The 71,710-nt window shown below is 43.5% G+C and overlaps 2 protein-coding genes across 2 annotated transcripts; both read right to left on the bottom strand.

Annotated features, from left to right (window-relative positions):
- Nucleotides 1–15,245: 15,245 nt before the first annotated feature.
- LOC105358445 (serine-rich adhesin for platelets-like) lies at nt 15,246–21,762 on the bottom strand. The gene is made up of 5 exons (XM_023956169.1): nt 20,483–21,762; nt 19,981–20,082; nt 19,710–19,877; nt 19,481–19,597; nt 15,246–19,284 (listed from the first exon to the last, which is right to left on the bottom strand). Exons 1-5 carry the CDS (start codon nt 20,529–20,531, stop codon nt 15,569–15,571), a joined length of 4,152 nt encoding a protein of 1,383 aa, XP_023811937.1. The 5' UTR covers nt 20,532–21,762; the 3' UTR covers nt 15,246–15,568.
- Nucleotides 21,763–33,497: 11,735 nt separating this feature from the next.
- LOC101175537 (receptor-type tyrosine-protein phosphatase eta-like) lies at nt 33,498–61,306 on the bottom strand. The gene is made up of 35 exons (XM_023956168.1): nt 61,037–61,306; nt 60,496–60,756; nt 59,513–59,773; nt 58,533–58,793; nt 57,552–57,812; nt 56,572–56,832; nt 56,030–56,290; nt 55,073–55,336; nt 54,694–54,945; nt 54,226–54,486; nt 51,352–51,612; nt 50,987–51,256; nt 50,641–50,901; nt 50,190–50,450; nt 49,852–50,112; nt 48,340–48,606; nt 48,006–48,269; nt 47,657–47,926; nt 46,303–46,569; nt 45,958–46,218; nt 45,585–45,866; nt 44,315–44,464; nt 44,037–44,235; nt 43,678–43,793; nt 43,509–43,602; nt 43,389–43,436; nt 43,300–43,308; nt 43,134–43,221; nt 42,869–42,959; nt 42,724–42,800; nt 42,502–42,636; nt 42,168–42,284; nt 35,238–35,398; nt 35,015–35,150; nt 33,498–34,912 (listed from the first exon to the last, which is right to left on the bottom strand). The coding sequence occupies exons 3-35, from the start codon at nt 59,619–59,621 to the stop codon at nt 34,775–34,777; spliced, it is 6,414 nt and encodes a 2,137-aa protein (XP_023811936.1). The 5' UTR covers nt 59,622–59,773; nt 60,496–60,756; nt 61,037–61,306; the 3' UTR covers nt 33,498–34,774.
- Nucleotides 61,307–71,710: the final 10,404 nt, after the last annotated feature.

Genomic DNA, 71,710 nt, shown 5'->3' with positions numbered 1-71,710 from the left:
CTGTCAGCAAACTCCGCCAGTCTGCTCATCTGCCTTCCTGTTCTCCTCCCCTCCATTCATCCCCTCTGCCACATAACATTAAAACCCAGTTCGCCACTCCATTTTGTGTCCGCGCTTGGATTCTGCAAACCTCCTCCGGTTTCACAACAGAATAATCTGGCCATTAATGGATCCAGCGGACACCGACCCGATTTCCTCCTTGGCTCCCTGTCATCCACCTGCTATTCCTCCCTCTCATACGGACTTATTACGCCACGCGCAAATGATCCAAAATCTGGATTCAACGCCATCCTCGCTCAACTGTCTCAGCTCACCCAGCAATTCTCCCTCCAAGCTGTCGGCGCAGCGCAACCCGCGACGCAAGTCGCGGCAGCCCCGCCCTCCTCTGCTTCTCCAGCGAACCCCATGGAGGCGGTTCGGAAAAAACATTTCCCAGATCCCAAACCATACGCCGGGGACCTGGGTAAGTGCAGGGGTTTCTTTCTTCAATGTGTGTTGATTTTTGAACAAAAAACCCTCACTTATGCCAGTGACAGAGCCAAAGTGTCATACATCATCGGTCTCCTCGACGGGAAGACGTTGCAGTAGGCGGAGTCCTCATTTGATCGACACGGCTTTAGTCAACTCTCCTATGCTGCTTTTGTGGAAGAACTGAGACGTGTATTTGACCACCCAGTGAGAGGAAGTGACCCCATCAGGCAAATTATGACCATCAGACAAGAAGCCAGGAGCGTAGCTGAGTACTCTGTGGACTTCCAGACTGTGGCTGCAGAACTAGGCTGAAATGGATAGGCCCTACAGGCGATGTTCCTCAACGGCCTTAATGGGCAGTTAAAAGATGAGCTGGCAACTAGAGATCCTCTCACAACTCTGAACGAGTTAATCTCCCTAGCCATTAGGTTGGACAGCCGGCTGAGAGATCGAGCAAGAGAACGAGGACCCAGTCTCCGGTCCATGCCCTCTCCAAATCCTCCATCTCCACTCCCATTTATTCAAAGTGCTAGCCCTCCGCCTGAGGAGCCCATGCAACTGGGTCGAGCTCGCCTCTCTGCAGAGGAACGTCAGCGACGGATCTCCACCGGTGCATGCCTCTACTGTGGGACCTCTGGACATGTCATTGCCACCTGTCCTATCCGGCCAAAAGACGGAGGCCGTCAGTAGCAGTGGGAGTATTGACGGCCACAACACCTTCTGCTAACATTCCCCACTCTAGAACCATTCTCACAGCTACGTTGTGTGTTGGTCGGTGCTCTTTTCCAGTCCAGGCGTTAGTGGACTCAGGAGCAGAGGCAAATTTCCTCAACCACACAATGGCATCCCAGGTTGGTCTTTCACTAGAGACTCTCCCTTCTCCCATTGTTACCTGGGCTTTGGATGGACGGGTCCTGTACCGGATTACTGAACGCTCTGCCCCAGTCAAGCTCTCCATCTCCGGTAACCACCATGAACAGCTCCAGTTTCTGATTGTCACCTCCCCCGATTCTCCAGTTATCCTTGGGCATCCGTGGTTGTCTCTGCATAACCCCCACATTGACTGGACGTCTGGAAGCATTCTGAATTGGGGCCGTTCCTGCCATTCCTCTTGCCTCCGCTCTGCTGTTCCCCCAGGACCTCCAACTTCTCCCCCTCCTGCTCCACCTGATCTGTCAGCAATTCCAGAGGTGTACCATGACCTCAGTGAGGTTTTCAGAAAGGACTTGGCTCTCTCACTTCCGCCGCATCGCCCATATGATTGTGCAATCAATCTTCTGCCTGGTGCTCTCTTGCCTACCAGCCGTCTTTATAATCTGCAGAGACCCGAGACTGAAGCCATGGAGGGCTACCTAACCGATTCTTTAGCTGCTGGGATTATTAGACCTTCTTCCTCACCCGTGGGGGCTGGTTTCTTCCTCGTTTTCAAGAAGGATGGCTCTCTTCGCCCCTGTGTGGACTACCGAGGGTTGAATAATATCACAGTCAAAAATAAATATCCTCTACCCCTAATGGAGTCTGCTTTTAACACCCTTCAGGAGGCTACAGTGTTTTCCAAACTAGATCTGGGAAACGCCTACCATCTTGTAAGAATGAGGGAGGGGGATGAGTGGAAGACGGCCTTCAACACCCCATTGTTGCATTTTGAATATTTGGTTATGCCATTTGGCCTTTGCAATGCCCCTGCAGTCTTCCAAGCCCTTGTCAACGAGGTTGTACGGGATTTTCTTAACCGGTTTGTGTTGGTTTATTTGGATGACATCCTCATTATCTCCCCCACTGTTACAGAGCATATACAACACGTCCGGCAGGTGCTACAACGACTTCTGGAGAACAGATTATTTGTCAAAGCAGAGAAATGTGAGTTCCACAATGGTTCCATTTCCTTCCTTGGTTATATTATTGAGCGTGTTAGAGCCATTTTAAACATTCGAAGGCGTTGGTACTGATATGTAGGTCAACTTTGGAGCCCAGCTGTTCTATTGGCTGAAGAGGTATAACGTAGGTGAGTAGGTTGGTTTTGGGCATTAGCAAAGCTGGAGAGCTAGAGAGCGCACTAGTTTTTGACCGTACTAAAAGTTCCCCTGTTTATATGTTTTTGTAGTTACATTTTTGTAACAAGCTTTTTTGGGAATTAAACATTCAAAACGAAAATATTGGACTGTGGAAGTTCATTAACGAAAGACGCATCAACTATAAGTTCTGACTCTACAGCTTAAGTGTGTATTTCAGAAATTAGACGGATCCACACTTACAGAGCACAAACAGATCAAAGCAGACCCAGAGAAAGTTAGAGCGGTAATGGAATGGCCAACACCTACCTCTGTGAAGCAGCTCCAGCGTTTCCTGGGGTTGCAAACTTTTACCGCCGTTTCATCCGCAATTACAGTCGCACCCGACTAACCTCTCCTTCTGTTCCGTTCCAGTGGTCGGAGGAAGTGGCCACGACCTTCAACACCCTAAAGGAACGCTTCACCTCAGCCCCAGTACTCAGGCACCCTGACCCCAATCTCCAATTCATCGTGGAGGTGGACGCCTCAGACACAGGGATTGGTGCTGTGCTGTCACAGCGATCTCCGTAAACTCAGAAGTTACACCCTTGTGCTTTCTTTTCTCGGAGATTAAGCTCAGCTGAGCGTAACTACCATTTGGGAGACAGGGAGCTGTTGGCAGTGAAGCAGGCACTAGAACACTTGAGACATTGGCTGGAGGGAACCAAGTTGCCTTTTGTCATCTGGACCGACCATAAAAACCTGGTGTATTTGCACTCAGCCAAACAACTAAATCCCTGTCAGAGGCGCTGGTCTCTGTTCTTCACCCGTTTCAATTTCATCCTGTCCTATAGACCTGGCTCTAAGAATCGGAAACCTGACTCTCTTTCCCGGCAGTTCGCTCCTGATGAGATGCCCTCTCCTGAGCCCATCCTCCCTTCTTCCTGTGTTCTGGCTGCAGTCTCATGGGAGGTGGAATCCAAAGTGCGGGAGGCCCAACAACATCACCCGGACCCAGGTACAGGTCCTCCTAATCGCCTTTTTGTAGCTGATGCTGTCCGATCACAGGTCATCCAGTGGGGGCATTGCTCACGCCGGACCTGCCATCCTGGTGGAGCTCGTACTGTTTCCCTGTTAAAACTTCCATTCTGGTGGCCAACCATGACTTAGGACGTGCAGGAGTACGTTGCTGCATGTCCAACCTGTGCACGCAACAAAGCTTCACACCAACCCCCTGCTGGTCTGCTTTGTCCCCTGCCTGTGCCTTCCCGGCCCTGGTCCCATGTGGCTCTGGATATTGTTACTGGTCTACCCTCTTTTCGAGGTAACATCACTATCCTCACGGTAGTAGACCGTTTTTCCAAAGCAGTCCACTACATTGCTCTTCCTCAGCTCCCTTCTGCCACTGAGACTGCCAAGCTCCTCGTCCAACATGTTTTTCGCCTCCATGGGCTTCCCACAGACATAGTGTCTGACAGAGGGCCACAGTTTACCTCTCAAGTCTGGAAGGCTTTCTGCCGCTCCATTGGTGCCACTGTAAGTTTGTCTTCAGGTTTTCATCCCCAAACCAATGGCCAGGCTGAGAGGGCAAACCAAGATCTCGAGACGGCTTTGCGGTGTGTGGCAGAAGCAAACCCCTCGTCATGGAGTGACCATCTAGACTGGGTGGAGTATTCCCACAATTCACCAGTCAGTTCTGCAACCAGTCTGTCCCCTTTTGAATGCTCCCTAGGGTTCCAGCCACCACTGTTTCCTGCCCAAGAGGAGGAAGTTGCAGTTCCGTCTGTTCAGGCTAACATCCGGAGGTGTCGTCGGGTTTGGAGCATGGCCCGTCGTGCCCTGCTTCGTGCTAAGGATCGCAGCTGTCGCATAGCTGATGCTAAGAGGTCCTCTGCTCCAACCTACCATCCTGGCCAGAAGGTTTGGCTCTCTTCAATCAACATCCCTCTGCGTACGGAGTCCAGGAAGTTATCTCCTCGCTATCTTGGCCCGTTTGAGGTCCTGGCGGTGATTAATCTTTCTGCAGTTAAGTTGAAGCTGCCTCCGTTTTAGAAGGTCCATCCAGTTTTCCATGTGTCCCATTATCAAACCGGTCTGTTCGAGTGAGCTGGTCCCTCCGGCCGTCCCCCCTCCTCCCGCCCGGTTGGTGGCGGGTCGCCCTGCCTACTCTGTCCGGCACCTGCTGGATGTGCGTCGGCGTGGTCGGGGGCTCCAGTTTCTAGTCACTGGGAGGGTTACGGCCCTGAGGAACATGCCTGGGTGCCCCGCTCCTTTATTCTGGACGCCTCTGTCATCCGGGATCTGCGCCGTCGTCGTCCTGAGCGGTTTCAGTCGTCCGGTGGCTCCCGTTGAGGGGGGGGGGGTACTGTTGTGGTTCCGTGGGCGTCCCTCCGCAGTAACTACTCCTCACCTGCTCCTTATCATCTCGTCACCTGCAGCTCATATCAGAGATTATTTATTCAGAGAAGGAGCCGTCGGCAAACGCCAGATTATTGTGCCTCATGAGTGAAAATCTGCCAGCCCGTGTATTTGCCTCCCTGTCTGTCAGCAAACTCCGCCAGTCTGCTCATCTGCCTTCCTGCCTGTCTGCTCACCTGCCTGCCTGTTCTCCTCCCCTCCATTCATCCCCTCTACCACATAATATTAAAACCCAGTTCGCCACTCCATTTTTGTGTCTGCGCTTGGATTCTGCAAAGCTCCTCCGGTTTCACAACAACAGTAGCTTTGTTTTTAGTCTGGCTTTTTTGTAATTCCAAATGAATTGATTAAACAAATTATTAATGCATTGAAAAAAGGTGTCTGGTATAGGAAGTGGTAAAGCCTGAAAAAGATATAAAAACTTAGGTAAAACAAGCATTTTGATTATATTTATAATCCACGGGCAATCAGTGATATGGGCATTTGAGTCCATCTGTTCAACATCTCACGCACTTTGTCCACCAAGGGATCATAGTTTAAAGAAATCAAATGTGTCAAATCAGGGCAAATTTTAATCCCTAAATATGTAAATCCTTCATTTGCCATTGCAAATGGTGAATCCAGAGTTGGGTTCGTTCTTTCATTTTTATCTAGAAGCATTAATGCGGATTTAGCATTGTTTATTTTATACCCTGATATAATTCCGAATGATTCAATTAGATTAATTAATTGGGGAATGGAATCTTTCAGGTTTGTCAAAAATAGAATTATGTCATCGGCATATAAGGCTATACGATGTTCGGTTTCACAGATTTTTACACCTGTAATTTTGTTATGAGACCTTATGGCCATAGCCAGAGGCTCAATAGCCAAAACAAACAGTAGAGGTGACAGTGGACATCCTTGTCTAGTTGAGGAGTAAATGGTTTGGAGATATTATTATTTGTCAATATCTCAGCAGTTGGATCAGAGCCTATCAAGCTTATAGGTCGAAAAGATGACCATTCATTTGGTGGTTTATTAGGTTTTAAAAAATTAACGTTATTGATGCAAGTCTCAGGGATGGAGGCAAAATATCTTTAGTGTATGATTCGTCTTACATTGCCAATAGAGGGGCCAAAAGTTTGTCTCCAAATTTTTTGTAAAATTCAATGGGGAAGCCATCTGGTCCTGGAGCCTTACCACTGCATGTTTTGGATCGCCTCAAAGATTTCTTTTGTAGTTAAATCACATTCCAGTTCCTGTTGTTGATTTTTTGATAATGTTTGGAATTTCAACTTATTTAAAAATGAGTTTTGATTTTGCCAATTATTTAAACATTCAGAAGTATATAGTAGCTCATAAAAGCTCCTAAATGTGTTATTAATCTCTGCTGGATTTGTACTGATGTCACCTCCAGATGTTTTGATGCTGTTGGTGGCTCTGTCCGATTGTAGTTTCCTAATTCGCCACGCCAATAGTTTTCCACATTTTTCCCCTTGATCATAATAAGATTGTTTTAGCCACATTAAATGTTTCGCAACTTTGTCCGTGGACAATTTATTGTATTTTACTCTTAGAATTTGTATTTCTTTGGCCTTATCTTGACTATAATTACAGTATAATTCTTGTTCCAGCAATCTAATTTGTCGCTCAACTGTTTCCATTTCTATTTGTTGTCTTTTTTTTTTGGATTTTGTGAAGCTGATAATTTCTCCTCGAATGTATGCTTTAAACGCCTCCCATCGAGTACATGCGTCAGTTTGGTCACGGTTAAATTCAAAGTAAGTATTTATGCATTTTTCCATGAATAGGGTAAATTGTGTGTCCTGTAACAGCTCAACAGGAAATTTCCATCGATTACAGTTATAAATTAAAGAATCTACATGGAGTTCCATTGATACAGCAGCATGATCACTTATGACAATGCTATCATACCAGGACTTATTAATCGCTGTCATAAGTCCACAAGATATCAGAAAATAGTCGATTCGAGAGTGTGTGCCATGGGTACTAGAAAAACAGGAGAATTCAGTTGTATCTGGATGTTGTTTTCTCCATATCTCAACCAAATCCAAGTCCCTACATGTTTGCAAAAGTATTTTTCTGGTCTGTACATGGGTTGAATCAAGTTTAGTGGAGCGATCCTTTGCTGGTTCTAACATACAGTTAAAATCCCCACCAATAATATACATACCTTCCAAAGCAGATAGAGTAAGGAAAAAATGTTGAAAAATGCTGGATTGTCAATATTTGGGCCATAGATGCTAACTAGATTTAATCTATGTGTTGTTATGCTACCTTGGACAATAGCATATCGTCCATATTTGTCATAAATTACATTCATAATTTGAAAGGGCAGTGACTTATGGATAAGAATAGCCACTCCTCTAGCATAATTAGTATATGGTGCACAAAAAATCTTTCCAGGCCAATATTTTTTTAATCTGTCAACTTCTGCTGCTCTCAAGTGTATCTCCTGTAAGGATTGATTCTATTGAAAACTTGTTTAGTTTTGGTCATTTCTCTTAACCCCCTAACATTCCAGATGGTGATTTTTATTTTAGACATAGTTAAGTTTAAGTTTTACGGACAGGAAAAGAAAAAACATTTTCCGAATCTCTGCTAATATACAAACTTTAAGGAACACTGCTGATGTAATACAAAAAAAAAAATGAACGGAAAAAAATGAGAGGAAAACAGAAAACAAAACACACACACATTGCCAGGCGTAGAACGCCGCCCCCTCCCCACTCTCCCCGCACTTCCCAGCATGAAGCGCTTTGAACTTGAATATTGTCCCCGTGTGACCCCAGTTTCCTCGGAGAACTTGTGTATCACTGATCCACATTAACATGAGGAGCAGTTAATCCACCCGAGTCTAAACGTCCGTCTCCCTCCATCATCAGCCATGCACGTTACGTTACAGTTAGTTAACTCTCCCGAACATGTATATTTTAAATGAGTCTTTGGCAGCACCTCGTTTCTGGCTCCGTTAACAATTCATTTCAATTCAATTCAATTTTATTTGTATAGTCCAAAATCACAACAACAGTCGTCTCGATGGACTTCGAAGTAAAACATGAACTCAAAAGGATCACGAATACAAAGAGTTCAATAGGAAAATACTAAAATGAACTAACAAACTGTCTAAGCTATACAGGCATCCCTGCCCTTAGACCCCCCTTCGCGGTAAGGAAAAACTCCTAAAAAAAACTGATTCCGGAAAAAACGAAGAAACCTCAGGGGTGCCCACATGAAGGAGGGATCCTCCCCCAGGATGGACAAGCGATTTACCAGAACTCTTAGAGAAAATTATCATTAGTTCATAACAATTATCATCAGTTACCTGCGACCGCCGTGTAGAGCGCTTTTTATTTCTTTTGCTGGAGTTCACCGTGAAACTCTTCGGCCTCTCACGGAGATGAAAAGAGGTGGATCTTCCCGTGATGGACCACTCTCTTGCAGGGGTTCACGTGAAATCCACGGAATATTCCCATGTCAGTGAAAAGCTTTCTGGCCGTGTTGAACTCCCGCCGTTTGCGCATCGTTTCCGCGGAGAAATCCTGCACAAAGGCGAGGTTATTTCCATCATGCTGGATCTTCTTTTGTGATGAGAGACGGTAAACCATCTCCCAATCTTGAAACTTCCGAAATCGGATAAGGACAGCTCGGTGTCGGTTCGGTCCACCCGCCGCCAAGGTGCGGTGCGCCCTCTCCAGAACCAGCAACCTGTCCGGACCGAGTCCCAGCCATTTCGGTAGCATTTCCTGGATAAAATCGATTAGCGGCTGCGTTCCCTCGGAACCTTCTTTGAGACTAAACAAACGTAGATTCTTTCGCCTGCTACGGTTTTCTAGGTCGTCCGTCTTCATCTGCATGTCTGTCAGCTGTTTCGTGGCGGAGGCCAATCCCGCTGGCACCTTCTCGAGTTCCTCCTCCACCGCCGCCACTCTGTCTTCTGCTTCTTTTATGCGTTTAGTGTGCACCGAAACATCTCGCTTCACCTCAGCCACTTTCCCTTCCAAGGCCATTATAGCATTGGTAACTTCTCCAAGGATGCTGTTGATACCGTCCAGCTTGAGTCCAAACTCCGAGCGGAGTGACTTGAGCTCCGTTAACACATCTGCTCTGTTAGCCATTTTGCTGCTTTCGGCGTTCTTTGGCAATGCAGGTTTTTTTGCGGTCACGTGATCCTCGCGAGGAAACAGCTTTTTAACATAGTCCCTGATCTGGAAGAAACGGAAGAGATGTTGATTCGGGAGGTCATATTTCTTTGACAATTGTTCAAATGAGGAATAGACATTGTTTGTGTATAAGTCAGAGATTGATTTAATCCCATTCCTGTGCCATAGTTTAAATGACAGATCTGTTTGTTGGACGGATCGAATCTGCAGTTTTTGTAGACTGATGTGAGGACAGTAGAATTTATAAGGCTGAACTGTTTCCTGAATTGACTCCAGATTTTCAAAGAAGTGGACACCACTGGGCAGGTAACGCCGGGCCCAAAAGCCCGCAGAGGTCCAAGAGGACGGTTTGAGGAAGTGGGAACCGGCTCATAAGCCACTCGTCCTCGTTTGCCAGCAAGTCTCCTTGCTGTCTAAAGATGCGTTCACTCCGTATTCTTCCATTTGCCACATCTTCTAAGAGCGCCAGATCAGCCATTGTGCGTCATTCCGCATTGTGATGGGGCATTTTATTTCCCTCCATTTAATTACATCTGACAAGCTACAGATGTCGGTAATAATCGACGTGGAAATGGGAAATTGTTCTGCGTAAATGTAATTTCTTGTTGCTTTCTGAATGGTTGAGACATATGCCATACATTGTTTTATCAAAAATAAAACAAACTAAAGGCATATGCATGAATACCATAATTCTGTAGCTTATGAAGAAATGTTTTAATATGAAAATAACTTTCCCCAGTGGACAATTAATGCATCTGTCCGTCCGTCCGCACGCCCGCACCTATATCTGCTCCTCCAGACGGACACACTGACGAGAATATCAGTTTTGTACATTATTTCGTTCTGTTAACTATATTATTTATGAGGATGAATTGCACAACATGCCAATATTGCAGAACATATTTCATTTTTCTTTCTGCAAATAAGTGTTCATTTGAATTTCTGTTGTAATTTTCGTTTGATTTTTTTTTGTTTGTTTCACTGCTGATCGATCAAACGGGTGTTGGTGTAGCTGTTAATTGTCAGACTTGCTTTGTGAAGTCTTCATGTTATTTCTGAGAGGCAGTATTGTCATTTTCACTTTCACGTGTTTCTTCCATCTGCCGATGGTGTCGCCGTTTCTCATTTCACCCGTTTTTGTGCGTACGCCTGGGTCAGAGCGTGAAGGACCGCACATTTTCCCGTCAAGTTTGCTTTTTATAAATCTCAATTATTGCGTAGAGAGTGGCGTACGCCTTCTTTTGTGCGTACGCAACGTTTATAAATGAGGCCCCAGCTGCCTTACCACTTTGGAGTGAATTGATGGCCTCAGAGACTTCTGCCGTAGTGATGGGTTTACCTAAAATTTCAGCATCCTCATCAGTGACACGTGGAAAAGTAATTCTATAAAGCACAAGATCTGGAGAGTGTGGACACTCAGATGTATAAAGAGTAGAGTATAACTTCCCAAATGTCTCGTTTACACTAACTGGGTCTGTGATCGTCACACCCGCTGGAGATAATATTGCTGGAATAAGCCTAGAAGATGCCTCAGCCCTTGCCTGGTATGGAAGAAGCTTTCCCGCCTTGTCACCTGATTCGTAGAAACGTTGTCTGGATTTAAGTAGCAGCATTCTGACCTCCTTGGTAGAGATAAGATCAAGCTCTGTCTGTAGTGCGAGTCGTTTCTTATACAAGTCTGGATCAAAACTAGCAGCTAATAATTGGTCTGTGTCCTTGATGTCGTTCAAAAGTAAATTTGTACGTCATTAAGTTCAAAAAATAGAGTGAGTTGTGATTGTATAAACTCTTTATAGGATTCCTCTGCTAGGAGGACAGCATTGAACCTCCACTGGTTAAACAGGCGAGGCCAAGAGAGTATGGCCAGGTCAAGAGAAACCGGAGAATGGTCTGATATGGCAATACCGTGATAGTCGACAGAAACCAGATTAGACAGAAGTCGTACATCTAAAAGAAAAAAGTCAATACGAGAAAAGGTGCGATGAACATGAGAGAAGAATGAGAACGATTTTCCCCCTGGGAATTTATGCCTCCATGGGTCAGTAATACCGAACTGTTGAGAGAGAGTCGATAGCATTTTGGCTGCTCTAGTAGGAGGGGCAGAAGTGTTAGAAGATCGATCAAGCTGCGGATCCTGCACAAAATTAAAGTCACCACCCATGATTATATAGTGATTTTGGAGATCTGAAAAGGATGAAAAAATTTCGTCGTCCCAGTTAGGGCCGTAAACACAGATGAATAGAAAGGATGTTAGTTGAATCTTCCCAGAAACGATTACATATCTGCCATTCGGGTAAATAAATAATAAAAGGAAAATCCTTACGACAAATAATGGCTGCACCACGGGCCCTGGAATTAAATGTGGAGTGAAAGACTTCCCCCACCCAATGTTTTTTAAGTCGCACAACTTCCTTATTGAGCATGTGAGTTTCCTGGAGAAACTACATATCTCCCCTAAGGCGATTTAAATGGGTCATTACTCGCCCCAGTTTTGTAGCATTCCCCAGCGCCTTCACATTCCACGAAATAAGTCTGAATCTGTTATTCATGTTTAAAGAAGACATACCTCAAACATGATCTTTAAGTGCTGGGCGTGGACGTGGTAGGTCAGAAGAGCACGGCTGGTCTCTGTAAGGAAATTGAAGCTGCATTTTTTGACTCAAAATGAAAATGAAAAAGCAATCCACCAAAATTATTTTTCATTTTTGCATTTAATTTTTCGCATTAAGATCCAGGAATCCAGGTTTGAGCAGTCCAGGTCCAGCGGTTTGTGAACAGGACCCGGTTTTAGGTGATCTTAATGCGAAACATGCAGTGGAATGTTTCTTTAGTGCCCTCGCGAATCAGAAGCTGTGAATCGCAACCAAACTTCAGCGGCCGGACACACAGATCAATCAATCAATCAATCAATCAATCAATTTATTATTTGTATAGCACCTTTTAAGCAGAAGCAACCAAAGTGCTTAACATAAAATCACATAAAATCAGGGACAATATGATACAATAAAGAATCAATAAAAGCAATAAAACAATAAAACAGTAAAAAAATAAAAGAATAAAATTAACAAGCTGACCCACTAAATCCGCTCACCGGAGTTAAAAGCCTGGCTAAAAAGATGAGTTTTTAAAAGTGACTTAAAATCACTGACGGTGCTGGCTGACCTCACAGAGAAGGGGAGAGCATTCCAGAGTTTAGGACCTGCAACTGAAAAGGCTCTGTCTCCCCGAGTCACAAGCCGAGTCCTAGGAACCATTAAAAGCATTTGATCTTCAGATCTTAGGACTCGATATGGACGATACACATGTAACAGCTCAGAAAGATACAGAGGTGACAGACCATTCAAACATTTAAAAACCAAAAGTAAAATCTTAAAAGTGATCCTAAAGACACAGGCAGCCAGTGAAGAGAGCGTAAAAGTGGAGTAATATGCTCACAATGTCTGGTCCCTGTTAACAGGCAGGCCGCCGAATTCTGAACCAGCTGGAGACGGCGAGCAGAGACGGTCAATACCACTGTAGAGAGTTACAGTAGTCCAGTCTGGAGAAGATCAAGGCATGAATCACTTGCTCCACAGCATGCGGAGGTAGATATGGCTCAAATTTAAAATGTCTGTCAAGGTTTACCCCAAGATTCCTAATAAAAGGAGCATCTGAGGGGTCCAGGGGGCCAACAGCCCTACAGCAGCCTGTCAGCAGGTCAGTTTTTCCAAAAACGAACACCTCTGTCTTGTTTTTGTTCAGACAGATGAAGTTCAGCTCCATCCAGGATTTGATTTCCGCCAAGCACTTCTGTAAATTGCCAAGACCCTCCGCTCCTCCAGACTTTAAGGGAACATAGATCTGGATGTCATCGGCGTAGCAGTGGAAGGAAACATTATGTTTCCTAAAAATGGACCCCAGTGGCAGCAGATAGAGCGAGAATAAAAGAGGGCCTAAAACTGAGCCCTGGGGTACACCATGCTTGAGTGGAGCTTCTGGAGAAGAGTACTGTCCAACTTGGACAGAGAAACTCCTGCCACATAAATACGACTTGAACCAACAGAGTGCTCCAGTCTGGATAATAAAACACTGTGATCCACTGTGTCCAAAGCAGCAGAGAGATCTAAAAGTATTAAAACAGTGGAGGCCCCAGAATCCACAGCTAAAAGGTCATTACACACCCTGAGGAGAGCGGTTTCAGTGCTGTGACAGGATTTAAAACCAGACTGAAACTTCTCAGAGATATCATGTTTTGTTAGATGGTCCTGTAATTGAAAATAAACCACCTTCTCTAGAATTTTTGAAAGAAAAGACAACTTCAGGAGTCTGGGGGGAACACAGTCACCTGGGCAGGAGGAAGGCCTCAGGTGCTGAACTATCTCAGAAATCTCAGAGGAAGTGACAGACTCAAAGTGAAAGCAGTGACTTCATCGCCCCGCCCCCCCTCTGGAAAGGCTTTTCCTAAATGAATATTGAGACAAGATTCGCAGGGTGGATGTGAAAATGCAAATGCAATCCCCTCTTTGCATTTTAAGTATAAAATAAAAAAGCATTTCAAATATTGCATTTTCATTTTAATTTTGAGTGATTTGATGCAGCCACATTTTGAAAATGAAAAAGTATTTCTGTTAATCCATTTTAATTGTCAAATGAATTTTGCTACACATTTACCAGAAAACTTTTTGAAAATGAAATGTCAAATACCATTTTCATTATCATTTTAATCAAGTGACAGAATAAGCTGTGTTGAGGAAGGAAATGAAAAAGCATTTTGAAATATTACTCTTTCATTTTCATTTTGAGTCAAAAAATTCAGCTTCATTTTGAAAATGTGAAAACATTTCTGGATTTGACTTTTATTTTTAATTACGCTACAGAGTCGCTTCCATATTAAATATAGTAACCTGCTCTCTCCAGACGGACGTCTTCCCCTCTGCCTGTAGGATGGCGGTGGTGACGCCCCTTCTGAAGAAGGGTCATTTAGACCCAAAACTCTGGATAACTGGATAAAAATGTTAGGAAAACATCAGTCTGGTTTTAGGACAGAACAGAGACGGCTTTTTAAAGATCGTTAACGATCTTAGATTAAACTATGACTCTTAGAAACTTTCTGTTCTGGTGCTGCTGGATCTTAGTGTTGCTTTTGATCCAGTAGATCAACAGATTTTCTTAGACAGACTGAGGAGTCTAGTGGATCTCTCTGGAAATGTTCTGAAGTGCTTTTATTCTTACTTTACTGACCGACACTTTTATGTTAGTATGGATAAATGCTCTTTAGTTGTTGTGGGGTTCCCCAAGGCTCTATTTTAGGTCCAACACTTTTTAACTTCTATACGTTTCCTCTTGGGGAGGTCATCAGGAGACACGGCGTTGACTTTCACAGCTATGCTGATGATACACAGCTTTACATGGCTGTGTCTCCTGATGACCTTTAACCTGTTAACATTGTTTCAAAGAGTATTTTTGACGTAAAGTCGTGGATGGCAGAAAACCTCCTACAGCTCAACCAGGAATAAACTGAAGTTTTAATCATCGGTCCTGAAGACAAGAGAGAGATGATTTGAACACATCTTCAGAACTTGAAACCTTCTCAGTGTGTGAGAAACCTGGACGTTCTTTTTGACTCTGAGCTGAGATTCATGCCTCACATCAGGAACGTTGTGAAAACAGGATTTTATCATCTTATAAACATTGCCATAGTCCGCCCGTTCCTCTCTCTGGCAGAGGTGCTGATGTTTTCAAGGGCGACTGTGGGGCAGCGGTAGGGCAGTCGACCCATGATCGTAAGATTGCAGGTTCGATTCCCCCTCCTTGCACGTCCATGTCTTGAAGTGTCCTTGGGCAAGACACTGAACCCCACCTTGCCTCTGGTGGGAGGTTGGTGTCAGTGTTCAGCAGCGGAGCCGCCACCAGTGTGTGACTGTAAAGCGCTTTGGGCCTTGAAGGTAGAAAAGCGCTTTATAAGTATTTATAAGTATATATAAATATACGCCATTTACCATTTATTTTAGTCCTTTAGATATTTTAAATCCCTGCTCTCTGGTTTATCTTTGTCATGGTAGGGAGAACACGTCAATGTAAGGGGGGGGGGGGGGGGGGGTCATCTAAGATAGCACAAGGGTTAAACCTACAACTATTACAGAATTATTACTGTTCTTTAGAGTCCCAGGAGCCTCAGTTCAGGCCTCACAAGAAGAGCAAACCCATTTTAGTTTGAGGCATAAAACTTTATTTACAACTGGTTAAAAGACAATAAATAATGTGGAGAAATACAAAGAAATAAATATTTGATGAAAGGATTTAAAAAGCTTCTCTGACTTTAACCAATTAATATTAAATAACAGTTTGTTCCAACAACAAACAATAAATAGGAATGTTAAATAATAATGCAGGAACATCAAAAATATCTTCAAGTTTAGGTTCATACTGTGACCTTTTTCACATTTCTAGATTCCCATTGGTAACCAGATGTTCACGTTTGGTTTAGCATGAGAGAGAAATGCAACTTTCCCAACAAAACGGAGCTGAAACCTCCACGGTCAATTACAACATGAAGACCAGAAGACCAAGCAGGAGGTTGAAAACACACATTTGGACAGAAAGTCCAGAACTGCTGGTTGTTGACACCGTGGTTGATTGGGTTGTTCCAGCTCCAGTGGCACCGCTAGTTGCTGGGGCAACTGGTGCAGGGACGGCGGAGGTTGCTGAGGCTACTGGTGAAGGTTTGGTAGAAGCAGCTGTTGTTATTTCAACGGTAGTGAATGTTGATGTAGCAACTGTTGTGGCTTGAGGGAGAGTCGGGCTCGGTAATGCAACTGTTGTGGTTTCAGAGTTAGTGGAAGTTGATGTTGCAGAGATGTTGGAGGTCATTGTGGCAGCAGTTGATGGTGTGGCGGTTGATGTGGCAACTGTTGTTGCTTCAGAGATAGCGGAAGTTGATGCAGCAACTGTTGTTACTTCAGAGACCGCAGAAGTTGATGCAGCAATTTTTGTTGCTTCAGAGACCGCGGAAGTTGATGCAGCAATTTTTGTTGCTTCAGAGACCACGGAAGTTGATGCAGCAATTGTTGTTGCTTCGGACATAGCGGAAGTTGATTCAGCAACTGTTGTGGCTTTAGAGATAGCGGAAGTTGATGCAGCAACTGTTGTTACTTCAGAGACCGCAGAAGTTGATGCAGCAATTTTTGTTGCTTCAGAGACCGCTGAAGTTGATGCAGCAATTTTTGTTGCTTCAGAGACTGCGGAAGTTGATGCAGCAATTGTTGTTGCTTCAGAGATCGCGGAAGTTGATGCTGCAGCGGTTGATGTTGCCGAGATGGTGGAGGTCATTGCGGCAGCAGTTGATGGTGCGGGGGTTGATGTGGCAACTGTTGTGGCTTCAGAGTAAGTGGAAGTTGATGTAGCAACGGTTGTTGCTTCAGAAACAGTGGAGGTTGATGCAGCAACGGTTGTGGCTTCAGAGATAGGAGAAGTTGATGCAGCAACCGTTGTTGCTTCGGAGACAGCGAAACTTGATGCTGGAACTGTTGTGGCTTCAGAGACAGCGGAAGTTGATGCAGCAACTGTTGTTGCTTCGGAGACGGCGACAGTTGATGCAGCAATGGTTGTAGCTTCAGAGACAGTGGAAGTTGATCCAGCAACTGTTGTTGCTTCGGAGACAGCAAAAGTTGAGGCAGCAACTGTTGTGGCTTCAGAGACTGCGGAAGTTGATGCAGCAATGGTTGTGGCTTCAGCGGTAGCGGAAGTTGATGCAGCAACTGTTGTGGCTTCAGAGGTAGCGGAAGTTGATGCTGCAATGGTTGTGGCTTCAGAGGTAGCTGAAGTTGATGCAGCAACTGTTGTGGCTTCAGAGACAGCAGAAGTTGATGCAGAAACTGTTGTGGCTTCAGAGACAGCAGAAGTTGATGCTGCAATGGTTGTGGCTTCGGAGATAGCGGAAGTTGATGCAGCAACTGTTGTTGCTTCAGAGACAGCGGAAGTTGATGCAGCAACTGTTGTGGCTTCAGAGGTAGCGGAAGTTGATGCTGCAATGGTTGTGGCTTCAGAGGTAGCTGAAGTTGATGCAGCAACTGTTGTGGCTTCAGAGACAGCAGAAGTTGATGCAGCAACTGTTGTTGCTTCAGAGACAGCGGAAGTTGATGCAGAAACTGTTGTGGCTTCAGAGACAGCGGACGTTGATGCAGCAACTGTTGTTGGGTCAGAGCTTGTCAAGGTGGATGTAGCAACTGTTGTAACTTCATAGTTAGTGGAAGTTGATTTGCCACCTTTTGTTGCTTCAGAGATAGCGGAAGTTGACACAGCAACTGTTGTGGGGTCAGAGATGGTGGGCGGTGATACTGCCAGTGTTGTGGCTTCAGCGGTAGCGGAAGTTGATGCAGCAACTGTTGTGGCTTCAGAGGTAGCGGAAGTTGATGCTGCAATGGTTGTGGCTTCAGAGGTAGCTGAAGTTGATGCAGCAACTGTTGTGGCTTCAGAGAGAGCAGAAGTTGATGCAGAAACTGTTGTGGCTTCAGAGACAGCAGAAGTTGATGCTGCAATTGTTGTGGCATCAGAGACAGCGGAAGTTGATGCAGCAATGGTTGTGGCTTCGGAGATAGCGGAAGTTGATGCAGCAACTGTTGTTGCTTCAGAGACAGCGGAAGTTGATGCTGCATTGGTTGTGGCTTCAGAGGTAGCGGAAGTTGATGCAGCAACTGTTGTGCCATCAGAGAAAGCGGAAGTTGATGCAGCAACTATTGTTGCTTCAGAGACAGCAGAAGTTGATGCAGCAACTGTTGTTGCTTCAGAGACAGCGGAAGTTGATGCAGAAACTGTTGTGGCTTCAGAGACAGCGGACGTTGATGCAGCAACTGTTGTTGGGTCAGAGCTTGTCAAGGTGGATGTAGCAACTGTTGTAACTTCATAGTTAGTAGAAGTTGATTTGCCACCTTTTGTTGCTTCAGAGATAGCGGAAGTTGACACAGCAACTGTTGTGGGGTCAGAGATGGTGGGCGGTGATACTGCCAGTGTTGTGGCTTCAGAGATAGCGGAAGTTGATGCTGCAACTGTTGTGGCTCCAGAGATTGCGGAAGTTGATAATGCAGCAGTTGATGTTGCAGAGATGATGGAGGTTATTGCGGCAGCAGTCGATGGTGCGGCGGTTGATGCGGCAACTGTTGAGTTTTCTTTAGTTGTGGAGGTTGAGGCAGCAACTGTTGAGATTTCAGGTGTTGTGGAGGTGGATGCTGCAACTGTTGTAGTTTCTAATGTTGTCGAGGTTGATGCTGCAACTGTTGTAGCTTCTGGTGTTGTGAAAGTTGATGCAGCAACTGTTGACGTTTCAGAGCTGTTGAGGGTAGATGCTGCAACTGTTGAGACATTTTGTGTTGTGGAGGTTGATGGTGCAACTGCTGTGGTTTCCGGTGCTGTGGAGGTTGATGGTCCAACTGTTGGGGTTTCATAGATTGTGGAAGTTGATGCTGCAATTGTTGAGGTTTCTAGTGTTGTGGAAGATGATGGTGCAACTGTTGTAGTTTCTGGTGTTGTGGAGGTTGATGCTGCAACTGTTGAGGTTTGAGAGCTGGTGGAGGTTGATGCTGCAACTGTTGAGGTTTCAGTGGTTGTGGAGGTTGATGTTGCAACTGTTGAGGTTTCTGAGATTGCAAAGGTTGATGGTAAAACTGTTGTAGTTTCTGGTGTTGTGGAGGTTAATGCTGCAACTGTTGAGGTTTGAGAGCTGGTGGAGGTTGATGCTGCAACTGTTGTGGTTTCTTGTGTTGTGGAAGTTGATGGTGCAAATGTTGTAGTTTCTGGTGTTGTGGAGGTCGATGGTGCAACTGTTGAGGTTTCCGGTGCTGTGGAGGTTGATGGTGCAACTGTTGTGGTTTCTGGTGTTGTGGAGGTTGATGCCGCAACTGTTGAGGTTTCAGAGATTGCAGAGGTTGATGGTGCAACTGTTGTAGTTTCTGGTGTTGTGGAGGTTGATGGTGCAATTGTTGTGGTTTGAGAGCTTATGGAGGTTGATGCTGCAACTGTTGTGGTTTCAGAACTTGTGGAGGTTGATGAAGTTGCAGGTGCCGTAGCAGCAGTTGTGGTTGCTTGAGTAGTAGAAGTCGTTGGTTGAGCAGTTGTGGTTATGCTGGTTGCAGCGCTGCAAACTGGTCCAGCGGTGATGTCACCAACATTCTCCATGAAAGGCAGCTTCCCCAGGCCGGTTGCAGCTGCACATGTGTTTGGAGACACGCAGCCCAGAGCTGGATATGATGTGGAGCCGTTAGTCACTGTAGATCAACACAAGGAGGTTTAGTTCAGAATGTTGCAAACATGAACAATAAGGAAGCTGATCAAATCAAGTTCTTGCTAACACGTTTTGGAATCTCTGACTCATGAGTTCTCCTCAAACACAGAGGCTGATGATTATTCCAAAGCAGAAGAAGATTCTTGAGGTCAGACTCCTAAGTTGCCATGAAAACTCACAGGTTGCTTGGAAGCAGCTGGTCTGGTCTCCTGAACACTGGACTGTAGAGCTGCACTGAGAGGTGGGCGGGTCACAGCCGGGACACGTCAGGCCGTTAGCAGACGGAGGGGTAGGAACTGAAACCCAGTAAGAGATTTATTATCAACCAGACAAATGTGTAGAAGCTTCAGAGGAACATCCACATGTTTGGAAATCGGAGGTTTGCAGTAAAAAGCTGAGTGTCCGTACAAGCCAGGGTCTGGGAGTTGCAGTTGTCCGAGTTGCAGCACTGAGCCGATGCAATGGCACTGGAATAACCCAAGTTGACGGAAAAGGTTGCCGCTCCAGCCATGGGACAAAGAGAAGGAATAGCACAGTTCTTGTAGACTCGTGTTCCTGAAGCTCCAGGTGAAGAGGCTGCAGTCAAAGGACAGTTGGAGTTACTGATGGAAACCCCCCAGAACTTTCCAGAACAACATTCAGGCTTTCACTGTACGGTCATGAGAGGAGAAGAGCATACCTGTGATGGAAGCGGTTACACACAAGGTCCCTGAGCCGCAATTCTTACTAAATGTGGTTGAACATGCTGCGTCTGCACAGGCGTCACACTGAAGAGCAGCAGCTGCAGAGACAAAAAGATTTCAGTCCAGTCATGAATATGGATCCACTTTTCTGCAGGGATCCTTTCTGATCCGGTTGTTGTGTGTAATCATGACAATGAGCGATCCATTTGGAGTCAAGGACAAAAACGTTCAAGTTTCAAAGCTTTAGAATGGAGAGTTTCCTGTTGAACTTGAAACTTCTCATCTTTCAAATATTCTATTTGATCATTTCTAAGCGTTCTTTATCCCAGAGAAATCTATTTACCCTCACATTTCAAATGTTGGACTTCCTAAAGAGTTTTCTGCAGTTGAATCTTTGAATTGAACACAAACGAAGGGAAAACCTGGAAAGAGCTGCTCAGACGTCCCAGACGCTTCAAAGATCCCAAAGTGGGAGAGAAACAGGTGAATGTTGGTTACCTGAGCTGCAGAGCGCATAGATGAGAGTCAGAGAGAAGATCAGCTTCATCTTGATGCACAGGTGACTTCTGCCGGTTTGATGCTGCTGCTGAGCAGCTGCTCTGCTTTTATGCTGCTCAGGTGACCTCAGCTCTGGGTGTGTTGCTGTGCTACAGCGTCAAACCCGTGTTACCTCCTTTGTGAGCATCACAACAAGCAGGCACACCCTTCTGAACCGTCAACATCTATTTGTGGAATATTTAGCTCAGAGAACGGGGGAACGCCCCATGAATCACAGTCAATGGAGAGAAAGAACAAAAGCATTTCTATTGATTAGTAGCTTCAGGTAAACGGCGTGGGTGCGTTACGGGTCTGAAGATGACGTTCAAACACTAAAGTCCATTTCCTTCCTCATATCTGAGCATCACTTTGCTTATCTGGGTTTTGGTAACGGTAAAGGAAAATGTCAAGTCCTTTCTAAGGAACAGTTTCTTTTCCATTGCAGTCATGTTTTCATGCTGTGTTCATTGTGTGGGGGGGTCACAGGGTCAGTGGAGGGGGTCAACGGTTTGAATCTTGGTGGTTCCTTTTTTCCAGTTCGTTTTGAACTGTAAAGCTCTGAGAGCTGCTGAAAGCGTGGAAAGATGTTTGCATGAATAAAGGTGGACTTCTATGGAGGTTCTGTCAGTATTTCAGGAAAACGACGTCCTTATTGGTTCTACATGTGAGCAGCACATATTTGCTCCTGTTTCCAGGTGTTTCTTGTTGCTGCTGTGGTTTGTTGTGTGCAAACCTGGATGAGGAAAAAGGGAGAAACGTTCCGCTGAATGAGAAGCAGAGATGCTTTCCTGCGTCGGTGCGTCTTTTGACGCTACAGAAAGTGATTGACGTGGAGTGGAATGCTTCAAATTACGGGGCAACGCTGCGGCCTGTGTCACAGTCCTGCTGTTCTCCTGAGTCCACGTCAGGAATCTGGTCCGTTCACTTCTCTGCTGCAGGGCGGGGCGCGGCACGCTGTCCTCCCATCATGCAGCAGCTGGCCCTGAGCCAGTGAGAATTAATTAAACATGGTATTTTACCCCAGGCTGTATTATTTCTTTGTTAACAGTTCCTTGTTGAGCATAGCTACAGAAACACAGATCCACCCCATTACTATCAGTGATCACGCATCGGTATCCCTGACTCTTAAAAACAAAACTTCCCCACCTTCATTAAGGAGCTGGAGGTTCAATACATCGTTGCTCAGAGACCCTAACTTTATCGACTTCTTTGCTAAAGAATGGTCCTCATATCTTCAAAATAATGACCACCTAGGTATTTCCTCGTGCCTTTTATGGGATGCCGGGAAAGCAGTTATGAGAGGCAAAATAATCGCCTTCTGATCCCTCAAAAAAAGAAAAGAAAACTCTAAACTAGTGGATTTAGAGCAAAAAAATCAGAATTTTGGAGGAAACGTACAGCAACTCTCCGCATGAACAAACTCTACAACAAAGAAGGAAAGTAAGAATTGAATTAAATGAAATAACTCCTCAAAGAACACAGTTTTTATTACAGAGACTACGCTTGGAGAGGTTTGATCACAGTAATAAATCTGGGAAATATTTGGCAAGTCAACTCAAAATAAACAAAGAAAAGACAACTATTTCATCAGTCATAGACCTAACAGGAAACGCAACACATGATCCAGCTGCAATAAATTCAGTTTTTAAAAACTTTTACCAATCCCTCTACTCATCCCAAATTGATCCTTCTGACAAAGACATCAATAGTTTTCTCAATAGCATAGATTTGCCTAGACCAACAGAGGAACAAATCACAGCCCTGGAGTCCCCTTTTACTAAAGAAGAGCTACATAAAGCATTAACCAACATGCCTAGTAAAAAAGCCCCAGGACCAGACGGCTTCCCAGCAGAATTTTATAAAGAGTTTTGGCAAATTTTAGCTCTCATTTTTCTCAGAATGACAATAGAAATTAAGGACAACAATTCTCTACCTCCAAATATGAACTCTGCTAATATTATCTTACTTCTAAAACCTGGAAAAGATCCCACATCACCATCCAGCTATCGACCCATATCACTGATTAATGCAGATCTTAAAATAATCTGCAAAGCTTTGGCGGGAAGGCTAGAGAAGGTAGTTCCCTCTCTAATACATCCTGACCAAACAGGTTTTATAAAGGGTAGACATTCATCAACCAACATGCGCAGATTAATCAACCTCATAGATTATACAACTATCAACAACCGAGAAGCAACCATTTTGTCACTGGATGCAGAAAAGGCATTTGATCGGGTCAACTGGAAATTTTTAATAGCCACCCTGAACAAATTTGGCTTTGGAAAATCATTTATTAACTGGATTAAAATATTATATGCCTCTCCTAATGCTCGTATCAGAACAAATGATCAAACATCTCCAAGCTTTAATTTACAAAGAGGAACCAGACAAGGCTGTCCACTATCTCCGTCTTTATTTGCACTATTTATTGAACTTCTAGCTGCTGCTATTAGGCAAAGTCGAGACATTGAAGGCATTCAAACCAGAAATCTAGAAAACACAAAATAAGTCTTTATGCAGATGATGTTTTACTATTTACTCCAAATTCACAATCTTCCATCTGCCAAATCATCTCCCTAATTAATAGATTTTCCTCAGTTTCAGAATACTCCATAAACTGGTCTAAAAGCACAATTTTACCAATTAATTGCAATTATCTAAATCCGTCATCTATTAAAATACAAACAGGCAACATAAAGTACTTAGGTATAAATATCTCCTCTAGGCTTTCTGATCTATTCAAGCTAAACCACACCCAACTACTTAAAACAACCGAGGCTGATCTCACTAGATGGAAAACTCTACCCATTTCTCTAATGGGGAGAGTTGAAATAATAAAAATGACGATTCTTCCCAAAATTAACTACCTGTTTTCAATGATTCCTTCCAAACCTCCAACTACTTGGTTCAAATCATTAGACTCATTTATTTCCCAATTCCTCTGGGAAGGTAAACCACCAAGGATCAGTTTAAAAAGTATTAAAAAACCTAAAGATAGAGGAGGACTAGGCCTTCAAGACTTCTAGGACTACTACTCTGCAAACAGACTGTGCTATGTCCAAAAATAGCTGAATCCTGGTGTGTTAGATGAATCTTGGCTAGACATAGAACAAAATCTCTGTGATAACCTAGATATTTCTAATTTACCTTTCTTCAGTTCTAAAATTAAACAACACAAATGCTTCAGAAGTTTAAACATCAGCTCATCTCTAACAGCCTGGTGGGATTTTCTTAAAAAAAACAACCTCACATTATTTCCATGTAAACTTACCCCCATTTGGAACAACTCTGACATTTTGATTAACAAAAACATGATTCACTTTGCTTCATGAAAGAACAAAGGAATCCAGCAGTTCCAGCATATAATTCAGAATAGAACATTTATGTCCCTCTCAACGTTATCCTCATCCTATGGAATTAATAAAAACAAATTTCTAGAATATCAGCAGCTTAAATCAGCTATAAGCACTAAATACTGCCTGACCCAAATAGACCTAGACCTTCCCCTTACAGTAACACATTTCATGGACCTTAAAAATCCCAAACTCACCTCCAAAATTTACAAGTTGATATCTAACATAGATGAAACAATTTACTTACCCATGACAAAATGGGAGTCTGAGCTATCATTGAATACTAGTGATCAATTTTGGCTACAGATCTGTTTGAATGCCTTTAATATGACCAAAAGTCCTAATCTGCAACTTATTCAGCACAAGATTTTCCACAGAATTCACTACACCGGACAGAGGTTATTTAAAATGGGTCTCAATCAGTCTGCTATATGCACACAGGGCACAGGTAACAACATAGATGACTATCTGCATGCCCTGTGCTTCTGTCATTCAATCATTCTGGCGTAAGGTTTGTGAGGATTTATCAATCTGGTTTAATCATAAGATTCCTTCATGCCCCAAATTCTGCTTATTAGGTGACCTGAATTACATCAACATGGAATCTAACAAGGCTTATATGGTTCTCACCGCTGTATGTATAGCAAAGAAAACTATCCTCCTAAACTGGAAATCTAAAAATAATCTTAGCATCAACCACTACAGAAACCTCATGTCAGAGCATATTAGTTTAGAGATAATGTCCTCCACCAAAAACCTGTCGGCTTCAGACTCTCCCTGGCTCCAGCTGGTTAGTCACATCACCTAGTAAGGGTGGGATGGTGATTGGTTGAGCCGGATCCTAGCTGGTTCGGTGGGCTTGGGTGGGTTTGGGGGGGGGGGGTCCTGCCGGGCCTGCTGTTCTCCTGGCCTAGGGGCTCTGGTTGCTTGGGTGGGGGGTGGGGGGGTGCACTTGGCAGGGGTTCCTGGGTTGGTGCCTTCTGGGCGCAGGGTAGGCAGTGTGGCTGACCAGGAAAGACAGCCAGGGGCCGTGCTGGGTGGCTGGTTGCCGTGGCGGGGGCTGGGGGGGGCTTGGGGTTCTAGGGCCTGGGGTCGGCTGCCCATGGCCGGCGTTTCGCCCGCGGCCGGTTGTATTGGTGCTTGGCCTGGCCCCCCGGGGGCGGCGATGCATCCTTGGCAGGGGTTAAAGGGTCCCTTTGTTTTTTTTTTCTTTTTCCAATTTAATAATAATGACAATAATTATTTATTTATTCATTAATTTATTTATATATATATATATATATATATATATATATATATATATATATATATATATATATATATATATATACACATATATATAAACGCCCCTCTCACCCTCCGCGGGTGGTTTCTCCTCCAAGCTCAGGTCCTGTACCAGAGGCCTGGGAGCTTGAGGGTCCTGCGCAGTATCTTAGCTGTTCCTAGCACTGCGCTTTTCTGGACTGAGAGGTCTGAGGTCTTTCCAGGTATCTGTTGTAGCCCCTCCTCCAGCTTGGGGGTTATTGCCCCGAGTGCTCCAATTACCACAGGCACCACTGTCAACTTCACTTTCCAGGCTTTCTCCAGTTCTTCTCTGAGTCCCTGGTATTTCACCAGTTTCTCATGTTCCTTCTTCCTCATGTTCCCATCGCTATGTACTGCCACATCCACCACAACGGCTTTCCTCTGTTCTTTATCCACCACTACAATGTCTGGTTGGTTCGCCATTACCATCCTATCAGTCTGGATCTGGAAGTCCCACAGGATCTTTGCCCTCTCGTTCTATACCACCTTCGGAGGTGTTTCCCATTTTGATCTTGGGGTTTCCAGTTCATATTCTGCACACATGTCCCTGTATATTATTCCAGCCACTTGATTGTGGCGCTCCATGTATGCTTTACCTGCCAGCATCTTACACCCTGCAGTTATGTGCTGGATTGTTTCAGGCGCCTCTTTGCACAGCCTACACCTTGGGTCTTGTCTGGTGTGGTAGATCTACACCTTGGGTCTTGTCTGGTGTGGTAGATCTAAGCCTCTATTGCTCTGGTGCTCAGGGCTTGTTCCTGAGCTGCCAGGATGAGCGCTTCAGTGCTGTCCTGTAGGCCAGCCCTTTCTAGCCATTGGTAGGACTTCTTGATATCAGCCACTTCCGTTATGGTCCGGTGGTACATCCTATGCAGGGGTTTGTCCTCCAGCACTGTATCATCTGTTCTCCATTGCCTGAGACATTCACTGAGCACACTGTCAGTTGGGGCCTTGAGCTTGATGTACTCATGGATCTTGGATGTTTCATCCTGGATAGTGGCTTCCACGCTCACTAGTCCTCGGCCTCCTTCCTTGCGGCTAGCATACAGTCTCAGGGTGCTGGATTTGGGATGGAACCCTCCATGCATGGTGAAGAGCTTTCGTGTTTTAACATCCGTGGTCTGTATCTCTTCCTTTGGCCATCTTATTATTCCTGCAGGGTATCTGATAACTGGCAGTGCGTAGCTGTTTATTGCCCGGGTCTTATTTTTGCCATTGAGCTGGCCTCTCAGGACTTGCCTTACTCGTTGGAGGAATTTAGCTGTTGCAGCTTTCCTTGTTGCCTGCTCCAGGTTGCCATTTGCCTGTGGAATTCCAAGGTACTGCTTTTGTTCCTTCTGGGAGTCAGACCCCTCCTGTGTGGACTACCTTGCCTCTCTTTGTCACCATCCGGCTACATTTCTCGAGCCCGAATGACATCCCAATGTCAGTACTGTAGATCCTGGTGGTGTGGATCAGGGAGTCAATGTCACGCGCGCTCTTTGCATATAGCTTGATGTCATCCATGTAGAGGAGGTGACTGATGTTGGCCCCATTTCTGAGTCGGTATCCATAGCCAGTCTTGGTGATTATTTGGCTGAGGGGGTTCAGGCCTATGCAGAACAGCAGTGGGGACAGAGCATCGCCTTGGTATATCCCACATTTGATGGACACTTGTGCAAGTGGCTTCCCATTAGCTTCAAGGGTGGTTTTCCACAGCTTCATTGATTTTCCTATGAAGGCTCTTAGAGTCCTGTTGATGTTGTACAGCTCCAAGCATTCAGTGATCCATGTGTGTGGCATTGAGTCATAGGCCTTCTTGTAATCAATCCAGGCTGTGCACAGGTTGGTGTGTCGTGACCTGCAGTCTTGAGCGACTGTTCTGTCCACCAGGAGTTGGTGTTTGGCTCCTCTGGAGTCTCTACCAATGCCCTTCTGTGTGTTACTTATGAATTGATCCTTGTGCCTATTTATCTTGGTTGCAATGATGCCTGACATGAACTTCCATGTTGTGGAGATACAGGTTATTGGCCGGTAGTTGGATGGGACTGCACCCTTTGAGGGATCCTTCTGGATCAGGATCGTTCACCCTTCCATTAGCCATTCGGGGTGAGTCCCATCTCTTAGCAGCTGGTTCATTTGTGCTGCCAGGCGCTCGTGGAGTGTCGTAAGCTTCTTTATTTAGCCAGTAGGCATGTATCATGTCAGGGCCCGGTGCTGTCCAGTTCTTCATACCTGAGACTCTTTCTTGGATGTCTGCCACTGTGATGGTTACTGGATTGTGTTCAGGGAGGTTGCTATGTTCTTCTCTCAGAGAGACCAGCCACTGGGCATTGCTGTTATGTGCTGTCTCTTTCTCCCATATACTTTTCCAGTACTGTTCAGTTTCTGGCCTTGGTGGGTCTGCTCGGCTGTCACTGCCACTGCCACTGATCGTACACTTTTGCAGGTTGAGTTGCGAACAGCCTGCTTATTCGTCTGGCTTCATTGTCTCTTGTGTACCTCTTTAGGTGGCTGCTCATGGCTAGTAGCCTTTGTTTGGCAGATTCCAGTGCTTCAGGTATGGGCATCTGGCTGTATCTTTTAGGTACTTGCTTTCTCATTGTACCTCTTTTAGCCTCTGTCAGCTTACTCACATCCTTCCGAGTTGCCTTGATTTTGGCCTCTAACCGTTGCTTCCATGGTGGGTACTGTTTTCTTCCATGGTTGCTCTTATACATCCAAGAAAGAGTCCTCAGGTATGAAGAACTGGACAGCACTGGGTCCTGACATGATACATGCCTACTGGCTAAAGAAGCTTACCGCACTACACGAGCGCCTGGCAGCACAAATGAACCAGCTGCTAAGAGATGGGACTCACCCCGAATGGCTAACGGAAGGGCTAACGATCCTGATCCAGAAGGATCCCTCAAAGGGTGCAGTCCCATCCAACTACCGGCCAATCATTGGACTGCACCCTTTGAGGGATCCTCAAAGGGTCCTGTCTTTCTGATGTCCAATGTCTCTCCACAACATGGAAGCTCATGTCAGGCATCATTGCAACCAAGATAAATAGGCACATGGATCAATTCATGAGTGACTGTGACATGGTCCCTCCAGGAAAGGATGCAGAGGAGCCAAGGTGAGGAGGTTCTTTCTTTATTCAAGATGCTGAGCTTTTCAATAGCTCTACGCAGGGCCACACATCACATGACACCTCCGTCTCACTCCTCCATTTCACTACCTGTGGTGCTCCCTTTTAAACGTGAAGCCACGTCCATTTGGCGTTGCTCTCCATTAGCTTCCGGGTGGCACCACAGGTAGTCATTTTAAACATAAAATACATAAATGAACAAATAATAAAACACAGTGTGGCCCCTCTCGTCATCTGATGGTGCCACACCGTCACAGTAACACACAGAAGGGCATTGGTAGAGACTCCAGAGGAGCCAAACACCAACTCCTGGTGGACAGAACAGTTGCTCAAGACTGCAAGTCACGACACACCAACCTGTGCACAGCCTGGATTGATTACAAGAAGGTCTATGACTCAAGGCCACACACATGGATCAATGAATGCTTGGAGCTGTACTACATCAACAGGACTCAAAGGCCGCCTTTACACTGCATTGTTCAAGTGACCCAATTCCGATTTTTTTCCTCTCATTTGGCACAGATCGGATGTGACTGTGGAACGTGTAAGCAGGACAAAAGCGCGTGGATTCCGTTTTTCTCAGATCGGATACAGGCCTCTCTCATATGTGGAAAAAAATCGGAAACGAATCGGATCCGTGCATTTGAGTGTGCCATGTAAGCAGACAAATCGGATATTCCCCAGTAAATGCGAGTCGTACCTCAGTGACGTCAATACAGGACACCACCAACTGAGATCACATGGCTTATTAAGGTGCTTTTTGTGCGCTGATTTTACTGTCAGTGTGTTCTTTCAGCCTCAGGCTTCAGACCGTAGTTGGAAACCGCTGTTATGTCCAGTCCTGACGCAAACGGTAACTAATAAAGCGGGACACCGTTGCTATGGAACAGGCCAGAAGCCGTTTATTTCTTTGGGGGGTGTGTATGATGGTGACCGTGTGTGTGTGTGTGTGTGCGCGCGCGTGCTTGCGTGTGTAAGGAGAGGAGAGCGGGTGTGAGCGCGGAGCGGGGGAGTGTCGGAGAACCGTAAATTAAAAATAAGGTGTCTCCCCCAAAAGTTTTGGAGTCTTTCTTAACCCACTCTGCAGCTGAGGGTTCAGAACGGGAAAGTGAACCTCGAGGAAATCTCCCGTGTGTTTCTGACCACGGTCGGAAAAGAGAAGTCATCGCGCAGGAAAGGTTCAACACTTGGATCAAACTGTTAGTACAGCACGTCTGCAAACACTTCCTCATTCAAAATCCACAGAGAGCCGAGCAGCCATCCTTTTTTTCCTCTCCCGTGCATCCCCTCAGGAGCGCCCAAGCCAACGCCTCCTTCCGTCGCCGCCTTGCCTCCATGACAACCGCAATCACAAAAGTCCGAAAGAGGTCCGCGGAAGGTGGAAATACTGCTACGTAGTCCTCAGAACGTCTATGTTTGATAGTTTCAGCATTGTATAGTGTAAATGCAAAAATCAGATACGGGTCACTTTTAAAAGATGACGTAAGCGGGTCGTCAAAAAAATCGGATATAGTTAGAAAATCGGATATGGGCATCAAGACCTGCAGTGTAAATGCGGCCTAAGAGCCTTCATAGGAAACTCCATGAAGCTGTGGAAAACCACCCTAGAAGCCAATGGGAAGCCACTTGCACAAGTGTCCATCAAATGTGGGGTATACCAAGGTGATGCTCTGTCCCCACTGCTGTTCTGCATAGGCCTGAACCCCCTCAGCCAAATAATCACCAAGACTGGCTATGGATACCGACTCAGAAATGGGGCCAACATCAGTCACCTCCTCTACATGGATGACATCAAGCTATATGCAAAGAGCGAGCGTGACATTGACTCCCTGATCCACACCACCAGGATCTACAGTACTGACATTGGGATGTCATTCGGGCTCGAGAAATGTAGCCGGATGGTGACAAAGAGAGGCAAGGTAGTCCACACAGGAGGGGTCTGACTCCCAGAAGGAACAAAAGCAGTACCTTGGAATTCCACAGGCAAATGGCAACCTGGAGCAGGCAACAAGGAAAGCTGCAACAGCTAAATTCCTCCAAAGAGTAAGGCAAGTCCTGAGAAGCCAGCTAAATGGCAAAAATAAGACCCGGGCAATAAACAGCTGCGCACTGCCAGTTATCAGATACCCTGCAGGAATAATAAGATGGCCAAAGGAAGAGATACAGACCACGGATGTTAAAACACGAAAGCTTCTCACCATGCATGGAGGGTTCCATCCCAAATCCAGCACCCTGAGACTGTATGCTAGCCGCAAGGAAGGAGGCCGAGGACTAGTGAGCGTAGAAGCCACTATCCAGGATGATATATATATAATTTGGGTCCTCTTTTTATTTTTATTTTTTGGGGGGGGGCCATGGGGGGTCGGTGTGCTAGTCCTTAGGGAGGTCAGGGCATGAATGGTGGGGCTGGACCTCCTGCCCCTCCGTTTTGGCACCAGGCCCCTTCCTTGCTGGCTGTTTCTCAGCGCTGGAGGCTCTGGGTGGGTTATACTGGCGGGGCTCACTGGGGGTGTCTCTCTGGGGTCGCATCGGCGCCCGCCCTCCATTCCACTTTTACTGGCATATTAGACACCCTGATTCATCTAGGGCCTTGTCGGGATGGTCTGGTGGAGGGGGACACGGTGAAACATCCGTGCTAATATTTCACTGGTCCCCCCCACAATTTTAACTTCCACTTTAGACACACACACTGCATGTTAGCAGCACACACACAGAGGGACCCGGAGTGGTGGGGCTCTGCGGCTTGGCAGCGGTGGGGCCCCCCAACACTGGAGAACTCCTATTTTACCTGCAGCACACACACAGCACACCCACACCACCATACATGGGTGGGGTCGGGGAGGGGCGGCCAGTCTTCTCCCGCCTGGTCCTCTCAGGGCCGCCAGACTTGTGGGGATCCTTGTGGGGGCCGGAGGGGGTAACTGTGTGGTGACTGGGGGTGGGGGGCAACCAGAAGATTGTGGGTATGTGTGCGAGAGTGCATGGGTGGAGCAGACCTGGGGGCTGGCTTGCTGGGATCCTCTGGGACTCTCCCTCCCCATCACAGAGTGGGGAGGGCATTAGGGGGGGTATGGGAGGAGGGGTCGGTTAAAATGGCGGGTGAGGAGGGTTGTAGAGGGTAGGGTTATGGGAGGGGGGGGGGGCTGTGGATGCGCTGTGATCTCTGGGTTGCTTGGGTCGGGTACCGGGGCTGGCTGGCGGAGACGGGGCGCCGGCTGGGTGGTGGGGGGTCTCCCCCCTCCCTGGGCTGCTCGGGTCCCGGGGGCGCTCCTGGCCTGGGGATGTCTCCCCCCCTCTCCTAGTCTGGCTGGTTAGGTTGATGTGAAGAATAGTTAGAAACTGCCTTTAACTTTTATTACACTAATGGTTTAAACTTAATTCACTGAGCATGTATTGTCATCTCAAAATTATATTACATTTGAAGAAAGCACAGCCAAGCTATTGTTCTAACAGTTTATTCTCATACTCCCTTTTTCTGTGCATGTTTTCTGCTGAGCAGGCCTCAGACTTATCTTCACTTTAGCCTTGGAGCTCCTCTCCACCAGTAACCTGTGGGCGTGTTTTTCACACGAGGTCCATCGGACGATCTTCTGAATATGCAAATGCAGGGTTTTTATACCAAATCCCATCCCTGAGCTTGTTGGTTCGGACTTTGAATGTACCATGTTCATGTCTGTCCCCTTCGTGTTTGGACGAAGTAAAACCTCCACAAAAGCTAAGTTTTGTCTCTGAGTCATTATTCATTATTTCTGTGTGTAAGAAACTGACGGGGTAACGAACTAAAATTTAATACAGTCCTTTCTAGATAATCCAGTTTCTTCACATTTGGGAAGGATTTGCCTAACCACATTGTTCACTCTGGCAGCGTGCACGTATCTCCGGCCCCACATGCACACTGCTCCCTGTCTGCTTCACACCCCCCTCCTAACCCACAGTGCACTGATGGACAGATGTCTTCAGAATTTCACCTTTGATGTAATATTTGTCATCTCAGCAGATCTGGTATAATTTTTACAGCTTAAAATAATAACTCCTTCAAATCAGTGCTTGTCTCCCCCACTTTCTCACCTCTCTTCCTTTTACTCTCTTCCACCCCCCCTCACGTTCTTCCCCTCTCCCCCCGACACACTAAATGTAACAAATAAATAAAAAATAATAAAGTAACAAAAAGTTTACACTCTGGTTTTTAGAAGTTCTATAACCTCTTTTTGTGATAGTAAATCCTGTTCAACACAAACGGCCTTCAGCTCTGATCTGTTTGCTCAGCTGTTGGACAGAACAAGTTAAAAAAAACACGTTATGGAACGAAAGTCGACATCGATCCAAGAATGTACAGAGATTATAAAGCAGCTTGTTTTTATTATGCACCTTTTTTGTTTTAGAAATGGAATTTGAATGTTTTTATGGAAAGAAAAGCATGCACCCACACACACAGACACACACACAAACCCACACCCACACACACACACGCACACACCCACACAGACACACATACGCACACAAACCCACACCCAGACACACACACACACACAGACACACACACACACACACGCACCCCCCCACACACACCCACATGCACTTGCACACACACACACACACACACCCACGCACACACGCACCCCCCCACATACACACACGCACGCACCCCCCCCCACCACACACACACCCACGCGCACATATTAAAATTTCAGAGGAAAATAAAATAAGATATTTTATTATGGATAAAAACGTTATTTAGAAATAAGTTTTAGATACTTGAAATAATGTTTTATTTTCATTTGCTGAAAAAAAATTGTGTTAAAATTTAAATATTTTAGATGAAAAAGTAGGTCAAATGAAATAAGAAACATTAAAATAGTTAATAAAAGTTACAGTAATTTGGGGAAAACTGCCACGCTTAATGTGATGTAGACTTCCTCAGAACTTGAGGTCTTTCGGGGATCTGCTGTAGCCACTCCTCCTGCTGGGGGGTCACTGCCCCGAGTGCTCCAACTACCCTGGGCCATCACTTTACATGCTTTTTTCAGTCCTTTATTACTGCAGTTTTCTGCAGCATTTTGTTGTTTTCCTTCAGGTTTTCTTGATCATTGTATTGGTGTGGAGTCTCATGGTGGTCTAAACATCACTTCTATCGTCACTTTGCTGCGTTAAATCAGAAAATGTTTAGGAACGTTTCAGAAGCACTGTTTAATTGAAAGGATGAAACTTTAACGTATGAAAGCTGCGTGCTTTATTCCATATTTATCACAAAATATAATATCTTTTGTCCCTTTTCCTTTAATGAATTAAAAGAAAAGCATTTGTAAATCAAGCTCTCATTACATTGTTGCACTGAACCAGCAAGCATGTGGCAAGCCTTTCAAAAATATGTACAAACGCATTCTCTGCTATCAATCATCCTAAAAATAGAAATGCTTCCAGCTTTTTCAATGCATAGGATAAAAAACAACAGGAGCTCAGCAGCATTTGAAAAACGTACCTAATGGAAACATTTGCTAACTATAAAATCCAGTTTGTTAACAGGAAATGAGCAGGAATGCTTCAATGCTTCAGGTGTAAAGCAGGAATGAAACAGTAATATTAGGCCATAAAAGAATCAAAGTAAACTAAAAAAGACAGAATTGCACAGATCTCTGGGGAAAGAGTTTTTACAGCATCAGTGTTAGGAAAGAGTCCAACTTCATTCAGTTCCTGAGGTGCAACAATCCAACCAGGAAACAGAAAAATGTTCCTTTTAATAAATCACTGGCCTAGAGATAAAAACACTAGAACATCCTCTTCATAGTTTAAAGTGAAGCGTGAAGATCAGATGCATCCAGTGCATCTTTCACAACGCAGTGCTTTCTGAAATAAACAGTCATTCAACACATTGCACAATTCACATTAGCTTTCCTTTTGGAGAGCAAAGCTTTCATTACAGCCCCGATCGTCTCTGGGGTGGGGAGAAAGGGCTCCACCTAGTGGTGTGAGGCTGAATTCATCACAGGATTCTTGATTGATGGATTCTTTGAGTCGCAGCTTTTGAATTAGGGCTGGGAATCAATGGGTACCTCAGGATACGATACGATTTGCGATACATTGCTCACGATAATGTACCTAGTGGTGTGAGGCTGAATTCATCCCAGGATCAGTGAGCACCTTGTTCGAACAAGAGCAAACTCATAAAGGTGTGAGGCCTGCCAATCCTAAAAGCTGTAGTGCAATCAAAGCTCCTCCTCTCTTTCACATCATTACCAAGGTCTGCAGCATCTACAGCGTCTGCAGGATCTGCAGCGTCTGCAGGATCTGCAGCGTCTGCAGGTCTTTGGTTCATGATTGTGTTCATTTTTGCTTCTACACACTAAAGTAACAAACATTAATTTAAAAAAAGTTATAAAAATAAATACAAGGGATCATTTGAAGCTGAAGTGCAGCTTGAGAGCGCTCCCTTTGCACGCTGGCTTGCTTTTTTGTTGCTTAGACTAGAAAAAAGGGGCGGAGTTTTCAGTAACCCCTCTTTTTAGGTGAAATATTCTCGTAGATTGAGAGCGCTGCTGTGTTCTGGTAGATTAGATCCACATTGTTCCCCGTTCTGGATCGGATGAAGTCCAAGGCGCACTGGTTCAAGAAGACGTACTGATCCTGCAGTTGCATCAAACACAAGAGTCAGAGAGCTGCGATAAGCCCCACCTCCACAGACACACACAGCATCATCATTTCAGAGCAGAGGTGTGATCTTCCCACCTCTGTCTGCACCATCAGGGGCCGGTGCATTCGCAGGTTATGGACGATGCCAAAAATGTCCACAATGTTTTCCCTTTCGATCTGGAAGATGAGCCGGTCGATGGCGATGAAGGTGCCGGTGCGGCCCACGCCAGCGCTGAGAGCAGAAGAGGGAGGAGACCAGAGGTGAGACACGAAACCCTCATGAGACCCTCCTGAAATGTGACGGGCTCCGCCATCAGACCTGCAGTGGACCACGGTGGGGGAGTGCTGGGAGTACTGGTCCATGTGCTCCCGGACCAGATGTCTGAAGCTGATGAGGAGCTCCGTGGTCTCTGGAACGCCGTGATCCGGCCAAGCGGTGAAGTGGAAGTGACGGACGGCGCGCATCTCTGCGGTTTTCACCTGCGAACAGCGGCAGATCCACCAGCCGATGAGCCCCAAACAAAAATATCATGTCTGCGCACACGGACTGGTACACAAGCACTACTTAGCTTTACACCTTTTCAGTCAGAGCAGTTATGAACAGTCTTAACATCGTTAGCTGGAATGTGCGTGGACTTGGCTCTGAGCCAAAGAGACTGAAAGTGTTAAATCACCTGGATGGTCTAAAAGCAGATATAGCTCTACTGCAGGAGACCCATTTATCAAATTCTTTGGATCACCTTATGTGCTGCTTACAATTTCCAGTTATATACTCTGCCAGTTACAACTCCAAACAACGAGGAGTTGCTGTTTTAATTAATAAAAATCTTAATTTTACTCATAAGGATACAGTTACTGACCCAGAAGGCAGATTTGTAATCATTAATATATCCATTCAGAATAAGGACTTTTGTATAGTGAGTATTTATGGTCCTAATGTTGACGACTCTTCCTTCTTTCACAGATTCTTCACCTCACTCTCAGTTCACTCTGACTCCACAATCATTATAGGAGGAGACTTCAACCTTGTTTTGGACCCTGAACTTGACAGACTCAGCACAGCAGCAAATCAGCGTACATGGCGATCTGCAAGTATTCTAAAGCAGTACATGAATGATCTGGGTCTCTGCGACGCGTGGCGCTCATGTCACCCAAACACTAAAGGGTTCACCTTTTTTTCTCCAGTTCACTATTCACACTCCCGTTTAGACTATTTATTAATCAGTAACTCTCTTTTAAAAAATATTCAAAGCTCCAATATCCATCCAATTATTATCAGTGATCATGCACCAGTCTCTGTAAACATTTCTAGGGAAAAATCCACACCCTCTGGTACAACCTGGAGGTTTAATACGTCTCTGTTAAAGGACCAGGAATTTCTTGAATTCTTTAAAAAAGAGTGGGCAACCTTCTTAGACTTCAACAATACTCCAGACATCCCACCGTGCGTTCTTTGGGAAACAGCAAAGGCAGTCATGAGAGGGAAAATCATTTCTTATTCAACGCACAAAAAACGCAAAGAGAAAGCAGATTTATTAGAATTAGAAAATAAAATCAAAACCCTGGAGACTGCTTATGCTGCTTCTGCACAGGAACACATTCTGAGAGATCTGAAAAATTTAAAGCTGCAGTTAAATGACATCATTAATAAACAAACACAATTTCAAATACAAAGGCTACGACTTGAAAGATTTGAAAACTCTAATAAATCTGGCAAATTTCTGGCTAATCAGCTTAAAATTAACAGAGAAAAATCATCAATCACCTCTATTACGGACCAAACAGGAAATATCACTCATGACCCGGTCAAAATTAATAACGCATTTGAAAACTTTTATAAAAACCTGTACACACCGCAGATCAATCCGTCAGAGCAAAGTATTGACTCATTTCTTAATAATGTAAACCTACCCAGGCTAAATGAGGATCAAATCACAAACTTAGATTCTCCGCTCTTGCCGTCTGAACTTCATGAAGCTCTGTTACTTATGCCCAATGGTAAAGCACCAGGGCCTGACGGCTTTCCTGCTGAGTTTTATAAAGAATTCTGGGAACAACTGGCACCAACATTTTATAAAACTGTCACATCTATTAATGAGAGCCAATCAATGCCACCTAACATGAACTCAGCCAACATAATTCTTCTTCTAAAACCAGACAAAGATCCCACTAGTCCTTCAAGCTATCGCCCTATTTCTCTAATCAATGCAGATGTAAAAATTATCTGCAAAGCACTAGCACAGAGAATAGAAAAAATCACTCCTCACATAATTCACTTCGACCAGACTGGATTCATCAAAGGCAGACACTCGGATGATAATGTCCGTAGACTAGTTAATATAATAGACTTTGCCACCATTAAAAACCAGGAAATGACGGTACTATCGCTGGATGCTGAAAAAGCCTTTGACAGAGTTAATTGGAAGTTCCTTATTGCTGCCCTCCAGAAGTTTGGTTTTGGAGAAGCATTCATCAATTGGATCAAAATATTATATCACAACCCCAATGCATCAGTTAGAACTAATAAACAGACCTCAAACAGGTTTTTTCTTGGACCCCTGGGTTTTTCTTGGAAAAACCCAGGTTTTTCTGGGCCCCCCCCACCCTGCCGGATGGGCTGCCCATCTGCACCTGGGGCTGGGATCGGCCCTTCCCTGGCTCTGGGACGGGACGGGACAACCCTCTCGGGGCCCCCGGTCGCTCTGGGTGTCACCCGCTTCGGCTGCGGGGTCTGGGGTGGGGTGGGGTGGGGGGCTTGTCGGCCCTGTCCTGTGGGGGGGCGTTCTGGGGGGGAGGGGGGGGCCATTATTAGTACGGGTCGGGGGGGCTAGCGGGTCGGGGTCTCCGCTGAGGCAATCAGTGGTTGCCTCGGCCGGTTGGCCTCCTCGGTCCCGTCGAGGCCTGACCAGAGCTCTTCTAGGGCCGGCGTCTGGGGGTGGGGGCCTGGGCTTGCTCCGGGGGGGGGCGACGCTTTCTGGCTCCTCTCTCTCTGTGTGGGGTGGGTGGTGCCGGGCCTGGGGTGTCGGCGCCTCCGGGGGTGGGCCCCTGGGCTGGGTGGCCCTGGCCCCTTTGCTGGGGGTGGGCTGGGGGACGGCTGTTTGACCACCGGGGGACAGTCTACCAGCTGTCCCCAACTTACCCCCTTCCTCATATAACCTCATATTAGGGTGAGGGGGTGGGGGGTCTAGCCTGCGATGCGCCTTGGGGGGGGGCTACTTGGGAGTGGCACCCCTCCTATGGTTGCCGTATGGAGTGGGCCCCCCCTCTTTCGGTTTTATTTGCACCTTAGACATGTAGGGTCCTTGGTAGGTGGGGTGCTTGGACATCACTGCAAGCAAGCAGCAGATGTCCTCCTGGCACCCTACCAGCCAATTTTAACCGCACCTTAGACATTTAGGGCCCCTTGGAGTGGAGGGTGAGGGGACATCACTGTGAGTAATCAGGAGATGTCCCCTTAGTGCCCTACTCGCCAATTTTAACTGCACCCCCCTTAGTACACACACCCCTCCCCCTTCAATATATACATTCAAACATAAACACACACACATGCACACAAACACCCTCTCAAACACCCATACACGCACACACATTTTACAAGGAAGGTGGGACCTGGGTCCATCTGTCCCCTACCCCTTCCCTGGTGGGGGGTGCGGGCCCCTTGGCTATGGCGGCCGTGTCCCTTGGTTGCCGGCTCCCTGGGCCCGGCGGTGCTCTCTCCGCACGGTGGGGGGGTTCATATTACACCTGAGCCGGGGGTGTTCGTGTCCCTGGGGGGTGGGTCCTGGTCCTTGCCCCTGGGCGCTGGGCCCCGCCAAACTTCCAACATGGCCGAGCCTGGTCGGGCCATATTTATAACATCCCTTGTGGGCCGCCCTTTTTTCCCCGGGGTTCCCCCCTCCTGGGCGGGGGCGGCGGGCCCCTGCCTTGCTCCTACCTGGACCAACCGTGGGCCGGGTGGGTGGCTGCCTGGAGTGCGGAGCGGGTCTCCCTTGGGGGGTCCTGGCTCGTACCCGGGGTCGGGGCGGGGGGATGCCCGGAACTCCTGGGTGGTGGTGGGGTGCTCGTCTGGGGCTGTGGGCGTCCCTCTCCGGTGGGGCCCTGCGTTGGGCTCTTCCGGCGCGGCGGGGGGCTGCTTTCCTGGCTGGGCTGGGGCGGCGCTCTCTTTCCCTCTGCGCCTCCCTGCTCTCTGGCTCTGGGGGCCTCGCGGCGGTCCGGCTGGCCCTGGCCTGGGTGGCGGTCTTGGTCGCCCGGGGGGCGGTTGTTCCCTGCCTGTTCCCGTGTGGCGTTGGGGGAATTCCGGCTGCCGCTGCTGCTGCGGCGGGGGTATGGGTGTGGGGGTGGCTGGGCGCTCCTCCTCCTTCTTTTCACATTCCACCATCCATTTTAGAAGAACATAAACACTCACCTGAGCACAGGTGTTAGCTCACCTTTGCACTAATAGTTTGCATGATTGAATGAATGAAAGATTTCACACTAGTTGGTTTAAAGGCATAGGTATGCGTTCGTGAACACTATCTGTTTTGTGTGCATGTTGACATGTGGACATTTTTGCGGCTAGCAGGTGTGTTGATAATATTTGAGTGTGTGTGAACAGGCCCCGCCCTTTTTGTACTACATTTGAACCGTACCGTAACGATAAACAACCAGTAAACCTGTCTGCTCTATGCTGCTTCATGGTCTTACCCCCCTTCCCCTCCTATTATCACCCTCCTACCCCCCCCCCCCCCCCCCCCCTCTGACATCCCTCCCTCTTCTTCCCCTCTTTCCTTTTCCGTCCGGTCCAACACCAAAGATTTTCAAACATGATTGAAATTAATAAATTTTGGCCTCAATTACAAAAGGGGTTTATTCAGACATACCTTTGGTTTGTCTGAAGATGAATAACCCCTCTTGTTAAAATAAAATATGTCCAACACAAGAGGCCCTCAGCTCTCATCTGTTTGCCTAGCTGTTGGACAGGACAAGTTAAGAAAAAAAAAAAAAAAAAAAAAAAAAAAAAATCATGTCTAGGCGGCGTCCTCATACGAGAACCGTCCGTGGTGTCTGGCGCTTTCTCTACGTACTTCTTAGTAACAGTAGAGGCGGGGCCTAGGGCAAGTTTTTCAGAGCTACCCCCCCCCCCCCTCTTGTGGCCAGTCTAGGTACTTGCATGACATCAAGGAAGGGGACCCAACTTACCCCCTTCCTCATATAACCTCATATTAGGGTGAGGGGGTGGGGGGTTTAACCTGCGATGCGCCTTGGGGGGGGAGCTACTTGGCAGTGGTCCCCCTCCAATGGTTGCCGTATGGAATGGGCCCCCCCTCTTTCGGTTTTATTTGCACCTTAGACATGTAGGGCCCTTGGTAGGGGGGGTGCTTGGACATCACTGCCAGCAAGCAGCAAATGTCCTCCTAGCACCCTACCCGCCAATTTTAATCGCACCTTTAGGGCCCCTTGGTGGGGAGGGTGAGGGGACATCACTGTGAGTAATCAGGAGATGTCCCCTCAGTGCCCTACCAGCCAATTTTAACTGCACCCCCCTTAGTACACACACCCCTCCCCCCTCAAAAAATACATTCCAACGTACACACATACACACACACATTTTGCAAGGAAGGTGGGACCTAGGACCATCTGTCCCATCTGTTCCATTACACCTGAGCCGGGGGTCTTCGTGTCCCTGGGGGATGGGTTCTAGTCCTTGCCCCTGAGTGCTGGGCCACGCCAAATTTCCAACTGTGGCCGAGCCTGGTCGGGCCATGTTTATAACACCCCTTGTGGGCCCCCCTTTTCCCCGGGCTGCTCCCCTCCTGGGCGGGGGAGGCTGGCCCCTGCCTTGCTCCTCCCTGGACCAACCGTGGGCCGGGTGGGTGGCTGCCTGGAGTGCGGGGCGGGTCTCCCTTGGGGGGTCCTGGCTTGTACCTGGAGTTGGGGTGGGGGGATGCCCAGAACTCCTGGGTGGTGATGGGGTGCTCGTCTGGGGCTGTGGGCACCCTTCTCGGGTGGGGCCCTGCGTTGGGCTCTCCCGGCGCAGGGGGGGGGGCTGCTCTCCTGGTTGGGCTTGTGCGGCTCTCTGGCTCTGGGGGCCTCGCGGCGGTCCTGCTGGCCCTGGCCTGGGTGGCGGTCTTGGTCGCCCGGGGGGCGGTTGTCCCCTGCCTGCTGCCGTGTGGCGTTGGGGGGATTCCGGCTGCCGCTGCTGCTGCGGCGGGGGTCTGGGTGTGGGGATAGCTGGGCACTCTCCCTCCTTCTTTTCACATTCCACCATCCATTTTAGAAGAACATGAACACTCACCTGATCACAGGTGTTAGCTCACCTTTGCACTAATAGTTTGCGTGATTGAATGAAAGATTTCACACTAGTTGGTTTAAAGGCATAGGTATGAGTTCGTGAACACTATCTGTTTTGTGTACATGTTGACGTGGACATTTTTGCAGCTAGCAGGTGTGTTTATAACATTTGAGTGTGTGTGGACAGGCCCCGCCCTTTTTGTACTACATTTGAACCTTACCGTAATGATAAACAACCAGTAAACTTGTTGCTTTATGCTGCTTCATTGTCTTACCCCCCCTCCCCTCCTATTATCACCCTCCTACCCCCCCCCCCTCTCTCTTCTTCCCTTCTTTCCTTTTCCGTCCGGTCCAACACCAAAGATTTTCAATCATGGTTGACATTAATAAAGTTTGGCCTCAATTCCAAAAGGGGTTTATTCAGACATACCTTTGGTTTGTCTGAAGATGAATAACCCTTCTTGTTAAAGTAAAATATGTCCAACACAAGAGGCCCTCAGCTCTCATCTGTCTGCCCAGCTGTTGGACAGGACAAGTTAAAAAAAAAAAGGAAGGGGACCAGAGAAAACTGCACTGGAGTTGGTTGTGTGTGTGAAGTGGGGGGTGGGGAACTTGAACACAGAAGCAAAACATCTAGTTATCTTGTAATCGAGGGGGGGGGGGGGGGGGGCAGTGATACGTTGTCACCACTTCCAAAATCCAATGAAATGAATGAAATCTTTATTCAGCGAATCGTCTGAATATAAAGGTAACCTAAAGCCCCGCCCACAAAGAGCCGAGGTTTTTCTGCCACACCCCCCACCATCTGAAGGGTTTTTCTCCTGCTGCCCCTAAAATATGTCCAGCAAAGAATCAAACGAAAACGCACCACTGATGACATCACAGCCAGCGTGTGCTGCCCTCCAACACTCGGAGAAAGCATCAGTGGGAGGAGCTAATGGGAATGTAATGTCATGCAGGTGTTTTTTTTAAAGCTTACGTTTTTAATGTTAAAGTCCTTGATAGTCCAGTCGTCCAGGATTATGTCAGAGGTGGTTTTCACAATGATGTCGCCGCAGGATTTGACACCTGAAGCCCAGTACTGCTCACATTTCACCTGAGGGAGAAAGGTCGTCATGACATCATCCGTTTGTTATTCTAATCCTAACGCAGTCATTCCAATAAAAAGCATGTAGCTGATGTGCTGCTGGTTTGATAACAGGACAGAGGTGTGCAGGGCAGTGGGGAGCGGAAACCTGTTGGAATCCTTGAAGCTCTTTTGGAGAGTTGAATGGTTTTAAATGAGTGTGGGGGGCTTATGTCCTGAAACTCACGCGTCCCTGCTCGTTGCAGCGCGTCAGCATGACCATGGTCCGCACGTTCTTCTCCCAGATCATCCTCCAGAAGTCGTTGACCGTCCCGGGCAAAGGACCCTGAGCTGCGATGAACTCCTTCTTGGACTGGTAGCCCTGCTCATCACACGACATGTCAGACGGCCAACGAAGACGAAGGTTTGCTGAATCAAACGATGCTGGAGAGAGGGCATGCGTACGCACCGGCATGTAGTTGGCATTGATGTAATCGTCGCACGGATCTCCATGGATGATGGAAAGTTTGACTCTGGAGGAATCATCTGAAGTGCAAACAGGAGCGTGAGAAGAAGCGCCGCGCGGCAGAAACGAGCTCCGATTGGTGACTCACAGGGAAGAACATTGTTGTAGCGGTTCTTGGGTTTGTTAGACGGATTCAGCGCGTGGACTTTAGCCTGACTCGTTCCAACCACCTTCAGGTCCTGAAGAGCATAACAGAAGTTCCAGACGTGAGCAGAAATACCAGCAGCAACTTCATAAACACACCAGGACTTTGATTTGGAATTCCCTTTTTTCCATTCTCTGGATAAAATCCTGTTTGGAAACCTGAACTTAAGGCAAACTGACCAGATTTGAGCCCCGAGCTCGTGTTTTACCTCAAACTCCTCAGCGAAGCCGCAGTTGGAGTCGGCTTTCTGCTTCTGATAGTACGCCTCAAAGTCCTCCACTCTCACTGCTGCACTTCTACTCAGAGGATGTTGGGAAGAACTTCAGAGCATTCTGGACCTTCATAGAAACGTGATGTGGAGGATTCATACTTACACTTTGGCTCTGAAAAACAACAGAGAAGCCGTGTTAAAAAAACGCAGCGCCTCATTGATGCGTGCAGGGCGCTGGAACGAGTCAAATACCTCATTGAATGAATCTGGATCTGTGGCGTTTCTTTAACTGACGACCTTCTGTGAAGCACAGGAGGCAACTTTAGGGGCGGGGCTTAATTTAACACCTTTTTTGTTACAGGTTTCACAAACCTTTTCCTGTAGATATTGTAGCCAATGAGGATGAGGAGGAGCAATCCCAAGATTCCAAGCGCTGCTCCAACAGCTATAGCCACCAAAACTGAGTCTAGGAAGCACAAAAGGTTTCAGCCTCAAAGACAAACTCCTGTTTGAAATGACAAACGTTGGTGTGAAGGCGCACCTGAGTTTTTTGGAAGTACGATCGAAGGATAAAAATTTGTGATCGTGACAATAGAGTTGACGACGTCCACACGGCTGGCATTCAGCTGAAGACTCGTGAAAAGTGCGATGGCGTATCTGCAGGGTGAGAGGTCATGTGTGAAGAACGGCGAGCTGGAGACACGTTTTCATCTCCAACGCTATAGCTTCTGCTAAAACTGTCAGTGTTTGACCTTCAGTAGACGCAGAGGTTAAGTCGCGTAAAAAATGTCCTGTAAGGTGCTTCAAACCATTCTGGGTTTTATATCATATCACAGGGATTCTCTGTACCGAACTCTTTGCCATCAAACATCCAACTGATGGCGTTGCAGGAGTGCGTACCGATAGGTTTGACCTTCTTCCAGTTCACCGTTGACATAGTTTTCCCACTTGGCCGACGTCCCTACGTCGATGATCAGGCTGCTGGCGGAGCGCGTCCCGGTGACGGGAGTTTGGACGGCAGTCAGGTACGCCTCCAAAGAGCCACTTTTCCAGTCGTTGTACGTTTTTGTCAGAAACGCTTTATGACAAGCGTTTCCCTCTGAGAAACAGCAGCAGAAACAAAAGGTGGGGCCGAGCGGCATCACAGACACAGGGACAAACGTCTGCAAGGACCAAACCTGCGATGCTTTGGGTCAGCAGAACCCCGACGTGAGTGATCGGTCCGGAAGATTTGTTTAACAGATCCCCGGAAACCACAATGGTGAACTTGTGGTAGTCGGTAGCAGACACATTAGCCATGGATGCGTAGTTTGGGGGAATGACAGGTTCTTTGGGAAAACAGCACAGAAAATGGAATCAAATCCTTTTCATCAGGAAAGTCGGATGGATGGACGTCTTTGAGCATCGTCTTCCAGAAACGAGGACTGTTGTTTCTACTCACAGATCACGACAACTTTATGACAAAAACTTTTGTTTGGATAATTATTTTAGAAAAAATGCAAAACTCCTGCAGCTCTGTAGGATAATGTGAATCATAAAATGCTTCAGGGGGAAAATATCAGAACTAAATAAAACACGGTGTTTCCTCATTTATCGCAGGAGTTGCGCTCTAAAAAACCCGCCGTGGTGAAATCCGCAAAGTAGTTTTCCGGATGTTTAAGGCAGTAAAACTCCTCACTACAGTTTCTACTCTTTCTTCAGACATTTTCACTCTTTCTCTTGTTTAAACTCAAAGTTCAAACCTTCATAGGAAAATACGCCCAGGATTATAGAATGAAAACAAAAATCATTGAGGTTGAATTGACAAACTGAACACATTCTGAACAGGAGACACGCCACAGAAGAGATTGATTGACAAGGTCACCAGCCAATCAGGACGCAGAAGACATTGCACTGTTAAAAGTGAACTGAAATGAATTCGCAAAACTAAAAGATGAACCACGATACAGCGGAACAACGCTGTCTGTGGCATTTTGAAGAATCTAAACTTTTTCTTACACAGAACGCATTACAGAATGTTGGTTCTATCCAGAAGAGCCCCCCCACAAGCTAACTGACAGGAGACTCAACAGCCAATCAGAGTGAGAAAGTTCCAAAGTTTGGTGAGAACTGATGGAACCAGGTTAGAAACCTAACATCAGTGTCTATTTTGGCCAAAAATAGTGGAAAAACACAGATGAAACCAAATCCATTTAGCAGGAACCTCTGATGAATCCAGGAGTCCATCTACTGTTTATTATGATGCAATACCAGTATTTCTGTCACGGAAGATAACATTTCAAAGACAAAACGATTTGAAGATTTGAATGCTTGATAAGCAGAAAAATCCGGTATGTATCTGCTTTTCGGTGGGAGTACATTCCTGGATGAAGGATGGAGATTTCAAAAAGGTTCTGCTAAACTGATCAGCAAAGAAAGATTTGTGGGAGTGAAGGATTGAACTCTGACCTGTGATGCCCGTGATGCAGTCCCTGACAACAGAGGGACTATACTGTCCTGAGCTCTGGGTCCACACATCCACGCGATACTCAGTGTAGTATTTTAGGTTGGAAACGGTGTAGTTACACCATTCCTCTGAACTGCAGCTGTTTGAAGGCACAGTGTAGTTTTGATTGTCTACTTGGATGATAACGGCGGTGCTCAGGCCAGCGGCTTTTTTCCAGGACAGCCAGATCTCGGCGTTGGTCCGGTTTGGTCCGACACACATCAAATTCGTCACACGGCTCACGCCTGAAACAACCGGAGCAAACGCCAAAAAGGTGTTTATTTTATGGAGATGAGACTCACAAATCTGAGGAAAACATGGAGGCATAAATCCTACTTGTCCATGTCTGGGTGGTAATTGGGGCGGCCTGCGTCCCATCAGCAGTCTCTGTTGTCACACTGAGGATGTACAGAGTGCCTGGCACCAGGGCGGGGATGTTGATATTCTCCAACTTGCTGATGGTATATTGCTCTGATGTCCCTGTTCTCCAGGAGACATTGTAGTAGTATGTTTGCTTGTATTCAAGGGGCCGGTCCCAGCTGACTGTGATGCTCGTTTCCTGTGGAGAAGCCTGAAGACTCTGCACCACATGTGGTCCTGATGGGTCCAGACAGACATGCAGGTTATGCTGCAGGCAGATAAATGCATGCTGAAAGTGTCGACGCAAAGTAAAAGCCTCACTTGTGCTGACCCCGGTCCTGAAAACACTTCCACTCTCCAGACCCATGGGCCCCACAGTTTTCACAGAGATGTTGTACGGAGTCCCGGACAGTAGAGGTGTAAAAGTAAAACTGGTGTTGTGAGAAGGGACTACAGTGATATTTCCTGTCGGGTAAATCAGAAGTTTGTAGTCAAATCCAGACGACATGAGAGGAGCTTCTCCCCATTCCACCTGAATGGAGCTGGTGGTCTGGTTCAGGATCTTAATGGGCCCAGGGGGGTTGGGGACTAAAACAGACACAAAGCACAACAATGAATTCAACAAGCTCACTGATAATTCAAAACGGCATTCTGAACGCGCCACAGCGGCTAATACCAGATCCATGTTTCAACAAAATAAATAAAAATCAGAAAATGTCTGCCAAGTGCAGCCAAACTCTGCTACAAACCAAATTGACTTCTACTTCCGTCCCACTCTGATCATCTTCTGATCTGTTTCCAACGCGTTCCTGGTGGTCTTTTAATGATGATGATGCCGTTTTTAGCCAAAATCTAATAACCTGTGATGTTTTTTAGGACATAGTTTCTGCAGAACGGCAGACTTTATAATTAATTCACCTCTGAGTTGTTAGTGCAGAGTAAACCTGTGTTCATTTCCCATTATCCATCTGTCTACAGTCTCTCCCACTAGTTTACGGCCCTCCCCCCATCCCCAATCTAACATTAGCGCTGCAACAAAAAGGGCAGCAATTTCATATCCATTTAGATCCAGATTCCAGGAAAACAAAGACCTTCATGGATCTATTTGTCTGCAGGTGAATGCATCAAAATGGGGGCGGAGCAGGGAGCTTGTGGCTCCGCCCAGCATATTTTCAACGTCTTTACTACAATCTTTTTCAAACAGCATATTTTCGTCTGCTCCTGATTCACAACAATTGGAATTTAAGATTAATTTTCTTTACAAATGTCCTCCATCATCAGAAAAATGCTACAGGAACACGTTAAAAACACCATTTTCATCAAAGTGGGTCTTTAACGCCCTTCATAGTAATTCATACCACCTTAAACCACGAATGCCCACTGCATACAATCACCCAAATACCTGATCTGGTATTTTACTGTGATAAAATGTAAATCCTGCCCTGACATCGCTTCTCTTTTGCTTTTCACTAAGAAGCAGGTTTTCAGATTTTTTTTGTCCAGTTTGTTCGTAACAGATATAAGAAACCCAAACTTAAAGGTCAACACCTTCCTGTAAATCAAGAATATAAACCTTAAGTCTGACTTAACCTGCAGCTTTAGTTCTGGCAGAAGTTGGATCGAAATGAAAATGATCAGTGTTTCCATGAGCGCTTGGATAAAGGGCTGTACTTACAGGTTGCATTGGTAACGTAGTCCGAGTCCTCACAAAAGGGTCCAGTGCATGTGGTCAACCGGGCGGTGTAGAGCGTTCCCGCTTTCAGACCCTCAAAGCTGAATGAGGTGGTGTTGGAGTTCAGCTTCTTTGTGTCGTTATACCCAGAACCTGTGCTGTTCAGAGTCAGCCTGTACATCTCCACATTTCCAGAAGGAAAAGTCCAAGTCACTAAAATCGACGAGTTGGAGCCGTCGCTCTGGACCGAACTGGGCTTTGCCTTTTCAGGTTCTGGTGGTGTTCAGGAGAGCATCAGTGAAAGGAAGTTCTGCCTTAAGAAATGAAACCAAGACAAAGGAAGAAGACTTACTAGTGTACTGATGTGTGCAGATCTCCTTCCCCTCAGTGGAGTCCGGTAAGATGACAGTGACACAGAAGGAGTAGTTGGTTCCCGGGATGAGGGCGGAGATTACAGCGCTTTCATTCTGAACAGTGATATTTGTGATACCACCGGCCCAGATGGTCTTCACAATGTACATGTAGTAACTTTTGTACTGACTGGGTTGTGTCCAGTTGAGGGAAATAGAAGTTGTATTTAAGGTTAGTGCCCCTAAACCAGAAACAGCAAACGGCCCTAGAACAACAAAGAAGACCTGTTATGAACAGACAACATCATGCAGACATCCCCCAAAGCTGACACGTACGCGTGGAGTATGACACCATGCTGGGCTCTGAGCGCGTGCCGTCTGGTACTGCCGTTGTGACATTGAAGGTATATGTGGTTCCAGACTGAAGACCGTAGACCGTTGCGTAAGTGGTGCTGTTATTTGAGCTAAAGATCTCTGAATAGGAAGAATTGAAGGCTTGCACGTTGTAAGAATAGTAGGGTTTGCTCTCCAGCTGGTCCCATCGGAGGTCGACAGAGTCTGTGGTGATTTGAGTCCGCGTCAGATTGGAAATGCTGTACGGCTCTGGAAGAAGACACACATGGAGGAATGAAGGTCTTTAATGTCAGAGATTGTAGGACGACAAAAAAGTGATAAATTCTTCACGTCAGTGTTACGGAGAGATATGGAATATTTTTTCACCCATAGTTCAAAGTAGTAGCTTGTAATTAATACATGCCTTTTGCAATGTAGTCCATTAATTAATTTAGTTATAGTATTTTATTTTGATAGTTTATCCTAAAATGACAACCTTGACCCAGCACAGGTGTGTGTGTACAGACTGATGGACAGCTTCTTCTTAAGTACTTAAAAACACAAGAAATATGTCACTTAACTAAAGACCTAAAAGTTGAGGACTAATTCAAAAACTATGAAAAAAAAGGCAATTAAGACATTTATTTCATCACACTTTTCTACCTTTCAGGCCCAGAGCTGTACAGCCACAGTCCCAAGTATAAAATAAAAGTAGGCTACACGAAATCTGTCTGTTGGAATGTTGGACGTGGGGGCCAGCAGGCTCTTCCTACTTTTATTGGAGCATCTGATTGGTCAGTTTATAACTTGATTAACTTGAAATACAGAAAAAATATCATAAAAAAAGGATTACCGAGTAGATGATAAAAAAAGGCATAAGATCCAGAATGTTCCTTCTGAAAAATAGAATAACAGCTGTTTTTTTTCTCTATAGGATTTTGGCTTCTAGGAGCCACTTCCTGTTTGGAACGTTAGGAGGGAGGGGCCACTCTGAACTCTTCTGTTGTTTGTTTCCTGGTTAGTTAAACTACTTTCCTTTGATATGTTCAGGCTAAATAACACACTGAACTGGTATTTCAGATTGCAGATTCTCTGGTAGTTTTTCCAACAAACACGATCCTTTAAACCTAAAAAACTGTGTTGTGATGTTTCCTGAAGATCTTTGGTCTAGTCTGGAGGTTTTCTGTTTCCTGCTCTTATTCCAGTTTTTAGCATTAACTACATTTCAAACTAAAACTGAAAAACTGAAAAAGACTAGGGAAGCGGTTAACCAAAACCTCTGAAACCCTTGATGAAGACTGCAGAACGAGTTTGAAGCACTTTGAGAGGTAAAAGATGCTCCTGCGAGGTCTTCTTTAGCTACACATAAACGCTGAGCGACAGGCTTCTGCCAGGCGTTAAAACAGAAAAAGACTCGGTACTCTAACGATAACGTCTCCCCATGAAGGTGTCAGGATTCACACAACACCAGAACCTAAGCTGAAACATCACACGGTGTGGTCAGAGTTCACTCACTGGAGTATTTATTTGCGTTTAGCACAGTGCTCTGGTACCCCAACACCCCAACTGTGATGACTGAGATGAAATAAAGGCTTCCAGACTGTAGCCCCTCCAGCAGGAACCAGCTCCTCTGGATAGTGATGTTGTTATTGGTGTTATTGCCCCTCACAGTGAAGTTGTACTGATCTTGGCTCATGTTGTTTGGGGGGGACCAGGTAAAGTTGATGGAACGAACCGTCTGACTGACCACCGTGATGGGGCCAGGAGGGGTGGGGACTGGAGAGGAACGAACACAGAGATGGTTAAAGTGCAGGTGGTGTTGGAATACCCTCCTGTCAAAAGACCTAACTCACAGGTGGCGTTGGAAACGGTGCTGGAGTTGCTCTGAACCGGCCCACTTATGGTGACCAGCTGTACTTGGTAAAGCACTCCAGGGTCCAAACCCTCAAACAGCTCATAAGTGCTGCTGTTTGGCGCCGTTTTATTTGACACCAACACGTTGTTCTTAAACAGGCGGATGGAGTACGAGGACACCTGCCCTCTCGGCGCGGTCCACGTCACATTCAGGCTGGTAGTGGTTCCTGTCGCTGTAAGGTGGGGAACCTTTTCAGGAACTAGAAGAAAAATAGAGATCGTAATGACAAACATGAAGTCTCACAAAAAAATACAATAAAAAACAACATCAATAAAAGATCAATGCACATGAAAAGCTTTAGAAGGATTTGAAAAAATACTCAACAGAAACACATTTGTATGAGTGACTGGGAGGTAAAATTCAAGTCGAAGAAACTTTATGAGACATACTTGTTTGGGAGCTGATGGTTTCCTTCTCAGAAAAGACTTTGTCTACGACAACAGACACAAAAAAGTTGTACAAGGTTCCAGGACTCAGTTCAGTGAAGTTGTATGTCTCTTGCTCCACTGTTCTATTCTGAACCAACACGGCGCCCTGGTAAGCCTCCACCAGGTATTTGTAGGAACTTTTAAAATCACTTTGCCGCTGCCACGTCAGCTGGATAGACGTTGTCTCAGAAACATTTCTGAGTCCAGTCACTGCTTTGGGCTCTGAAGTCAACACAGAAATAAGGGAGCATGAAAATGCTTGTATTATTATTGCATGAAGATGTTGATAACGTTTTGGCACTCGTACTTGTGTGAAAGGACGTCTGCACTGCAGGAGATTCACTCCCTGCTGCAGCTATTGTGGTGACATTGGTGAAGTACTGTGATCCTGGCTCCAGGTTTTCTATGATGATGCTGGTGCTGTTGACCTTTTTGAAACTAACAACTGCATTTGTGAGATTGTATGTTTGAACCAAGTACTGATAGTACCCATGGAAATCTTGTGGCTCCGTCCAATTGACCATTACTGAAGTCGTAGACAAAAGTCTCACTTCAACCTTCAACACCGGGTTGGGCACTGGACAAAAGAAGACATTCAAACGTTAAACGAGGAGCTTTGTAAATCTTAGGAACCTGTTGTGTGTTGGGACGACCGAAGGCACTTTTACGTACAGGTGTAGGAGGAGTTCTGGATGGCTGTGCTGCTGAGGTTTTGGGGTCCAACAGTTGCTACAGTTATGTTGTAGAGTGTTCCAGATTTGAGCATTTGCAGCTCTTTGCTGTTGCCTTCAGCCCTGACTGTTGTTGTATCATTGTATGTGATGAGAAAACTGATGTCAGGAGCTCCTTTCAAGAGGTCAGGGATGGTCCAGTTCAATATGAGTGAGGAGTTGGTCCGGTCAGCAATGATGAGGGAGACCGGAGGGACAGGAACTAAAGGAGGAACAGACTCACATTAAACTGCTGACAAAGCATGTTTTCATTTGTGGTGAAAAAACCTTTGATTCATTTAAGTTTTTTGATAAAAATCAGAGAAATAGAAGATATCACACTGACATTTTCTTTGAAACAAAACAAAAGTACTTTATTGATCCAGAGGGAAATTACTTTTTTTTTTGTAAAACCTATATCCGGACAGACAACTGAAATACACATGTACAGCACAAAGACTGCAGTGCAGCCCAACATACAGTGGGACAGAAAAATATTCAGTGAGCCACCAACTTTGTAAGGTCTCCCACTTGAAAAGATGAGCGGGGTCTGTAATTTTCATCATAGGTAAACCTCAAAGTTGTCTGATTTTTATAGAATTTATTTGTAAAGTATGGTGGAAAATAAGTATTTGGTCAATAACAAATGTTCAACTCAATCCTTTGTTGACAATGACAGCAGTAAACGTTTTCTGTCAGTCTTCTCAAGGTTTTCACAAACTATTGCTGGTATTTTGGCCCATTCCTCCATGCAGATCTCCTCTAGAGCAGTGATGTTTTGGCTCTGTTGCTGGGCAACACAGACTTTCAACTCCCTCCAAAGATTTTCTATGGGGTTGAGATCTGAAGACTGGCTAGGCCACTCCAGGACAATGCTTCTTATAAAGCCCCTCCTTTGTTACCCGGGCAACAGTGTTTGGGATGGTTGTCCTGTTGAAAGATCCAGCCACGTTTAATCTTCAGTGCTGATGGAAGGAGGTTTTCACTCAAAATCTGACCATTCATGGCCCCATTCATTCTTTCCTTTACACCCATCAGTCGTCCTGGTCCCTTTGCTGAAAAACAGCCCCACAGCATGATGCGTCCACCCCCATGCTTTACAGTAGCTATGGTGTTCTTTGGATGCAGCTCAGCATTCTTTCTTCTCCAAACACGACGAGTAGAGTTCTTACTAAGAAGTTCTATTTTTGGTTTCATCTGACCATAGGACATTCTCCCAATCCTCTTCTGGATCCTCCAAATGTTCTCTAGCAGACTGCAGACGGGCCTGCACCTGTACCAGCTTTAGCAGGGGGACACGTCTGGCCCTGCAGGGTTTGAGTCCCTGGTGGTGTAGTGTGTTACTGATGGTAGCCTTTGTTACTTTGGTCCCCGTTCTCTGCAGGTCATTCACTAGTTCCCCCGTGGGATTCTGGGATTTTTGCTCACCGTTCTTGTGATCATTCTGACCCCACGGGGTGAGATCTTGGGGGGAGCCCCAGATGGAGGGAGATTCTCAGTGGTCTCATATGTCTTCCATTTCCTAATAATTGTCCCCACAGGTGATTTCTCCACTCCAAGCTGCTCACCTGTTGCAGATTCAGTCTCCCAGCCTGGTGCAGGTCAACAATCTGGTTTCTGGTGTCCTCAGACAGCTCTTTGGTCTCCATAGTGGAGTTTAGAGTGTTACTGTCTGAGGTTGTGGACAGGTGTCTTTCTATAGATGACCAGTTCAAACAGGTGACATTAATACAGGGAAGGAGTGGAGGACAGAGGATCCTCTACAGAAGAAGTTACAGGACTGTGAGAGACAGAAATTCTGCTTGTTTGTAGATGACCAAATACTTATTTTCCAACACAATTTACAAATTAGTTCTTTAAAAATCAGACACTATGATCTTCAATTTTTTTTTCATCTTGTCTGTCATAGTTGAGGTTTCATCTATGATATAGATTACGGGCTTCTCTCATGTTTTTAAGTGACAGAACTTTAATAGTTGGTGGCTGAATGAATATGTTTTTGCCCCACTGTAATTAGGTGCTCCTTCCTAAACAAATTGGTCACAATAAGAAGATTTTATAGGAGATTTAAATGCATCAAATTGTGTGGAACTTTCATTTGATTTCTAATCCTTCTACAATTTAAATATTTTCCCCAGAAACAACAAATAACTTTGTTTATTTGTTTATGATGACTATTGTGTATTATAGTGTATTCTCACAACAACCAAAGTCAAGGTGAAAGCACGGTCCTGGGTTTATTATCATATGGGCTTGCCTAAAGTTTTGGAGACTAAACAGCATCTTCAGTCATATTCAGTGGTTGCATGAACTGTTCAAATGTCTAAAAACATTACAAAAGTATTAGTTTAAAATTAGGACTATTGAAAGTTTCTATAAACCATTCAGGAGGAGACATTTATAGTTGACACACCAGCCTCTGAAGGCGGGAGCTGTCCTTTTATGATGAATAATTATAGTCATCATGAAATATTTGCCATAACTGTTTGTCTGCATCATTCCAGTTCATTTATTCATAGCCTTTCATCTGGAATTTAGGAAGGGGAATCAGGTTGGTGTGATTGGATTTTTCTGCCTCTTTCTGCTGCATTAAAAAAGGAATAATGTTTGAATGTGTAATGTGTTCTTCACACATGAACAGCAAAAGCCAAAATCACGTTAAGCAATAAATGTAATTTCAATAAAAGAGTCCAACATCTCCCATAACAAAAACAAAGAAAGGTTGGAAAGTCACTGCTAAAGCTTTCCTTGAACTGAGCATCTGAGGTGGTTGTTCTCGCTCTCAGGGATTATTGGCGTGGAGATGAGCGTCTCATAAAAGAACATTTGAACTCACCAGTGGCAAATGAAGAATTATCAGACGGGCTCCTGAAGTCTCCAACAACAGAAGTCACGACGATGTAATAGAGTCTCCCAGGATTTAAACCCATGAAATATGCTCTCAGAGCAGGTGCTGTGATGGAATAGGCGTAACTTAGCGCTGCGTTTGAAATGTTCACCTCAAAATATTCCACTTCTCCTCTCTCCAATCTCCAACTGATGTTTAGGCTCTGAGTATCTCTGGCTGTAACGGAAATATTCTGAGGTTTTTCTGGCCCTGTTTGGTTAAAAAGAGAAGATGAAGATTTGAATGTTTCCCTAGAAAAGTTGTGGCTGCAGAAATTTGAAGTTAAAAAAATAATGTAAAGTTTATTTCTGCAAAAGCTTAGCAAAAAACAGCAAATAAAAATAATTATGTCTTTAAATGTCTTTCAATTGCTAGATTTCAAATATTTTGAAAGGTTTTCTGAAACTGTGAACCCACTTGTGAAGGTTTTATTAAAAACTTGATTCCCCTCATTTCCAGCCACAGCCGTCACGGAAATGTTGTACAGAACTCCAGGAGTTAAGTTTGTAATGTTGAAGGACAAGTTGTTTGTTTTATTGGAGGAGATTTCTTTTGTTGAATTCCACCTGACGATGTACGAGTCGGCGCTGCCCTCCGGTTTATCCCACGATAGTGACACAGATGTGGTTGTAACAGAAAAAATTCTGAGATTTTTAACCACATCAGGCTCTAAAAACAGAAAGAAAAAATATATATGTGATGAATGACAAATACAATGAAAGTGCTTTTTACAGTCCAACTTTGATGTCACATTTCCATATTTGTGAGAGGTGCTGTCCATAAGGGCTTGACTTACTTGTGACAATAATGCTGGTGTAAGGTTCTCCTAGAGTGTGATTGTCTTTAGCGACAGCAGTGATATTAATGGTGTAGGAGGAGCCGGGAATCAGATCCGACAGCGTAGCAAAGGACTTATTCACAAAGATGCTCGAAGAATTCTGACATCCACCTCGACACCATTCCACTTTGTAAGTGAACACCTGACCCAGAGGGGCCGTCCAGTTCAAGGAGATTGAGGTTGTGTTGAAAAATGAAATCAGATTCTGAATTATTCCTGGATCTACAAAACAGGAACAACAATTATGAAAAAAACAAAAAAACAAAATGATCTGAAAATGAAGTCTCTGTTGCTCCTATACGTGACTAAAATGTTTCCTTTGACACCAGAATGCGAAGGTGAAAAACTTAAGAACTAACCTTAAAATAACTGGAAATTATTCACTTATACTGATGATTTGCTTTAGCGTGATTCATTTTCAAAAATAAAAAAAGAGAGAACTGATGAAAATTTTCGAGCAAATACAACAACTTTTGTGATGGGCAGTGAGTCCATTTCTTTCCAACTACGACAGAAAACTTACAATTTTCACCAATTAAGTCATTAATAACCCTGCAGACAGCCTCACTTTCTATTTCGGGTTGGTAATCTGCAACCACACCTTTTGACAATACCTATTGTTAGTTGGGTAGTGGGTAAAATTAGGTGGTTGGTTCATTTTATCGCAAAACGTAAATCACCAAAAAAAAGTTAAATACTTAGGTTATTATATTAATAAAAACAAATGGTCAATCAGATAAAAATAGAAAACTGATTTCTAATTCTGATTAATTGTGAGGACATATTGAGCAAGCATCTTTTTCTTAGATGTGATTTTCTTTATTTTCATTTGTGTCACTGTGTTTTAAAATACAGCCAGGTTAATTGTAGCAGACATCTCTCTGCAAGGTTAAAGTGGTTTCCATGTTAACTTACTTGTATATATGACAGTAGAAACACTCTCTCCCTCGGTTTGATTGTCTGCTGCCACAGCTGTGACATTTATGCCATACCTGACTCCAGCAGTTAGGTTAGATATAGTCGTGGTCTTTTCAAACACACTTGTATTAAGAGTAGATGATCCATTTGTCCATTGTACTCTATAGAAGGAACTGTTTCCTAATGGTTCGGTCCAGTTCAGAGATATAGAGGAAGTGGTGATCTCAGTAACAGAGAGGTTTCTGACTTTATCTGGTTCTGGAAGGAAGAGGAGTCATAAAGATTAAAACTATCCTATACACTAAAATGGTCTGTTTCTCTTCAACGTCACAAAAAAAAAACAAGTCTGGCCTGTTTTAGATAATACAGCATACTTATGTCATATTTCTGTCCATGACTGATAATAATGACATTTTCAAAGCTTGATTGGTTTAGACCAATTGCCAATCGTAAGCCTTTGTTTTACACAAACGAGTCAAAGCAGATGAAGAAAAAACTAACTGGAATTATTCCTACCATAGTTTTCCATGTTAACTTACTTGTATATTTGACAGTAGAAACACTCTCTCCCTCGGTTTGATCATCTGCTGCCACAGCTGTGACCGTTATGTCATAATTTTCACCAGCAGTTAGGTTAGATATAGTCGTGGTCTTATCAAACACACTTTTATTTAGAGTAGATGATCCATTTGTCCATTGTACTCTATAGAAGGAACTGTTTCCTACTGGTTCGGTCCAGTTCAGAGATATAGAGGAAGTGGTGATCTCAGTAACAGAGAGGTTTCTGACTTTATCTGGTTCTGGAAGGAAGAGGAGTCATAAAGATTAAAACTATCCTATACACTAAAATGGTCTGTTTCTCTTCAACGTCACAAAAAACAACCAAGTCTGGTTCCTAATGTCATATTTCTGTCCATGACTGATAATACTGAAATTTCAAAGCTTGATTGGTTTAGACCAATTGCCAATCGTAAACCTTTGTTTTACACAAACGAGTCAAAGCAGATGAAGAAAAAACTAGCTGGAATTATTCCTACCATAGTTTTACCTTTAAACACTAGCCGGTAGAACAACTACCTTCCCTTTATCCAAATATATCCAACTATCAATCAACCTATCCAACTGTCCGTCCATTAATAAATCCATCTATCCATCTCAATATGCTGTATATAGTGTAAATAAAATCATATTCCTCCAAAACAAGTATGAAAAGCCAATTCCCATAGTTTCCTTGACCTTTCACACATTTCTTTTAGGTTTCATAGGTGTAGAGACCATTCATGTCATTTTCATGACAATGTAACCATTTTTAGCAGATAAAATTAGCATTTTTTTTGCAAATTTTTTTAAAACTAGGCATGTATTTGAAGTATTTTGGCAGTTAAATTGCAATAATAGTTCATTGGGTTCAAGTAGAGGACAAGTTTCGACAGTTTTCCACATAGGTTAAAGACTAATTTGGGGTATTTTGTAGCAGACATCTCTCAGGAAGGTTAAAGTGGTTTCCATGTTAACTTACTTGTATATTTGACAGTAGAAACACTCTCTCCCTCGGTTTGATTGTCTGCTGCCACAGCTGTGACATTTATCCCATACCTGACACCAGCAGTTAGGTTAGATATAGTCGTGGTCTTTTCAAACACACTTGTATTAAGAGTAGATGATGCATTTTTCCATTGTACTCTATAGAAGGAACTGTTTCCTACTGGTTCGGTCCAGTTCAGAGATATAGAGGAAGTGGTGATCTCAGTAACAGAGAGGTTTCTGACTTTATCTGGTTCTGGAAGGAAGAGGAGTCATAAAGATTAAAACTATCCTATACACTAAAATGGTCTGTTCTCTTCAACGTCACAAAAAAACCTCCAAGTCTGGTTCCTAATGTCATATTTCTGTCCATGACTGATAATACTGAAATTTCAAAGCTTGATTGGTTTAGACCAATTGCCAATCGTAAGCCTTTGTTGCACACAAACGAGTCAAAGCAGATGAAGAAAAAACTAGCCGGAATTATTCCTACCATAGTTTTACCTTTAAACACTAGCCGGTAGAACAACTACCTTCCCTTTATCCAAATATATCCAACTATCAATCAACCTATCCAACTGTCCGTCCATTAATCAATCCATCTATCCATCTCAGTATGCTGTATATACTGTAAATAAAATCATATTCCTCCAAAACAAGTATTGAAAGCCAATTCCCATTGTTTCCTTGACCTTTCACACATTTCTTTTAGGTTTCATAGGTGTAGAGACCATTCATGTCATTTTCATGACAATGTAACCATTTTTAGCAGATAAAATTAGCATTTTGTTTTGCAAGTTTTTTTAAAACTAGGCATGTATTTGAAGTATTTTGGCAGTTAAATTGCAATAATAGTTCATTGGGTTCAAGTAGAGGACAAGTTTCGACAGTTTTCCACATAGGTTAAAGACTAATTTGGGGTATTTTGTAGCAGACATCTCTCAGGAAGGTTAAAGTGGTTTCCATGTTAACTTACTTGTATATATGACAGTAGAAACACTCTCTCCCTCGGTTTGATTGTCTGCTGCCACAGCTGTGACATTTATCCCATACCTGACACCAGCAGTTAGGTTAGATATAGTCGTGGTCTTTTCAAACACACTTGTATTAAGAGTAGATGATCCATTTTTCCATTGTACTCTATAGAAGGAACTGTTTCCTAATGGTTCGGTCCAGTTCAGAGATATAGAGGAAGTGGTGATCTCAGTAACAGAGAGGTTTCTGACTTTATCTGGTTCTGGAAGGAAGAGGAGTCATAAAGATTAAAACTATCCTATACACTAAAATGGTCTGTTTCTCTTCAACGTCACAAAAAACAACCAAGTCTGGTTCCTAATGTCATATTTCTGTCCATGACTGATAATACTGAAATTTCAAAGCTTGATTGGTTTACACCAATTGCCAATCGTAAACCTTTGTTTTACACAAACGAGTCAAAGCAGATGAAGAAAAAACTAGCTGGAATTATTCCTACCATAGTTTTACCTTTAAACACTAGCCGGTAGAACAACTACCTTCCCTTTATCCAAATATATCCAACTATCAATCAACCTATCCAACTGTCCGTCCATTAATAAATCCATCTATCCATCTCAGTATGCTGTATATAGTGTATATAAAATCATATTCCTCCAAAACGAGTATTTTAAGCAAATGTCCATAGTTTCCTTGACCTTTCACACATTTCTTTTAGGTTTCATAGGTGTAAAGACCATTCATGTCATTTTCATGACAATGTAACCATTTTTAGCAGATAAAATGAGCATTTTTTTTGCAAGTTTTTTTAAAACTAGGCATGTATTTGAAGTATTTTGGCAGTTAAATTGCAATAATAGTTCACTGGGTTCAAGTAGAGGACAAATTTCGACAGTTTTCTACATAGGTTAAAGACTAGTTTGGGGTATTTTGTAGCAGACATCTCTCAGGAAGGTTAAAGTGGTTTCCATGTTAACTTACTTGTATATATGACAGTAGAAACACTCTCTCCCTCGGTTTGATTGTCTGCTGCCACAGCTGTGACATTTATCCCATACCTGACACCAGCAGTTAGGTTAGATATAGTCATGGTCTTTTCAAACACACTTGTATTAAGAGTAGATGATCCATTTTTCCATTGTACTCTATAGAAGGAACTGTTTCCTAATGGTTCGGTCCAGTTCAGAGATATAGAGGAAGTGGTGATCTCAGTAACAGAGAGGTTTCTGACTTTATCTGGTTCTGGAAGGAAGAGGAGTCATAAAGATTAAAACTATCCTATACACTAAAATGGTCTGTTCTCTTCAACGTCACAAAAAAACCTCCAAGTCTGGTTCCTAATGTCATATTTCTGTCCATGACTGATAATACTGAAATTTTCAAAGCTTGATTGGTTTAGACCAATTGCCAATCGTAAGCCTTTGTTGCACACAAACGAGTCAAAGCAGATGAAGAAAAAACTAGCCGGAATTATTCCTACCATAGTTTTACCTTTAAACACTAGCCGGTAGAACAACTACCTTCCCTTTATCCAAATATATCCAACTATCAATCAACCTATCCAACTGTCCGTCCATTAATCAATCCATCTATCCATCTCAGTATGCTGTATATACTGTAAATAAAATCATATTCCTCCAAAACAAGTATTGAAAGCCAATTCCCATTGTTTCCTTGACCTTTCACACATTTCTTTTAGGTTTCATAGGTGTAGAGACCATTCATGTCATTTTCATGACAATGTAACCATTTTTAGCAGATAAAATTAGCATTTTGTTTTGCAAGTTTTTTTTAAAACTAGGCATGTATTTGAAGTATTTTGGCAGTTAAATTGCAATAATAGTTCATTGGGTTCAAGTAGAGGACAAGTTTCGACAGTTTTCCACATAGGTTAAAGACTAATTTGGGGTATTTTGTAGCAGACATCTCTCAGGAAGGTTAAAGTGGTTTCCATGTTAACTTACTTGTATATATGACAGTAGAAACACTCTCTCCCTCGGTTTGATTGTCTGCTGCCACAGCTGTGACATTTATCCCATACCTGACACCAGCAGTTAGGTTAGATATAGTCGTGGTCTTTTCAAACACACTTGTATTAAGAGTAGATGATCCATTTTTCCATTGTACTCTATAGAAGGAACTGTTTCCTAATGGTTCGGTCCAGTTCAGAGATATAGAGGAAATGGTGATCTCAGTAACAGAGAGGTTTCTGACTTTATCTGGTTCTGGAAGGAAGAGGAGTCATAAAGATTAAAACTATCCTATACACTAAAATGGTCTGTTTCTCTTCAACGTCACAAAAAAAAACAAGTCTGGCCTGTTTTAGATAATACAGCATACTTATGTCATATTTCTGTCCATGACTGATAATAATGACATTTTCAAAGCTTGATTGGTTTAGACCAATTGCCAATCGTAAGCCTTTGTTTTACACAAACAAGTCAAAGCAGATGAAGAAAAAACTAACTGGAATTATTCCTACCATAGTTTTCCATGTTAACTTACTTGTATATTTGACAGTAGAAACACTCTCTCCCTCGGTTTGATCATCTGCTGCCACAGCTGTGACCGTTATGTCATAATTTTCACCAGCAGTTAGGTTAGATATAGTCGTGGTCTTATCAAACACACTTTTATTTAGAGTAGATGATCCATTTGTCCATTGTACTCTATAGAAGGAACTGTTTCCTAATGGTTCGGTCCAGTTCAGAGATATAGAGGAAGTGGTGATCTCAGTAACAGAGAGGTTTCTGACTTTATCTGGTTCTGGAAGGAAGAGGAGTCATAAAGATTAAAACTATCCTATACACTAAAATGGTCTGTTTCTCTTCAACGTCACAAAAAACAACCAAGTCTGGTTCCTAATGTCATATTTCTGTCCATGACTGATAATACTGAAATTTCAAAGCTTGATTGGTTTAGACCAATTGCCAATCGTAAACCTTTGTCTTACACAAACGAGTCAAAGCAGATGAAGAAAAAACTAGCTGGAATTATTCCTACCATAGTTTTACCTTTAAACACTAGCCGGTAGAACAACTACCTTCCCTTTATCCAAATATATCCAACTATCAATCAACCTATCCAACTGTCCGTCCATTAATCAATCCATCTATCCATCTCAGTATGCTGTATATACTGTAAATAAAATCATATTCCTCCAAAACAAGTATTGAAAGCCAATTCCCATTGTTTCCTTGACCTTTCACACATTTCTTTTAGGTTTCATAGGTGTAGAGACCATTCATGTCATTTTCATGACAATGTAACCATTTTTAGCAGATAAAATGAGCATTTTTTTTGCAAGTTTTTTTAAAACTAGGCATGTATTTGAAGTATTTTGGCAGTTAAATTGCAATAATAGTTCACTGGGTTCAAGTAGAGGACAAATTTCGACAGTTTTCTACATAGGTTAAAGACTAGTTTGGGGTATTTTGTAGCAGACATCTCTCAGGAAGGTTAAAGTGGTTTCCATGTTAACTTACTTGTATATATGACAGCAGAAACACTCTCTCCCTCGGTTTGATTGTCTGCTGCCACAGCTGTGACATTTATCCCATACCTGACACCAGCAGTTAGGTTAGATATAGTCGTGGTCTTTTCAAACACACTTGTATTAAGAGTAGATGATCCATTTTTCCATTGTACTCTATAGAAGGAACTGTTTCCTAATGGTTCGGTCCAGTTCAGAGATATAGAGGAAGTGGTGATCTCAGTAACAGAGAGGTTTCTGACTTTATCTGGTTCTGGAAGGAAGAGGAGTCATAAAGATTAAAACTATCCTATACACTAAAATGGTCTGTTCTCTTCAACGTCACAAAAAAACCTCCAAGTCTGGTTCCTAATGTCATATTTCTGTCCATGACTGATAATACTGAAATTTTCAAAGCTTGATTGGTTTAGACCAATTGCCAATCGTAAGCCTTTGTTGCACACAAACGAGTCAAAGCAGATGAAGAAAAAACTAGCCGGAATTATTCCTACCATAGTTTTACCTTTAAACACTAGCCGGTAGAACAACTACCTTCCCTTTATCCAAATATATCCAACTATCAATCAACCTATCCAACTGTCCGTCCATTAATCAATCCATCTATCCATCTCAGTATGCTGTATATACTGTAAATAAAATCATATTCCTCCAAAACAAGTATTGAAAGCCAATTCCCATTGTTTCCTTGACCTTTCACACATTTCTTTTAGGTTTCATAGGTGTAGAGACCATTCATGTCATTTTCATGACAATGTAACCATTTTTAGCAGATAAAATTAGCATTTTGTTTTGCAAGTTTTTTTTAAAACTAGGCATGTATTTGAAGTATTTTGGCAGTTAAATTGCAATAATAGTTCATTGGGTTCAAGTAGAGGACAAATTTCGACAGTTTTCCACATAGGTTAAAGACTAATTTGGGGTATTTTGTAGCAGACATCTCTCAGGAAGGTTAAAGTGGTTTCCATGTTAACTTACTTGTATATTTGACAGTAGAAACACTCTCTCCCTCGGTTTGATTGTCTGCTGCCACAGCTGTGACATTTATGTCATACCTGACACCAGCAGTTAGGTTAGATATAGTCGTGGTCTTTTCAAACACACTTGTATTAAGAGTAGATGATGCATTTTTCCATTGTACTCTATAGAAGGAACTGTTTCCTACTGGTTCGGTCCAGTTCAGAGATATAGAGGAAGTGGTGATCTCAGTAACAGAGAGGTTTCTGACTTTATCTGGTTCTGGAAGGAAGAGGAGTCATAAAGATTAAAACTATCCTATACACTAAAATGGTCTGTTTCTCTTCAACGTCACAAAAAACAACCAAGTCAGATTCCTAATGTCATATTTCTGTCCATGACTGATAATACTGAAATTTCAAAGCTTGATTGGTTTAGACCAATTGCCAATCGTAAGCCTTTGTTTTACACACACGAGTCAAAGTAGATGAAGAAAAAACTAGCCTGAATTATTCCTACCATAGTTTTACCTTTAAACACTAGCCGGTAGAACAACTACCTTCCCTTCATCCAAATATATCCAACTATCAATCAACCTATCCAACTGTCCGTCCATTAATCAATCCATCTATCCATCTCAATATGCTGTATATACTGTAAGCAATATCATATTCCTCCAAAACGAGTATTTTAAGCAAATGTCCATTGTTTCCTTGACCTTTCACACATTTCTTTTAGGTTTCATAGGTGTAGAGACCATTCATGTCATTTTCATGACAATGTAACCATTTTTAGCAGATAAAATTAGCATTTTGTTTTGCAAGTTTTTTTAAAACTAGGCATGTATTTGAAGTATTTTGGCAGTTAAATTGCAATAATAGTTCATTGGGTTCAAGTAGAGGACAAATTTCGACAGTTTTCCACATAGGTTAAAGACTAATTTGGGGTATTTTGTAGCAGACATCTCTCAGGAAGGTTAAAGTGGTTTCCATGTTAACTTACTTGTATATTTGACAGTAGAAACACTCTCTCCCTCGGTTTGATCATCTGCTGCCACAGCTGTGACCTTTATGTCATAACTTTCACCAGCAGTTAGGTTAGATATAGTCGTGGTCTTATATAACACACTTTTATTTAGAGTACATGATCCATTTGTCCATTGTACCCTATAGAAGGAACTGTTTCCTAATGGTTCGGTCCAGTTCAGAGATATAGAGGAAGTGGTGATCTCAGTAACAGAGAGGTTTCTGACTTTATCTGGTTCTGGAAGGAAGAGGAGTCATAAAGATTATAACTATCCTATACACTAAAATGGTCTGTTCTCTTCAACGTCACAAAAAAACCTCCAAGTCTGGTTCCTAATGTCATATTTCTGTCCATGACTGATAATACTGAAATTTCAAAGCTTGATTGGTTTAGACCAGAGGTGGGCACTGAGGGCCGCATTCCTGCATGTTTTCCAGCATACCCTGCTCTGGCATGTTCTAATTGGCTGGACACACCTGAACCAGGTAATCAGCCATGAGTAGGGCAAGACTATCTGGAAATCATGCAGACACACCGGCCCTCGAGGCCTGGAATTGCCCACCCCTGGTTTAGACCAATTGCCAATCGTAAGCCTTTGTTTTATACAAACGAGTCAAAGCAGATGAAGAAAAAACTAGCCGGAATTATTCCTACCATAGTTTTACCTTTAAACACTAGCCGGTAGAACAACTACCTTCCCTTTATCCAAATATATCCAACTATCAATCAACCTATCCAACTGTCCGTCCATTAATCAATCCATCTATCCATCTCAATATGCTGTGTATACTGTAAATAAAATCATATTCCTCCAAAACAAGTATGAAAAGCCAATTCCCATAGTTTCCTTGACCTTTCACACATTTCTTTTAGGTTTCATAGGTGTAAAGACCATTCATGAAATTTTCATGACAATGTAACCATTTTTAGCAGATAAAATTAGCATTTTTTTGCAAGTTTTTTTAAAACTAGGCATGTATTTGAAGTATTTTGGCAGTTAAATTGCAATAATAGTTCACTGGGTTCAAGTAGAGGACAAATTTCGACAGTTTTCTACATAGGTTAAAGACTAATTTGGGGTATTTTGTAGCAGACATCTCTCAGGAAGGTTAACGTGGTTTCCATGTTAACTTACTTGTATATTTGACAGTAGAAACACTCTCTCCCTCGGTTTGATCATCTGCTGCCACAGCTGTGACCTTTATGTCATAATTTTCACCAGCAGTTAGGTTAGATATAGTCGTGGTCTTATCAAACACACTTTTATTTAGAGTAGATGATCCATTTGTCCATTGTACTCTATAGAAGGAACTGTTTCCTAATGGTTCGGTCCAGTTCAGGGATATAGAGGAAGTGGTGATCTCAGTAACAGAGAGGTTTCTGACTTTATCTGGTTCTGGAAGGAAGAGGAGTCATAAAGATTAAAACTATCCTATACACTAAAATGGTCTGTTTCTCTTCAACGTCACAAAAAACCTCCAAGTCTGGTTCCTAATGTCATATTTCTGTCCATGACTGATAATACTGAAATTTCAAAGCTTGATTGGTTTAGACCAATTGCCAATCGTAAGCCTTTGTTGCACACAAACGAGTCAAAGCAGATGAAGAAAAAACTAGCCGGAATTATTCCTACCATAGTTTTACCTTTAAACACTAGCCGGTAGAACAACTACCTTCCCTTCATCCAAATATATCCAACTATCAATCAACCTATCCAACTGTCCGTCCATTAATCAATCCATCTATCCATCTCAATATGCTGTATATACTGTAAGCAATATCATATTCCTCCAAAACGAGTATTTTAAGCAAATGTCCATTGTTTCCTTGACCTTTCACACATTTCTTTTAGGTTTCATAGGTGTAGAGACCATTCATGTCATTTTCATGACAATGTAACCATTTTTAGCAGATAAAATTAGCATTTTGTTTTGCAAGTTTTTTTAAAACTAGTCATGTATTTGAAGTATTTTGGCAGTTAAATTGCAATAATAGTTCATTGGGTTCAAGTAGAGGACAAGTTTCGACAGTTTTCCACATAGGTTAAAGACTAATTTGGGGTATTTTGTAGCAGACATCTCTCAGGAAGGTTAAAGTGGTTTCCATGTTAACTTACTTGTATATTTGACAGTAGAAACACTCTCTCCCTCGGTTTGATTATCTGCTGCCACAGCTGTGACTGTTATGTCATAACTTTCACCAGCAGTTAGGTTAGATATAGTCGTGGTCTTATCAAACACACTTTTATTTAGAGTAGATGATCCATTTTTCCATTGTACTCTATAGAAGGAACTGTTTCCTAATGGTTCGGTCCAGTTCAGAGATATAGAGGAAGTGGTGATCTCAGTAACAGAGAGGTTTCTGACTTTATCTGGTTCTGGAAGGAAGAGGAGTCATAAAGATTAAACTATCCTATACACTAAAATGGTCTGTTTCTCTTCAACGTCACAAAAAAAAAACAAGTCTGGTTCCTAATGTCATATTTCTGTCCATGACTGATAATACTGAAATTTCAAAGCTTGATTGGTTTAGACCAATTGCCAATCGTAAGCCTTTGTTGCACACAAACGAGTCAAAGCAGATGAAGAAAAAACTAGCCGGAATTATTCCTACCATAGTTTAGCCTTTAAACACTAGCCGGTAGAACAACTACCTTCCCTTTATCCAAATATATCCAACTATCAATCAACCTATCCAACTGTCCGTCCATTAATCAATCCATCTATCCATCTCAGTATGCTGTATATACTATAAATAAAATCATATTCCTCCAAAACAAGTATTGAAAGCCAATTCCCATTGTTTCCTTGACCTTTCACACATTTCTTTTAGGTTTCATAGGTGTAAAGACCATTCATGTCATTTTCATGACAATGTAACCATTTTTAGCAGATAAAATTAGCATTTAGTTTTTGCAAGTTTTTTTAAAACTAGGCATGTATTTGAAGTATTTTGGCAGTTAAATTGCAATAATAGTTCATTGGGTTCAAGTAGAGGACAAATTTCGACAGTTTTCTACATAGGTTAAAGACTAATTTGGGGTATTTTGTAGCAGACATCTCTCAGGAAGGTTAAAGTGGTTTCCATGTTAACTTACTTGTATATTTGACAGTAGAAACACTCTCTCCCTCGGTTTGATCATCTGCTGCCACAGCTGTGACCTTTATGTCATAACTTTCACCAGCAGTTAGGTTAGATATAGTCGTGGTCTTATCAAACACACTTTTATTTAGAGTAGATGATCCATTTGTCCATTGTACTCTATAGAAGGAACTGTTTCCTAATGGTTCGGTCCAGTTCAGGGATATAGAGGAAGTGGTGATCTCAGTAACAGAGAGGTTTCTGACTTTATCTGGTTCTGGAAGGAAGAGGAGTCATAAAGATTAAAACTATCCTATACACTAAAATGGTCTGTTTCTCTTCAACGTCACAAAAAACAACCAAGTCAGATTCCTACTGTCATATTTCTGTCCATGACTGATAATACTGAAATTTCAAAGCTTGATTGGTTTAGACCAATTGCCAATCGTAAGCCTTTGTTGCACACAAACGAGTCAAAGTAGATGAAGAAAAAACTAGCCTGAATTATTCCTACCATAGTTTTACCTTTAAACACTAGCCGGTAGAACAACTACCTTCCCTTCATCCAAATATATCCAACTATCAATCAACCTATCCAACTGTCCGTCCATTAATCAATCCATCTATCCATCTCAATATGCTGTATATACTGTAAGCAATATCATATTCCTCCAAAACGAGTATTTTAAGCAAATGTCCATTGTTTCCTTGACCTTTCACACATTTCTTTTAGGTTTCATAGGTGTAGAGACCATTCATGTCATTTTCATGACAATGTAACCATTTTTAGCAGATAAAATTAGCATTTTGTTTTGCAAGTTTTTTTAAAACTAGTCATGTATTTGAAGTATTTTGGCAGTTAAATTGCAATAATAGTTCATTGGGTTCAAGTAGAGGACAAGTTTCGACAGTTTTCCACATAGGTTAAAGACTAATTTGGGGTATTTTGTAGCAGACATCTCTCAGGAAGGTTAAAGTGGTTTCCATGTTAACTTACTTGTATATTTGACAGTAGAAACACTCTCTCCCTCCGTTTGATCATCTGCTGCCACAGCTGTGACCTTTATGTCATACCTTTCACCAGCAGTTAGGTTAGATATAGTCGTGGTCTTATCAAACACACTTTTATTTAGAGTAGATGATCCATTTGTCCATTGTACTCTATAGAAGGAACTGTTTCCTAATGGTTCGGTCCAGTTCAGGGATATAGAGGAAGTGGTGATCTCAGTAACAGAGAGGTTTCTGACTTTATCTGGTTCTGGAAGGAAGAAGAGTCATAAAGATTAAAACTATCCTATACACTAAAATGGTCTGTTTCTCTTCAACGTCACAAAAAAACCTCCAAGTCTGGTTCCTAATGTCATATTTCTGTCCATGACTGATAATACTGAAATTTTCAAAGCTTGATTGGTTTAGACCAATTGCCAATCGTAAGCCTTTGTTGCACACAAACGAGTCAAAGCAGATGAAGAAAAAACTAGCCGGAATTATTCCTACCATAGTTTTACCTTTAAACACTAGCCGGTAGAACAACTACCTTCCCTTTATCCAAATATATCCAACTATCAATCAACCTATCCAACTGTCCGTCCATTAATCAATCCATCTATCCATCTCAATATGCTGTATATACTGTAAGTAATATCATATTCCTACAAAACAAATATTAAGACAATTTCCATTGTTTTCTTGACCTTTCACACATTTCTTTTAGGTTTCATAGGTGTAGAGACCATTCATGTCATTTTCATGACAATGTAACCATTTTTAGCAGATAAAATTAGCATTTTGTTTTACAAGTTTTTTTAAAACTAGGCATGTATTTGAAGTATTTTGGCAGTTAAATTGCAATAATAGTTCATTGGGTTCAAGTAGAGGACAAGTTTCGACAGTTTTCCACATAGGTTAAAGACTAATTTGGGGTATTTTGTAGCAGACATCTCTCAGGAAGGTTAAAGTGGTTTCCATGTTAACTTACTTGTATATTTGACAGTAGAAACACTCTCTCCCTCGGTTTGATCATCTGCTGCCACAGCTGTGACCGTTATGTCATAACTTTCACCAGCAGTTAGGTTAGATATAGTCGTGGTCTTATCAAACACACTTTTATTTAGAGTAGATGATCCATTTGTCCATTGTACTCTATAGAAGGAACTGTTTCCTAATGGTTCGGTCCAGTTCAGAGATATAGAGGAAGTGGTGATCTCAGTAACAGAGAGGTTTCTGACTTTATCTGGTTCTGGAAGGAAGAGAAGTCATAAAGATTAAAACTATCCTATACACTAAAATGGTCTGTCTCTCTTCAACGTCACAAAAAACAACCAAGTCTGGTTCCTAATGTCATATTTCTGTCCATGACTGATAATACTGAAATTTTCAAAGCTTGATTGGTTTAGACCAATTGCCAATCGTAAGCCTTTGTTGCACACAAACGAGTCAAAGCAGATGAAGAAAAAACTAGCCGGAATTATTCCTACCATAGTTTTACCTTTAAACACTAGCCGGTAGAACAACTACCATTCCCTTTATCCAAATATATCCAACTATCAATCAACCTATCCAACTGTCCGTCCATTAATCAATCCATCTATCCATCTCAATATGCTGTATATACTGTAAGCAATATCATATTCCTCCAAAACGAGTATTTTAAGCAAATGTCCATTGTTTCCTTGACCTTTCACACATTTCTTTTAGGTTTCATAGGTGTAGAGACCATTCATGTCATTTTCATGACAATGTAACCATTTTTAGCAGATAAAATTAGCATTTTGTTTTGCAAGTTTTTTTAAAACTAGGCATGTATTTGAAGTATTTTGGCAGTTAAATTGCAATAATAGTTCAATTGGGTTCAAGTAGAGGACAAGTTTCGACAGTTTTCCACATAGGTTAAAGACTAATTTGGGGTATTTTGTAGCAGACATCTCTCAGGAAGGTTAAAGTGGTTTCCATGTTAACTTACTTGTATATTTGACAGTAGAAACACTCTCCCCCTCGGTTTGATCATCTGCTGCCACAGCTGTGACCTTTATGTCATAACTTTCACCAGCAGTTAGGTTAGATATAGTCGTGGTCTTATCAAACACACTTTTATTTAGAGTAGATGATCCATTTGTCCATTGTACTCTATAGAAGGAACTGTTTCCTAATGGTTCGGTCCAGTTCAGAGATATAGAGGAAGTGGTGATCTCAGTAACAGAGAGGTTTCTGACTTTATCTGGTTCTGGAAGGAAGAGGAGTCATAAAGATTAAAACTATCCTATACACTAAAATGGTCTGTTTCTCTTCAACTTCACAAAAAAAAACCAAGTCTGGTTCCTAATGTCATATTTCTGTCCATGACTGATAATACTGAAATTTCAAAGCTTGATTGGTTTAGACCAATTGCCAATCGTAAGCCTTTGTTGCACACAAACGAGTGAAAGCAGATGAAGAAAAAACTAGCCGGAATTATTCCTACCATAGTTTTACCTTTAAACACTAGCCGGTAGAACAACTACCTTCCCTTTATCCAAATATATCCAACTATCAATCAACCTATCCAACTGTCCGTCCATTAATCAATCCATCTATCCATCTCAGTATGCTGTATATAGTGTAAATAAAATCATATTCCTCCAAAACGAGTATTTTAAGCTAATGTCCATAGTTTCCTTGACCTTTCACACATTTCTTTTAGGTTTCATAGGTGTAAAGACCATTCATGTCATTTTCATGACAATGTAACCATTTTTAGCAGATAAAATGAGCATTTTTTTTTTGCAAGTTTTTTTAAAACTAGGCATGTATTTGAAGTATTTTGGCAGTTAAATTGCAATAATAGTTCACTGGGTTCAAGTAGAGGACAAATTTCGACAGTTTTCTACATAGGTTAAAGACTAGTTTGGGGTATTTTGTAGCAGACATCTCTCAGGAAGGTTAAAGTGGTTTCCATGTTAACTTACTTGTATATATGACAGTAGAAACACTCTCTCCCTCGGTTTGATTGTCTGCTGCCACAGCTGTGACATTTATCCCATACCTGACACCAGCAGTTAGGTTAGATATAGTCGTGGTCTTTTCAAACACACTTGTATTAAGAGTAGATGATCCATTTTTCCATTGTACTCTATAGAAGGAACTGTTTCCTAATGGTTCGGTCCAGTTCAGAGATATAGAGGAAGTGGTGATCTCAGTAACAGAGAGGTTTCTGACTTTATCTGGTTCTGGAAGGAAGAGGAGTCATAAAGATTAAAACTATCCTATACACTAAAATGGTCTGTTTCTCTTCAACGTCACAAAAAAAAACCAAGTCTGGCCTGTTTTAGATAATACAGCATACTTATGTCATATTTCTGTCCATGACTGATAATAATGACATTTTCAAAGCTTGATTGGTTTAGACCAATTGCCAATCGTAAGCCTTTGTTGCACACAAACGAGTCAAAGCAGATGAAGAAAAAACTAGCCGGAATTATTCCTACCATAGTTTAGCCTTTAAACACTAGCCGGTAGAACAACTACCTTCCCTTTATCCAAATATATCCAACTATCAATCAACCTATCCAACTGTCCGTCCATTAATCAATCCATCTATCCATCTCAGTATGCTGTATATACTATAAATAAAATCATATTCCTCCAAA

Source organism: Oryzias latipes, chromosome 6 (assembly GCF_002234675.1).
Source record: "Oryzias latipes chromosome 6, ASM223467v1".
Classification (NCBI taxonomy): Eukaryota; Metazoa; Chordata; class Actinopteri; order Beloniformes; family Adrianichthyidae; genus Oryzias; species Oryzias latipes.
The sequence above is the reverse complement of the archived record's forward strand: the minus strand, read 5'-3'. Positions and strand labels throughout refer to the sequence as shown.

Coding starts and splice junctions, on each gene's coding strand:
- LOC105358445 (XM_023956169.1), bottom strand. CDS start 20,531: ATGAAGCTGATCTTCTCTCTGACTCTCATCTATGCGCTCTGCAGCTCA. Junction 19,878..19,980: donor TGTAACCGCTTCCATCACAG/GTATGCTCTTCT, acceptor CTTTGACTGCAG/CCTCTTCACCTGGAGCTTCA. Junction 19,285..19,480: donor CAGCTGCTTCCAAGCAACCT/GTGAGTTTTCAT, acceptor GTTGATCTACAG/TGACTAACGGCTCCACATCA.
- LOC101175537 (XM_023956168.1), bottom strand. CDS start 59,621: ATGACTATATCTAACCTAACTGCTGGTGTCAGGTATGGGATAAATGTC. Junction 50,902..50,986: donor GCAGACGTCCTTTCACACAA/GTACGAGTGCCA, acceptor TGTTGACTTCAG/AGCCCAAAGCAGTGACTGGA. Junction 42,960..43,133: donor GCTTCGCTGAGGAGTTTGAG/GTAAAACACGAG, acceptor TATGCTCTTCAG/GACCTGAAGGTGGTTGGAAC.